At 37.9% G+C, this 72,089-nt stretch overlaps 3 protein-coding genes and 1 long non-coding RNA gene across 8 annotated transcripts in view; 2 read left to right on the forward strand and 2 right to left on the reverse strand.

Annotated features, from left to right (window-relative positions):
* The window catches only part of NCBP2 (nuclear cap binding protein subunit 2), a 5,034-nt gene extending 3,508 nt beyond the window's left edge, over positions 1-1,526 (forward strand). The window contains exon 4 of the mRNA XM_035334538.1: positions 1-1,526. This exon is cut by the window's left edge and continues 997 nt beyond it. The gene's annotated coding sequence lies outside the window, so the exon portion shown is untranslated.
* Positions 1,527-15,873: 14,347 nt separating this feature from the next.
* Positions 15,874-40,471, reverse strand: CPB1 (carboxypeptidase B1). Of its 3 annotated transcripts, none has more exons than XM_035334658.1 (11): positions 40,446-40,471; positions 36,289-36,364; positions 33,674-33,798; positions 31,866-31,965; positions 30,191-30,292; positions 29,394-29,495; positions 27,084-27,194; positions 26,879-26,969; positions 26,026-26,228; positions 17,808-17,892; positions 15,874-16,105 (listed from the first exon to the last, which is right to left on the reverse strand). In XM_035334658.1, exons 1-11 carry the CDS (start codon positions 40,454-40,456, stop codon positions 15,918-15,920), a joined length of 1,194 nt encoding a protein of 397 aa, XP_035190549.1. In that variant the 5' UTR covers positions 40,457-40,471; the 3' UTR covers positions 15,874-15,917. The 3 variants fall into 3 exon arrangements, with proteins under 3 accessions (XP_035190549.1, XP_035190550.1, XP_035190548.1); XM_035334659.1 differs by lacking the exon at positions 40,446-40,471 and adding an exon at positions 37,997-38,125; XM_035334657.1 differs by lacking the exon at positions 40,446-40,471 and adding an exon at positions 36,469-36,539.
* Positions 39,383-50,092, forward strand: LOC118171502. The gene is made up of 4 exons (XR_004753246.1): positions 39,383-39,814; positions 45,215-46,491; positions 49,078-49,156; positions 49,776-50,092. It is a non-coding gene; the product is annotated as an uncharacterized LOC118171502 (long non-coding RNA).
* A 12,614-nt stretch (positions 50,093-62,706) lies between these two features.
* AGTR1 (angiotensin II receptor type 1) overlaps positions 62,707-72,089 on the reverse strand; it is a 26,895-nt gene continuing 17,512 nt past the window's right edge. For all 3 annotated transcript variants that reach the window (XM_035334663.1, XM_035334662.1, XM_035334660.1), the window contains exon 2: positions 62,707-64,267. In XM_035334663.1, the coding sequence (XP_035190554.1) occupies positions 63,135-64,214 (1,080 nt within the window). In that variant the 5' untranslated portion in view covers positions 64,215-64,267 and the 3' untranslated portion in view covers positions 62,707-63,134. The remainder of the gene's footprint in view (positions 64,268-72,089) is intronic.

Here is a 72,089-nt window from a genome sequence, read left to right on the forward strand (position 1 = left end):
TTGGGGAACTGTGTGTATAAGAAAGTTTGTCCTCAAAATAGATTTTCTATTTGAGAAAACGGATTGCAGATAAAGGTAAGAATAAAAGTTAAACAAACAAAAAAAATGATGAATTTTGTGAGGAGCCTTACATTCTTCCAAGCGTGTGGTAAGACTGGTTAAAGAATTGCAGGACTCTAAAGGTGTTTGTTGTTTTTTTTTTTTTAATATTCTGTATATTAATAATACTGCCAGTACATATGATGGGATATTGTACTGTAGACATAGAAAAAAAAAATACGATCCCAGCAGGTGTGAAATTGAACTGCTGAAATGGTAGGGTTTGAAAGAAACTGTTGCAGGATTTGGGATTTGTTTTGTCTTTAATGGAATTCTGAGTTCTTTGGAAACTGCAATACATGAAGTTCTGTCCAAATGTCGTGTTGTCCATGACTTCTTAAACTCCTTTAAAATATCAGGTATGTAAAATTTGACCGTTACTAATTGAACATATCATTAGAAATCTTGATGTGTTTCTATTTTACAGTTTGTCAAAACTGTGACTATAAATTGGAAATGCAGTGAGGTAGAATGGTAGTAAGACTCATTTCTTAATAAGTGAAGCTTTGGGTGGGCTATTGCTCAATAGTAAAACTAGATTGCATGGAGTAAAACTAGATTTTCAGAATTACTTGATGCTGGTCTGTGAACATGACTGAACAGGTTGTCTTCTTCTATATATTGCATTTGATAATGAGCTTACAGTCTGTAATCTGCTCTAGGAAACCTCTGAAGTTTATTTTTAACTGTATCGATTTTGTATAAAAATTTGTGTTAACAAAACTCTTAAGTCACTTTCAAATAAAGCTGCAACACTAAAGTGGATTGTTATTTCTTAAAATGGAGTCAGTGAAAGAAATGAGCTATATTCAGACTCTTGCCCACAACCATTGTTCTACTACCTTTTAAGATGGAGAGAGGAAATATTCGTTCCCTTTGACTGGGTTTTAAGTCTTGTTCTGTGCTTAAGTGAAGATGTTTGCTTAATGTTCTTCATTCTGGTATTTTTTGGGTTACAGAACAGAAATTAGTTAATAGTATTGAAATGTATGCGAAAAATAAAAAACAGAAAATAAACCTTACTCGGCAGTGATTCACCAAGCACCACAGAATGCAGACGAGCAATGTTACTTTCCTGAGAGGACCTGCTTTTGAGATATGTAAGCTTAATTGAGTAAAGCATACCAGTAGGCAAGGGCTGATGCGCACCTGTTCAGTTTTAGGTGGTGCTGTGCTTAATGTTAAGTGTTTGATGTGGTAACTAGTGATGTGAGGTAAGTCTTAAAAAAAAGTTCACATCTGTTATTATTGTAACAATAGTCACTAAAACTGTACAGTTTAACAAATGAAAAACCATGAGTAAGTCTCTAGAAATAAACCTCTGTATGTGATACCATAAGAAAAATTCTTGTTTTAATCAAATTTGTTTAGATCAAACAATATCCTTCAGGAGTTAGGTGGTGTCTAATAAAAACATCCTGTCTGTACTTCTGGCTGGCTTACTGAATACAGTAACGGTGTTACACTGTGACTAGACAGCATGCTTGAAGGGGCTGTGCTCTGTGTGTTTTGTTTGTTTGGAGCAGCAGCTCTGTTAGAAGTCTGTCTATGTTGTACTGAATGCCATTTAGAAAGGGCTTAGAACGTCTGACATTTTACTGCAGTCCTTATAAGAAAAGCTAAAGCCTGTCTTCAGTAGGGGATCCTGATTCTCTCTTATTTTGCCTGGTCAATGGGAAGCCAGGTGGTTGGAAGTGACTTGATTTATTCCTGACCTATTTCCAGTGAGATGGTGGGGGAAGGTTATAATGAGTTAAAATGATTTTATGTTGATTTTTATTGGTAGTATGAGGCTTTCAGATTCTTTTACTATGGAAGTAAAAAGTTTTAATGTGAGGTTTTCTATTTGGAGAGGTATCAATCAATGGGATTTAAAAGCACATGGACATACTATGTAAAGTCTTAGTATCTCAGAAGAGGATAGAGAGGAAAATGCTTGAACCTGGTTTGATTTTTTGCATTCCCCAATACAAATCAGGCATGGCTCTGCTGAAGCTAGTGTTATATAACTGAAGTTATAAAACTTCACTGTGGGGCTTGGTTAGTTTTCTAACATGCAAATTCATTGTGATTAGGTTCTCTTTTGGAAGTGCAGACTCCCTTTTTTTTTTTTTTTTTTGAGAAGATAGTTCACTCTGATTATATACACTTTCACAGAAATGTAAGCTATATTAGCTTTTCTAAATACTTGTTCATCATAACTAGGTATGTTCATGGAAGTGTATCCTTAAAGTAATACAGCAGCTGAGACTAGGAGTGGAAGCTTAGACACCTTGATGAAAGAGGGGATTGTTAAAAATTAAGATAGGGATAGCTTTGGCCTCTCCTTCTCTCTTGTGAAGACTCACTGAAGGTTGATTTGCTGTCTTCTGGCAGTTCCAACTTAAAATTCCATCCAGTTACATTTTATTTTCTGTAGCACCTTGTAGTTAAGGATTGAGCAAAGTCTCTTATGTTTCATTCTAATTTCTCAGTGAATGATCTAGGTCAGAAGAACCTGTAAGTGTAGCATTTGTATGTTAAGGGTGTGTAATTTCCTGCACTCAATGTTTGTACCACAAAGGTTGTGAGGATGTGTTACATCCCTGTAAGTTGAACACCGTTACAGGAAGAAGGCAGTTTACTGAACTCCTTAAACCTCATCCTGAAAGAAGAAGAAACCTGTTCTTGTGTATGTGTTCCACAGTTTTATGAAGATGATCTTTCTGCCACCTTGCTTCCCAACCTACTTTCAAAGACAAAGATGTACTTTACCTAAGTGAGATAATGTTCTCCAAGATTTTAGCTTCTAGCTAAAGACTGGGAGACAGAGGGTGAATTGGGTATCCAAACTCTTCTTTGCAGCCTTTACTAATTGGTATGTTTGGATCTGACACAAATCTTTCCCTTAGCAGAGCCATGAATTTTGAATTTCAAACATTTGATGAGCAGAAGGAAAATGCCAGATGGCTCCCTCTAGTGACTACAAAATTAGTATGTGCTTATTTTCTGACAGCCCAAAATTTCTGAAAGCTGTTTTGCACAGCATGCTGCCTGTGGTACTGTGTCGTGATTCTGCTTTCTTTTGCATTGTAAAAGTGGACAAAAAGCCCCACTAATTTTACTCTGTAAACCTTCTTTCAAAGTGGGAGCAACTAAAGATATATCCCAATGCTGTATCCTATTGCTATTTCTCTGATACTGTACAACTGTGTTGTTTTTTTTATTGTAATGTGTTTTGCTATATTCTTATATTCAACATAAAATTGAGAAGTTGTGATTGCTTCAAGCTGGCTTTACTTCCTGTAGAACATTATTGGTCCAGCGTGGTGTGGTGTCCTGGAAAGCAGATGCCCACTTGCCTGTCTAACTTCGGCCACAAAATTCCACTCCCCTGTTCAACAGACCTTTTCATAAGGGTTCAATCAAGACACCTCAGTCACCTCCTTCCCACACCCATAACCCTTGAATGAGATGTGCAAGGTTTGTATCTTCTCCAACAATTAAGCTCAATAGGTTTTGTGCCAGTTGATGTCCATGTAAGGACTGTGGGATTTGGTGCTGGAGGAAGAGAAGACTTCCTGATCTGTGGTTTGTGATATGACTCAGTTCTATGGATTTTGGTGTGTATATTTGTTAATTATTTAATATGCAGTAGTACATTTTCTAGTTTAGTACATCTGAAAGGCTGCAACCAGTTTGGAATTTATATGGAATAACTTCAGTGACTTTTCTTCCCCTCCCCTAGCAACCTCCTAAAATTTTGCCAAAAGCACTCCTATGATATTAAATGGAGGTTTGACTATTAGATTCACAGTCCAAGTTTTACAACCTCCTACTTACTACACTTGCTATAACTGTGTTCCAGCAAATTCATGTGTGCCATAAATTTATTTTTCAATCTCTAGCAGGTTATGTAATAAAGTTCTGTACTAAACATAAGGTAAATGCATGTGGCTCGTCAAGGTACCAGACAGGGTCTTAAATGTCAAATTTTCTTATATGGAATTAGAATAATCCTTCAAGTGCTTTGCAGGCTTTAATGTCTTTAGAGTATCTCTCTGGGAAAGTGTCCTTTATGTTAAATACTTTTTTGATCTAAGGCATGAGAGGAGTTATGCTGAGTGTTAGAGAACCCTGTGGTGGTTGAGGAGTTGAATCTCTTGATCTCCTGCCTACAAGACTCTCTTTCCTAACTGCACAAATGTATTTCATGACATGGTAATGTGAGTGTAAGGAGACCAAGAAAAATGTGCAGTACAGTTCTCACACATGATTTAGAAAGATGAGCAATGCTTGCAGGTTCAGTTCTTCTAACCCACTTTTGCAAAATAAATGTCTTAAAAATGAAATAAGGTTCCTGCAAACTCAATTCTCTTCATGCAGGACTGGCATTACGTGCTTCATTTTAATATCTTCCAAAGCAGTTGCAGGCATATATGGTACTGCATCTGATAGTACTGACGTTCCGCTATATAGGCTGGGATCGGTTGAGTCAAGCTTATGTTTACAACACTCTCCTTTCACTTCCATCCCTGGAGCACCTCAGCTTGGATTTCCAGTGGCTGCTGACAGTTCACAGTACTCAATGTGAACAAATGCCCATGGAGTGGCTTTTCACATGTATCCCTCCCTCTGCAGGTTGGAGAGTCATAGTTCATTTCACCTTTTGTGTGGTGGCTAAATGTGGCAGAAGCAGTAACCTAAGAGTGAGTGCACAGCTGAACGTAGATTTTGTTCTTCATGTGTGGAAGCCAAATATGAGTTAGTTCCGTGTTAACGGTTTTACTTCCTTGAGTGTACCAGAGCAGACAGTGCTTTTGAAACCCTCTTGACTGTTCAGAAAGAGCAGCAGTTCTGGTTGAACGTTCCTCAGACTCCCGAAAGCTTTCTCTTCATTCTCCATTGCTCTTTGTTGCTTACCTAAAACCTGCTTGTATTTTATTCTGTTCCCTTCGAAGAAAGTCCAGACAAAGCCAGCTGCGTCTGCCCTCGCAGGAATATCTACCACTTTCTCAGAGCCTGGATGAAGGGCTGAATCAGGATTTTGGAAGCCAAGTTGCATAGTAAGAAACTGAAATAACTTCAGTCGAGAAACTGTATGTGTTAAACAGTAGTCAGTGACTGGGAAAATCGCCTTCACTGCCTTGTGAATGAGCGTGTTTTCAGATATAAGACTGTATTTAAAGTTACTTTGTTGTTTTGAATTTTATTTAAGTAAGAGGTATTTCTAACTTTTTTTTTTTTTCAGGGAGGGCCATTTATTGATTACTCTGGGATCAGTATTTTTCAATAAGGATCCCCAATTCATTTCAGCTATGATTAAAAGACACTTTTTCCTCAGCAAAATTTAAAAACAAATGGAAAAAAATATTATTTTGTTATTTTTCCAATTACATGTAGCATAAATATCAATACAATTTAGCCTAATGGAGTCATTTGTTACTAAGTTTCTGGACATTGAAATGTTTTCCCATTGGCACCAATCTTTCCCTGCAAGCTGACAATTTAAGAAGGAGATACTGATATTGTGGTTATAATAGGTAAGAATGTATTAGGCATTAGAAAGCCATACTTGCCTTTAGATCTGTGACCCACATGTAGTTTGAATTGCATCAACTTGCGTCAGTTTTTTGACTGTCTTTTATTAGTTTAAAATAACAATCCTATTTTTTTTGTGTTTTGTGTCATTATGCTTTCTGTATGGGAAATTTTTCTCAAATAAGTTAATTTTGCTATTCTGTTCACCTTAATTTAATTATAAATTGGTGCTTTTTGTTGTGTGTTTGGTTTTCTGTAATACCACTGTTTTGCAACATTTTAAATTGCTTTTTATGAAAACAAACCAAAAACCATGTCAGCTTGTCATGCTGCCACAAGATGTCATGAGAAGCCATGTCTCGCTCCACGATGCTCTAAGTCCTTGGCAGTCAGCTAAGTTGAGTGGTTGTTCTGGAACGACATGTTCTGAAAGCATATAATTTCACCAGGCAGCTAATGTAATATCTTCTCTTTTTGAAGAAATTCTTTTTCATATTAGGACTCTCTCTGAAACACGAGTCACAATGTGACTGATTTAGTGATCTTCTAAAATACCCCAAAGTAACAGAAGTAAAAGTGCCTTATTGCTGAGGTGTAGCATGCTACAGTGAGCACTGTAGAACTGAAGAAGGGTTCTGCATGTCTGGTTGGGAGGGCGACACTTTGCCAACATAAATATTAAAAAGTGAAAAGATTCCTCTTTGTGATTCCAGAGTAATCTTGGAAAAGAATGGTGGGTTTAGTTGGTTTCATCAGCATGGCTCTCCTTGTTGATAAAAGTACTGGATTCTCAGGAATATTCATGGATTTTAGCTGAGAGTATTGAAAGAGGTCAGTGTAACTCCAAACCACAATAGAAAACATTTACTCTCATGAATATGAATGAACCTAAAGCATCACAAGGCTGTCCTGCTTGTTACCGAAGTCTGAGAGTTGTACACGAAAGAGCTAGGTGGAACACATGGATAAAACAACACATCTCCTTTTTTAGGAAAATGTTTCCTGCTTGTTCTGTCTGTCAACACATATGTCAACAGGAACATAGAAACACGTCTTTTTTTTTTTTTTTTTTTTTTTTTTTAGTTTGCTTCTAAAAGTGGTTTTAGTTTGCTTTAGTTTGCTTCTGCGTCAATTGTTTTAGTGATCATGGTTCAGTTTCTGGCTTCCTGAAGGCACCAGAAGTTCTGTTGTTGATCTGGGAACAGGATGTGTATAACCTACCCGTCCTTGATAGCTTTTCCTTTGGTAAGCATTGGACAGACCTCAGCCATGTTTCAGAACTTGTGCAACTATTAATAACAGGAAAGCTGTTTAAGATGCATCTTACCTTTATGTCCATAATTCTTTTTTGTGTATGTGTAAAATGGCACTTATCTGGACCACTCATTGAGCACAGACTCTTTGTCACACAATTATTATCTAACCAGTTCTTGGGTCCTTTTCCAGAAATCTGTTTACCTGTGTGCAGATGTTTGTGTTTCATTTGTGCTCATGCTTGGACATCTGGAGCTGCAAATTTGCCACACAGGCAAATTTTGCTCTCTTACAAAGTCACTTACACCTCTGTAAGTTTGACTAAGATCCTAAAATATTTCTGGGATAGAAGCAGTTGCTTTGTATGTTCATATGCGGAGTCACATACAAACAAAAACAGTTTTATTGCATGGACCACCTCTGACTGTTGATATATGGTGGATATTTTAAAAGATGAATAAATACATTAAGAATGTACATACATTAGGTAACTAGTGAATATGATTGCCCTGACCTCTTTTGGTCTAGCATGTCTTCCATGAGATAGTCTTTTCAAGAATCAAGAGCAATATTAGGGGGATAACTTGGACTAAATAAACATGGATTATTTTAAAATTACTGTAGGCAGATGAGTGATCTCTTTTCTTTAAATTTATGACCAGATGAATGTCTGTGAGCAACCTAAGAATATTTTGGGTGAGCATCATGCCAAAGGTACTCTGTGTAAATTAATTGCGTCTTTCATTTATCCTGAACTGCTTTGGCAATGCTCTTACTAGACGCAGCCAGGGTAAGGCATACTATGAACAGCCCAAGGTGAGTGCCTAGTAGCACTTAAGGGAATGAGTTTTTGGGCTATAGATATGGAGAGTGAGAAAGTAAACCAGATGTTCAAGTAATTCTTTCAGCCTTAAATAGTTTTATGAGAAAATGGCTGCAGATAACATGCCAGGGGAACTCTGTCAAGAGTGTGTGGGAGCAGTATTGACTCCTGAGCTATATCTCAGTGAGTCAGAGATGCTGAGCAAAACAACTTCACAAAAAGTAATCACAGCTTTTTAGTAGGAGAGATTCAACATCCATCAGGGTAAGTGAGCAAGATCAGTTGCAGGACAATATTTGCAGAATCCAGGGCTGTGAGGGCCAACAAGTATTAGTCAATGTACATAGGCTGGCAGAGAAAGGCCTTGCTTCAGAAGAATGCAGGAGGCTGGCAGGATATGAAAAGTGAGGGGGGGTTCCAGCTGTTTTGTGCTAATGCAATATCTCAGACTCTAGACATAAAATAGTCACCAAGGCAAAGTTAATGAAAGATTAAAAGAGGCCCTGTAGCATGAATAAATAAATACATGGCGTCCATCAGCAGTCTCTGAATGCAATGCTGATTCTGTTTGATTATGCATTTTTCCTTACATATATTTAATTGAACTAAAACTTGTCTGGGACTGCATTCGTTAAGATTAATTCATTCCCTGTTAAAAAACAAAATCACTGATGTATGTGAGTGAGTGCTTCTGTTTCTTGTGCTCTGTGAATTGCCTTCCTGGTTGAGCCAAGTAGTTTGTAGATGACAGTGTTCCACGAGCAATGCACACCACAGAAGGTACAGTGCATTTCCTTTTTAATGGCTATGGCTGGCAGGAAGAGATTTTCTTAACAGCTTTTAATTCTAGGAAAAATTAGTATGTTCTATGGGTGTACTGATATAGCCACACAGATTTTAGTTTGGGTTGAAGTTAATGTGAAGGTACTGGAATCTTCCAGTTCTTGATACTTTAGTTCTTAATAATTTCAACTGAATATTTTAGTGCACTTTAAAAAAAAAAAATGCACAGAGGTCTAAACCAATAAATCAATTACAAGTAGAAGGCTTTTATCAAAAGCAATGTTTTTTTTAAGTTCTTTGGTGCAATGGTTATTCTAATTTTAAAGTGTCATACAAATTCAGTTTGTGCTAAGAACAATATATATATACATGTATTCTTCATTGTATCTAAATACCTTTATTGCTGAGTGTGTTGCCACAGCTATTGACTGTGACAGTATAACATAAATAGAGTGAAACCACAAAGAAATAGTGGTGACAAAAGCTAGAATTGAAACATTCTCTTTTCAGCTTTCATTTTAAATGGAGGAATATGTATTACACTTTTATGAAGACTATATCGTTGCTTTTCAGATATGATTCAAAGGTACATATTAAAAGAGGGAAAGTATAAAACATCTGTGTCATTAGGAATTCTAATTCCATTTGAAAAGGAAATGTTCTATTTATGAACCTTACAGAAAGCCTTTGGGTCATGAACAGCATTTCCATTTGTAGGAGGAAAATGTAAGAACTTTTCTGTGCAAGTCAGTATAAAATGAACATTCCCTTTCAAAATCAGTTTCTGGTGACATTAAAATCACTGAAAAATTAACAGAAGCTATGTGAAAATAAGATTTAAAAACATGCAGTGAAATTCCAGTGTTTTTTCCAGTATTCACAGCTTAGTTTTTGAACGGAATTACTGTTGATTTCGGTAGGCCTGAACTCCTTAGCTGAACGTACCCCAAGGAGAACCTGCTCTTCCTTTTGCTTACCCCAGAATGGATGAAGGGTGAATTCACTGACCTCAGTGGCATCACTATGCATTCTAGAAAGTGGCTGAACAGAACATCTGGTGGTGTTCATGAGTGATCCTCTCATGAGAGGAGAGAATCTCAGATTCTACTATAAACCTGGACATTATAACATTTCTACTGCATCCTTGAACACTTGAATTTCTTAAACTTCATATATGTGAAGTTACTATCTTTATGCACTAAACAGGGGCATGGTAATATCAGTGACGAACAGGCTATTTGCATCTACTTCTGTATTTATAGTCTCATAATCTGAGAATGTTTAGCATTTGCAATGGTGGGAAGTGCAATTATATGTTAACAAAGTGCAATTTATATGTTAACAAGAATGCCAGTGTTGCATCACAGCATGTTTGCCTTTCAATTTTGTTTGTCATTTTTTAAATTTACTAGCATTTCTTGTTTGTTCTAGCAGGTTGATTAGATTATGGATTAGCAGTGGTAGGAACAATGATGCTCTGAGCTCTTACCACTTCTGGACACGAGCTGGTTGATCACTGTGATGTTGAGCTGTACTCTGTGGTCTGGTCCGTGTCAGCAGCAACATAGGGATCTGCGGGATGACAGCCATTCCTCCTGAACTATTCTTCTTTTTCTTTCTTGCAGTCTTTATTGTGATTCTTATGGCTTATTTTATCAATGTATTAAAGAGAAACATGAATATTTTATTTTTCCCCATGAACTCAGGAAACTGGGAGTTGATTTTTATATTAAAGTAATGTGATTCATGCTCTCTTTGAGAAGGTCTGGAGTTAAGCATCTTAGGCCTTCTTGAATGCAGAAATTAAATGCTTTCATGAATGGCAAGAAGCTGGAGTGCTTTGTTTAAAAAAGATTTGAAGGAAAAGTTTTATATATTTTGAAATATTTCACTATCTCAGAATGTATTTTCCTATTTCCCGGGGATGCAACCCCAGTCTCCAGAGCAACACTTGGCACTTTCCTCTCCTCTTGTAAAAGACTGTGTATGCACCTGTAATGCAGCTGTTAGGAGTGCAGTGGGGAGCACAGACGCAACTTGATTCGCTGGGCCACATCTGTCCTTAGAAAAATTCAAAGTGACAGGAAGCATTCTGAGGCCATATGTCAGCAAAGCAGTGTTCAGAATGGGCTGAACTGCAAGCACAGGTTTAATTTCTAGCAGAGATTTTGAGGCTGTTGTGTCTGGATCATTAATAACAAGTTTCATTCTCTGAATTACCACTGTGTGTCAGTAGCTGTCTGAGAACTTTGAGCAAACTGGGAGATATCTGCCCTGGAAGCATGTTTAACTGACAAAACTGTCTGGTTTTACTGTACTTCATTTGGTTTTCTGTGCAGTTACCTGCTTTGTATGTTAAAGAACCAAGGATTTGTATAATGTTGCTTTTGTCAGGCCTTTGCAGCTGTGATCTGTACTGATGGGATATTTCCTCTGTGAGTGGTCTGGTATCTGATACCACCGCTGTGAGAGCTGGCACACGGACACTACGTTGTCTTCAAAACACTTCATCAGTTCTTAGTCCCTTTTGAGTTTTGGAGCACTGAAATTCATTGACTGAATGCATTTGGCTAAAACAATAGCTTTATATGAGAAAGATGCAACTTTTTGATGTGTTTCTTAACCAAGAAAGTAGAATGCTCCTTTTTAGTTATCTAATCAAAGGAGCAATATAGATCAATTAGAAGTTGTTCATCTCAATCCTTAGTTGACCTGCATCAGGTCAACATTCTGCATCCTCTCTACACTCTCCCTTCAGGTACGTATACACGTTGATGAGATCCCCCTAAGCCTTCTCCATGCGGAACAATCCAGACCTCTCAGCCTTGTCTCGTATGACAGATGCTCTAGTCCCTCTGCTTCTAGTAAGGGGTATATGAGGGCTGAAGAGCTGAAGAGTCATCTTTTTTTTTTTTTTTTTCCCCATCACTTTTTGTCATAAACATAATTATGGTTAAAATATTCTTGGATGCTACAAAATTGCAGTGTGGACTTAGTGTTCACAGTAAAGATTCAGCCTAAAATGTGCAGTGAAGGAAAAGTTGAAACCACAGATTGTTTGAGAGGTTGGTTCTATTTACATTTTTACATTGGTAGAATATTCACTGTTTCTGTACAGACTTATTTGGTTTTATGAAAACAAGAAAAAGAATCAGTCTGGAGAACACTGGATAGTTTTCTTCAGGGTTATTGAAAAAAGTTTGCTGTTTAAAAATGTCAAAATGTACCTCCATCACCCATGTAATGTGTTTTTATTTCTTATCCTGTCTTTCTCCTGTTTCTTTGTAAGAACCACTTCAAAACGGAGGAATTGCTTCTGAGGAACTCTGATGACATCTACAAAAATATATTATCCATCAGTTTTGCTTGTGGGTTTTCTATGTTTTTTTTGAAAGCAGTGCTGAAATTTGAAGCATTGTGACTTGTTGCTTCTGCTCTGTTTTCTTTCAGTGTCTCTGTCCTAACAGCTTACGTGCTAGCAGCATGTCTTCTCTGCTTACATTTCTCTCTGTGTATTCTTAGTTTTATGTTCCAAGCTGCATAGATTGTATATGGTATAACACGTGTGATTGCTGTTCTTTTCTGCATCTCTAATTTGACCAGAGTTGCTAGTGAGTGCTGGAAAGAGCATGGAAATCTTACTTGTCACTGCCTTGCTGCGACCTAGCTTTGTGAAGCTCAGAGCTAACAAATGAGTGCCATGTTCTGCCTTGTAGTCACAGTTTTTAAGTTGGCTGGGGTAACCCTGACACTGTTGGAGCTGCTGGGTGCAATGACCTGCCCGTCACCTGCATTTGTAATGGTGTTCGGTTGCCTGCAATCTTCCTAGAAATGAATGGTGCTGAGCATCAGCAGTTCACTTTGTAGCCAGCAAAAGGCCTGTGATGTTTTCCAAAACAATACAATTTTAGTCAGGATAATCCCTGGTTGGTTGTTAGTACTTAGTTAAAAGTAGCCAAAACATTTTATATTTGCTTTATAATTTATGTTCCTGCTCTTTGTAACATGTTTGGCTCTGGTCAGTATGTTCTGTTTGCATCCTGTGCTATTACTGGTAACGTTGATTATCCTTCCCCCCACTTCTGTTGCAAAACAGAATGACATGTCTCTTTACTGGTATGTAAAGTGGTACACACGGGTTCTGTTTCATCAGTGATCAAGAACAGATGGATCTGTTGTGTGCGTGAAAACTGGTTTAATCTGGCTACTGCTGGGGTAATTGGAGGGGGCTAGCAGATGTTTCTTTGCTGGAAATAAATATGAATGAAAATGTTGTTTTAGATTGGACCTTGCTACCTCTGCTAGTTGTGAACTCTGCACCAAACTCATCCCGGCATCTTTAACCAATGGTGTGTGGTTTATTGCTGTGATCGTCTTAGTCTTAAGCTGTGCTTGTGGCTGAGGTATCTGAGTGCCTAAAGCTAAAGAGGAGTTAGTTCTGTGCTCTGCAGTTTATGCACTTTTATTATTGTATTTTCTCTGCAAACAATTAATGGCAAGTGCTGCTTTTTGGTATTTTGCTTGTGTGAGACATAAAATCATAGGAGAGTTTTTAAAAACCAAGTCAAATAATAGCATTACTATAGACAGAGGTAGGAGATGGTGCCCGATACACTGTGAATATCAGGGATGGTGTTGTATTCTCTTCCAGGAAGTGAAAGAGAGCACAACATGTAATTTCTTTTCAGAAATGATTGTCAGAGGCAGGAAAGTAGCAAAGGCACATGTCTTTTGTCAAAACCCCGGGACTTCCCTATGCTAGTTCACTATCAGACACTAGCCTGAGAAAAAGGAAGGAGCCAAAAGGTAAGTGACGTAAAGACAGTGTGTGCACAATGATGTGTCCTGTGCTGCTCCAAGGATGAGAACCAAAAGAGGAGAATGCTTAGCTTGTAGCCTCTGACAGGTCTGAATTTGGTGATTTTCTTGGATAAATCTTTTCTCTATAGGATACATTTCACAGCCTGTTTTGAGTGCATCTGTTTAGGGACCTGCCAAAAATAGTGGTAATTGCAGGAGTGCCAATGGACAGAGCAAGTCTATGTTCAGAGCTTCTAGCAATGGCTGAAGATGGGATGGGAGATCAGGCAGATCATGTCTTGACATAAGGCTTTTCTCCATCTTTCTGCAGCATGGACCATATTAGCCAAGCTCCAAACAGCATTAATAAATGCCAAACACATTTTCTGCAGCTGTGTGAGAAAGCTGCCCAGAGGGGCTATATCACTCTTACCCACTTTGAGCCAGTCGGGTCCCCATTACTCGTATAGACAATTGATCAGGAGAGGATAATTCTTTACAGCTTCTCTTGGAAGAAAGAGTTAATAATTTATTGTCAAACTTGTTCTTTATCGCTGTTTACAATTCTCCTGCTAATGACAGCAGGAACATGTGGGGCCCCAGGAGGTACCAAGACTGAGAACACTGCGAGAGATGCTACTGTGGTGAGTGTGAGAACCTTAAACACGTAGTAGTGTATAGCACTGTTTGCTTTATGAAGTCTTGGTCTTTAAAACTAGTATTAATGATAAATTTCAGCACTGAGTTCAGGTAGGACAAGCAGTGACCTCAGGTCCAAAGTAGGAGATTTCAGTGGTGGAGCAGATCCAGGGTGGGTTTTAAGACAATTCCAAGAACATATCCCATCTAACATCATTTTGGAAGTATGTATTAACTTTTCCTTGCTACTGTTGCCTTTAAGACAATGAAAGTTTGCATAAAAGTGTGTTTATATAAATCACCTAGCCATTTTCATTATGCTTATATAAGTATAAGCAGGCTGTATAAGTTCTAATGCTCTGCCCATCTGCTCTGTGTAAAAATAATTTTAATCATTAAAGCAGCCTTTATCTTAAATTGTTTAAGCTTTGTGTGTAGACAACTAGAGTACAGACCTGAAACGGTCAGCTCTCCTCAGGACGTGTCTGGTGTCCCATATCCATCTTTACTATAAAATGCTTCATTTAACATGAGTCCTCTATGCCATTTTCATCACTGAGATGAGCAAAGGGATTTCATTTCTCTTTTGTGGTAGATCTCAACCTTTCTTTTTAGTAATAGAAGGTAAAGTCATCTTGTTGCAAGTCTTAAATACACCACCACACTCAAAAGGTAAACTAGTCCCATGGATCAGAGTATATCATCACATTGACCTAACTGAGCTGCAGCAGGGAAGAATCTGGCCTGCAGGACACTTTAAAAACAAACAAAAAAACAACATGGGTATTTTCATACACTGTTTAACTAAAATTTAGATTGCATCATGCTTTATTACACAGTGGAAAATAAATTTGCTGATTGTCTCTGCTACTTGTAAATATAATTAATCTTTCTGATTTGTAAACTGCACATATTAACTTAGATGTAATGCATTTGGGGTTACCAAAACCAAGTCCTAACAGTCGTAATCTGAGGTAGGTTTTGGTCAGCTCTGTGAAAAGATTGTAAGCTTAGGCTGTATAGCTGTAGAGCATTTTAAAGCAAGTTTTAGGTTAATAAGCTTAACGTTATTTTGATATCAGTTCAGGAAGAAAGGAAGAATGTTTCAGGTTCCTGTTCCTTGTATTTTCTCACCTTTTAGATGGTTTGTCTGTCATGAGTTTAAAATACTAAACTTTCAGTTCGGGAGGTTATTATACTGAACACAATAAAAGGGAGAAAGCTGGGGAGGGCTTAAGGGGAAGGAGTGTCAGAGCCAAAGGAGAACAGAAGACATAGTGAAAGGCATGGAAGTCATGATATTAAAGACAGAAGTATGTGCTACATTTACCAGAAGAAATTATAGGAACCTTAGTGAGAAATCCCACCTATTAGTGATGGGAGGAAATCAGTAGCTGCCACAGTCCTTGGAGATCAGACATTAATAGCCTGCTGGTCTTCACCATCCTATTTTGTGAGAGAATTAGTATACGTTTTTTGCTCTATCTGTGCAATTCCAGTGAAGTCAACATCCAATTTCATTGACTGAGAGTGCCATTCCTTAAAAAATGTGTTTTAACAGTCAAAATATACAGGATTGTCTTATTTATACATTTAATCCAGTCACTAGAGAAATTCTCCAAACACTGTGTTGTTAGCATTTTATTAGTGGTTAGAAATGAAATATAGTCAGGTAATTCCAAATAAAAAATAAATAAATACGGAGACAAGGTTGGTAGGGAGAAGTAATTGAAAACTTGTACTTAATGATGTGGATCTCAAAAGATCAGTCAAGTGTTCAGGCATGCTTTACCAGCAAGGATTGTCTTTCATCCCCCCTCCCTAATTATAGCAGTTGCCTTAGTATAATATATATTTTATCTCCGGTTTTTTATTGACCTATGATGGAGTAAGGATATGACTCAGAGCAGTAAGTAAAACAAAAATAAAAACCTATTGAAGAATGAAGAGGAAGATGTCTTTGAATAAATCCTTCTTTAATAGGTTTTAGAACTTCATTCTAATACAAATGATTAAGGACATAATTAGCAATGTATTTAACAGCAAGCAAAGTCTCCTCACAGGTTGGCTTTATCTGAGATTCAGGGAGAAGAAACCCATAATAGCCAGTGTCTCGGAGCTCAAAAGTGAAAGAGTACTTGATGCCTTGATCATAAGCCCAGTCATCAGAGCCTCCTGCAGCAGGATCTGATAAAAAGAATAAATAAAACATAACTGAAAAAGTGGAAATTTCAAGTCACGAAGCTAGAAATATAGAATAAAGTGATAAAAAAAAAGTATATTTAGTTAATTGATTAATTTGTCTTTCTTATGGCAAGACTTCTTTGATTTAGGCCATTTGTGAGCTTCATTTCAGCTGATATGTATATGGAAATGTAAACCAGCTTTCCTGTTCCCTCCTTATTAATACAGTGGGCATGCCATGGGAGGAGTGTCTGTGGAGCAGGAGAATGGCATGCTTTTATGGGGCTGCTTAGAAAGATTTGATAGCAGAAACAAATAGTTTTTGCAAAAGAGAAATCGCTTTTGAGATTCATACAGATCTGAAAGAACCACAGATCTGGGATACCAGCTGGATCCTTATGTTCTGGAAGAATAGTACATTCCCATTCCAGTACTTTGGTACAGTGAATGTAGTCTCTTTTCCTAAGGAAGGAGCTTCCAAAATTGCTAAGCATCGCCAAAATAAATTTAAAGGAAAAAATGTTTTTTTAAAAGGGGGGAGCTATTTTTCAGAGGTTTTAAAAGTTATTTAAGAAAAGTAAGATTAGGAAGAGATCAGTTTCTGTATTTAAGGCAATTAAGAGGTATAAAAGTTCTAGAAATCTAGAACTGGTGTCGGTAGAGTAGTTGAACTATTGTTTAGTATTCAAATCATTTTTCACTTTTACTTAGAGATGCTGGAAATATAGAAAAATTCAGGGTCAGATTTTATATTTAAATCTAAACTGGTGTACTGGGTCTGTCTGGGATGTTAACTTTCCCTGCAGCAGCCCATACAGTGCTGCGCTCTGCACTTGTAGCTAGAACAGCAGTGGTATCACACTGGTGTTGTGTCTGCTGCTGAGAAGTGCCTGCACAGCATCAGGACTCTCTCTAACCCTCCTAAGGGGTGGGCAAAAAAGTGAGAAAGAAACATCACCAGGGCAGCTGACCTAAACCAACCAAAGGGATATTCCATACCATATGATGTCACACTCAGCAATAAAAGGTGGAAAAAGGAAGAAGAGGGGAGGGGTGGGCTCCTGTTGCAAAAAACATCTGTCCTCCTCCCAAACACCGGCTATGTGCGTTGAGGCCCTGCTTCAAGGACGTGGTCAAGCATCGCTCATTTGTGGGAAGTAGAGAGTAATTTCTTTCCTCTGCACTTCCACATAGCCTTTACTTGTTTTATTTCCTTTCCCCCTCCCTCTTCCCCTTTCCCTTTTTTCCCTTTAGTTGAATTGTTTAATTCATAATAATATTTCCTTAATATTTTTTTTTCTCTTTAATTAAATTATCCTTATCCCAACCCGTGAGTTGTTCTTTCTTTTACTTCCTCCCCTCCTCATCTGAGGAGGGGGAGTGAGAGAGCGGTTGTGGTGTTCAGCTGCCTAGCACAGTAAAACCACCACAACTGGGCAGATTTTGGGAATTCATGCTACGCACATGAATTCCTGAACACTTTACCACATCCCTTTACCTTCCTGGGGCCACACAGTCCCTGGGATATATTAGGGCATATATCATTCCCTATTTTAGACGTGAGAGATTGCATATATACCTCTGGTAATACGCTTGTGAAGAAGGAAGCTGAATGCTTATCAAGAGGAACAAAAGTTGCTATAAAAACTCATTTCAGAGCCTGACTAGCATTTAGTATAGTTGGTAAATTTAGGCTAGTACTCACAGATTGTTGTGGCTCCTGGGCCGTACGTATATTCGGTATTGTACAAACTGGCCAGCTGTTTGGCTGCAGCACTAGCGATGGAATTCTGTAGGGGAAGACGTATAAATGCAGACTTTTAGAAGCTTTTTGTGTGAATCTAAGTAAATGTTAAATAACAGATATATTATCTGTTAAATAAGCTGAAAAGCAGTGTTTGGGAAGTTTTTATATGTAAACTGTTATATACCTTTGAAAATGATTAGGTGTCAGTAGCTGCCAAAGCACAGCTTGTCAGTAATGAGCTTGTTTTTCAAGCTCTAATGGTGTTTAGTCTGGAGTATAGTCCGCTTTGTGTATAGCTCCCTTGGTGTATAGCCTGCTGTATAGATTGGTTAGGTAAGGGGACAATTGCTAACAATATCTTCTACACTGAGAAGAAACTTGTACGAGATTAAAACTAAGTAACTTTGCGCAGTAAATTGTGAACACACAATAACCTTTCTTTTCCTTCTGTTCATGGAGCTAAAAATTCAGTGTAGAGCCAGCTTAGTCAGTGAGGTTGACCACTTCTGGAAGTGGAAGCAGATTAAGGTCTTATAAATATTAACAGCCAGAAAAGGCATAAATTACCTTGGAACCATATGTAGGCTCATTAATTTCAATTCATTTCCTGTGCACAGAGGGACTCATTCAAACTCCCACTGATTTCAGTGAGGGTTGGATCAGGCCCATCAATAGTACTATGAAGCTTTGTATATTTGCATTAAGGAAAATTACAGACTTTTCTTCGGAATGTGTGGCTTTTCCAGTTCTTCATTATACAGCATGTTGGTAATAAAACATGAAAACTATTACTAGCAGATGATAAATATGAGTGATATTTGAAAACAGATGTGCAGTATAAGCAATGGATTGCCGTATCTTTCTTTATAGCTTACAGCTGAACAGCTTACTATTCTAGGAATTTCATCAAGCCCTTTCTTTCTCTGTAGGTTATACTCTGCCTTACTTCCCAGTGGAAGAAAGTTTGTATAATATTCTCTGTTCATCCTTATGCTTCAAGTGTTCCTGTGAATTACTGAAAGAGGCATGTTGGACAATGTGTTTAGAAAAATCTTAGTGTAGTAAGAGACCTTTCTTAGCTTTTACAAAACAGCATCAAAATGTGTTTGCTTTAATTCTGGCTGCCTGGTCTAGCACAGGATTGCAAGTGTTTCTCCACTTCCAGGTGCTGGATTTTGAACATCCCAGAATTGTGGGAGTTTACTATAGAAATCTGTGGTCATTTTATGACATAAAGAATATTTAAGCAAGGTAGGCCAAAGAGCATTTGAAGCTTGTCCTTCCATCTATAAAACTGGCTGTACCTGAATATGGGGTTTTGTTTCTGGCCTCTGTTATCAAAACACAACCTATTGTAGAAATAATGTTGTTTTGCATTTCACAGTCTGGGATTCATAGCAACAGGGGTAGCTGAGCTCTCTCCAGTGTGATTTTGTTGTTTGTATGATTTTGATTTGTTTTGTTCAAAAGTCCCCTCAAACTGACTCTTTTTTTAATTCATAATTATTTTAACACTTGTTGAGGAAATTGTAGAGGTTGGAGAGTAGTATTTTCTAGTGATATCATTTTTTTCAGGCTTCTTTTTTATTTTTATAATATGTATGTTTAATCAGCAGCTGAGATTGAGTTAAATTTGCCAATAGTAAACTGATGTAAATGTAAGCTGATTCTTATTCTTTCCAAAAAAGAGGAAAAAAAAAAGTGAAAACAGAATTTGGAAAGATAGTTTTATCTTACGTATGGAGCTGATAGTAATTAATATTTGCTCCCTCTTTGCATCGTAGGGGCAACAAAAGAGCAAAGCTGCTGTAAGGAAAGTGTGAGGCATACCTTTCACTCTGTCAAATGACTGCTTCAAGTCATACCAGAACAGATATGCAAAAAGTATGTCAGGAAGTCTTTTTACCCGAGGGATATTTTATTATTAGTCAGGAAGTTGTAAAAAGAGAGATTTGTAGAAAGAGCAGTTGAAATTTCCAGCTGTATGGAGACTGGAATCCAGATGAACAACTTCCTTAAATTCCCCAGGTTGGAGATAAAGGTGGTATTTTAAATGACCCTCTTCATTAACTGAAGAACATGACTGAGCATTTATGACTTCAACATGAAATTAATCTTTGTCAGAAGTTTTGATATCTGATTTTTTTTTCTTTAAGTTACTCTGTCCCAGTTCCTGTCCTAATAGATTTATAGTCCAAAATCTGAAGGTCAAAACAAAATTCAACTTTATGTCATCTCTTCCTCAAGATATAAAAAACAAGAATAATAAAAATGAAGTAGATTCTTGTGGGTCTAAATATAAAATAAGAGAAAAAAATTAAAAAGTATTCAAAACCATCAGTAAAGAGGAACTAACTTAGAGACATATAGAGCTATATAAATAATGGGCAACATTTCATGCCAGTGTGTTATTGGGAACACAGCTGCAAAGAGAGGCATGGCTGTCTTGACCTTTTGAGAATACTCTTTGCTGTTGACTGATTTTCAAGATTTCTTTGCATAACTGGCTTAACTCAGTTGTTGTGGTTTGTTTTTGTTTTTGACTGTCCAGAATCTCTCTGTTGCAAGGAAAATTCTGCTCAGAGTTATAGTAGCCAAGAAACAACTGGTGCCCAGAAGTCCTCCAAATAACTCCAGATTAATACTTTTTATTACTTTTTAAAGTAATATTTTATAGTAATTTATATATATATATATAATATTAGTATAGTTATTTATTAAAGTAATACTTTAAGAAATACTTTTTATTACTTTTTAAATTACTTTTTATTACTTTACTGCTGATTAATACCTCAGCAGAGGTAGGATTCCCTGCACTGCCCATCCGTGTTTACACTGCAGCTACGAACATTTGGCTTAATTTTGTGTACCAAGTGCACGGGCCAGTGAGATAGCAGATTAGTGTTCTTAGTTGCCATTCTTTTACTTGATTCACATCCTTTAAGCCCATTTTTTCAGTTATTAGCACTTCATGAAAGATGTGGCTTACTGGCCTCTCTCTACCGCATCTGGAGTGTTGAACTAACAATGTAATTTATCAGGCTAAGCATCTTCTGCCTGTTAATAGGTAACTTTTTGGAGGAAAAGTTCCCTTATTTTACTCTTCAGGACAGACTTGCCAGCAAACAGACTATTTAGAAACACCACAGGGATGTTGACGATGGAGCGGCTGCATTAAGACAATTCCCTTTGCCATCATAATCTGGTGGTGATCTGGAGATGCCTGTTCACTGATTGTCTGGACCTTTTGCTCTCTTCTCTCACTGGACTGCAAATTGATTTGCCTGAGGCTGAAAACTGTATTTTCCCTTCGCTTCTGTCTTGTGTGCTACTTAAGCTTCCCTTAATTTCCTTTGTAATGAGAGGCTGAAAAGGTGGTATTTGCAAAGATAGCTTCAGCCAAGTGAAGCTAAAACTTGCAAGGCTTCTTGTTTTGCCAGTAAAAACAGACTCCCCTCAAGAGTCCATGATTGATGTGTAATTTAGTTCACTATTCTGTTGTTGCTCATAGTTAAGCATCTCCCCTAAGAGCCTAGGAAATCCAGCCAAGTGGAGGACTTTAGTATAGTGCTTCTTTTTTCTTTGCAAGCTAGTTCCTCTAAGGCAGTCTAGACTGAGAAAAAAATTGACCCCTGGCGAGAGAGTTTACATTGTGACTGAGTTAAGGTGAATCTGCCCTAACAACTGTAGGAGCCAGGTTCACACATCAGCTTCATCTGGAAGAAGCTGCTACTAAAAACATCATTTTCACAATAGACTGTCAGTATCAAGTAGTTCTGTTGTGGCAAGCTCAGTGAAAGAGCTTCCATATTTTGCTTTTCTGCCTGCTTCCATTTGCTGTGCTTCCCAGTTTGTTTACTGAATATTTACTTGTAACAAGTAGTACAATCACAGGAATTTGAAACAGCACAGATAGAACAACAGGAGATTTTGCAGCTCAAAAATTGGTATGTCTGAATCCCTCAGATGATAGGACTTTTGATATTAAAAAAATCCTTACTACAGGTATTCATGTATCTTAAACGATCAGGAATTAAAAGACTTTGCTCCTAGCCATCAGGTTAAATAATCAGACTAATATTTACAAAGTCATGCAATATATTTGAAATTCACTCTTCTTGCAGGCTGGATAGACTCTAGGCATATCTCCACCTTCTACTGTGTCCTATTTTAAGGGCTCGAGAGGAAACGAAATGGTAGACCAACCCCACATGGAAGACTAATTTCAGTGATCTTCAACAAATGTGAAAATTCCATGTCTAGAAAATGATATTAGTTTGTGAATTAATAAAATAATCTGTAGCCTGCAAACAGTAATAATACAAATACACTAATCTAACGGAGTATGAGCTGGCTGCAGGCATGTATTTGGCCCCGAGTTTGTTGTTTAGCAAAGAGATAGAATTGAACCTGGAAAGGAAGAGAGAGCATGATGGACATTCCTCTGCTCTATTAATTCATAGTTCAGAGCCAATGCAAATATAAACAAGAACTGATAAAGCTAGATTTTGCTGAAAATGAGGAAAGCATTATTCATTATTTATTATTTCCTATAAGGTGACCTTATAGGTAACCGTGGCCAAAATCTGAACTGATGAAAATATATGGGCTGAACTTTTTATGAAAAGTATGATTAAAGGCACAGGTTTTTATTGCAAGAGGACAAATATGTGAATAGTAAAATCAAGATAAAAACAATCTTTTTGGGGTGGAGAGATGCTGGCCTTGCCAAGCACATTTTTAACTGTGAAGAGCTAATGCTTCTGTTCTCAGCAGGAGATGGATTCAAGCATGTATTCTGTGTGCAGGGTAGCTCTCTGGGGTATAGCAAAGAATGAGTCAAGTGAGGATTATGAAGCAAGCAAAATGTGATCCACCAAAACGGAGTACATATTTCTTTCAAGGAGTCATCACAGGAATATTGTGTAATTTCTGAGAAATTTCTGACCTAGATTTTCCTGTCTTGGGTGTTTGTATTTGTTCAAATATTGTTTGGATAGCGGTGAAAGTTCTGTGTAGCATCCCAGGAGATAAAAACACAAACAAATAAATCCACCCAACCCTGAATACAGGGAGAAGAATTGGGGGAAAATTCTTGTGTACTGTGGGGTTGAGGTCTTCAGAGCTCCCCTTGCCTCTGAGCAGAAGGATATAAAGGCTTGGGAAGCAAAAGACATATGTGACTTTCATCATCTGTTTTACAGCCTAGTACTGGGAGTGGTTGAGGGATAGTCCTAATATTCCACTCAAAGCAAGTTGCAATAAATTAGAGGTTGTTCTGACTAGCTATAGTAATGAAGGATGTAGCATAAAGGATGTCTGGGACTCACAGAGTGCCCTTTTCTACCTGAGAAACCAAAACAAGAATAACAGCCTTCTGGTGGTTTCTTGAGGCAGTGAGCAGGCAAAGTCTTTTAAGCCCCAAGGATATCAGATGCTGCTCAGTACTCTTGCATGAAAGGAAGGTACAAGCCTTCTCTAGATCTTCCTCTTCTGTAGGCTTAGTGTTTTCAGTCTCAAATTACTCAATTTTTGTGCCCTTTTGTATCTCAGACATTGGAATGCCGCACAAAGCCCAGTGTATTATGCTACCTTTAATTAAATACAATGGAACAAAATGTTATTAATGATAAGCAGACATGAAATTTTGTTTAACCATGTCAAGCTGCTCACTGAAAGAGATAAGAAATTGGAGTTATATTTCCTATAATTTATTAGATCTGTCAGAGTAAAAATAACATCCAAGATAAGGGCACTATAGTTTCTGCTTCTTCATTTGAAAATTGATATATGGTCCTCTTATTTGCCTAAACAATTTATATGAAAGGTTGAGAATCTAATTTTTCAGATTTCTGTAAATTCCAAATCTATACAGTAAATTTAGACATGAAATAATGATTGGCATGCAACATAACGTCTCTCTTTGTAGGTGTATCATTTTCAGCAAATACAATTGCTGATTGAAAATTCTTAAATTTCTTTAGTCACAACTCAGATTAATGTGCTTTAGTTATTTGAAGTAGCTTGAAAAACTGCACTTTTGAACCTGACCCAGAGCTTGTGGAAGTCAGCATTTCTGTTTAATTCACTGGTGTTGGAGTGAATTGGGATCTTTTTGTTTAATAACCCCAACTATAGGCAAGCTTGATCTGATGATACTCTGATCTTATTCTCCAAAAGAAGGACTTTTGGCAAGAAAAAATCTTTTTAAAGTCAAATACTACAGAAGCTGAACCTCTCTGGGACCACACTGTCTTTTTTGTTGGGATCACCAGTAAAATAAATGTTTTCCTGTAATTAAGACATGAAGACCACTCATTGGGTCACCTTGTCATGATGCTCATGTTTGTGATTGCTTCGTAAAGGAAAACAATGGAATGCCCTCTGGGATCATTGGGCTCAATATAAAATATAAGATAAAGAGACAGTGAAAAGACTAACTTATGAAATGAAATCAAATGGTTGAAGAGAAATATACAGTTTACATTCTTGAAGTATTTACTTTTTATGCTGGATAGTAATACTAGACTCACTATGGCAGGAAGAGAATTGTTACTGATTAAAAACTGCAGAACGATAGGGTGATTCATAAAATCATATATTGAAATAGAACATTGATAATACAAAATTATAATTTGATAAAAGAATGTTAAAATATAGAAAAATCACATAAGTTCTTATTGTTAAGGCTTGTTTTAATGGATAGGATTTACTATATTTTTTAATACTGGGCTGTTGATGTAAACTTTTGATTTAATACTGTGAGAAACAAGCTGTGCTTTTAGTTATGTTTCATCACATTTGCTCTTGATTCAAAAAGTTGGGCAGAATGTCATACATTTTTTTAAACACATGGGAACTTTGTGATCTTGACAATGAAGCAGCTCAAGGGTTTTATGTTGTTTATTACTTGAGACTGAACTGCAATGTGTGAGATGTGAAGCTTTTGTAAAAACTAAAGGCAAGACATTACTATAGTTCCCTGGAATAATTAAAATTAAAACCTTCTGCAAAATAAATTGAGAAGGCAAAATTTTCATCTAGATTTCATCCTCTTTTTTTAAGTTGTAAAAAAATGCAACAAGAATCTTCATTGTTGGCCCCAGCTTTCATTTGTGCTTTGGAATTATGACATCTACTTGGGAGCACTCATAAATCTGTCAAACCTCCACAGCAGACCAGCACACTTAATGTTGTTGCCTTGGACTGTTGGCAGCATCCCGAAAAGAGGGGGAATCAAAATTTGTTTGTTTTGTTTTGCTATGCTGCTTTCCCTACCAACAGCTTCTAGCTGCTATTATGCCAAAGAACTGAAGTAATTTTATTATTCCTGATTGTTGATTCTTGGCCTTATAAAATATCTACAACGTTTATACAGATTTAGTATTTTTAACCTCCCTCTTTTTTTCTTCCTAGATTATACTCCAGACTGTTTTATCATATTTAAACGGTGTTAGGGTGTGTCCTTAATCTAGGATAGATAAAAGAGTTGTTGTAATTTAAAACACAATATTGATCCTCTCTTCTTCCACATAAAAGGTGTGTTTCTAAACAGGCCTCAGAACTGATTTTTTTTTTCACCTGTTTTGTGTGTAACTATTTTTAATTACAATTTTGACAAAAATTGCCTCATTTTTCCTAAGCTATATCATTCTCTTTACTAGGAGTTTTACCTAGTTCTTCAGTGAGAACTAGGGTTTAGTAGGAAGTGTTAGGCAGCGCTCCTTATTTGCTGCTGCTGCTACCAATTCAGTCATGTATGTGTACTTAGCACAATCAAGCAAGCTGTTGGCTTAGCTTACAGAGCATAATGTTTCTGTGTAATGTTCTGCAACAACATACACAGCAACCTCTTGTGTCAGAAAGAAGCGGTTCTGCATGATGTAGTGGATTTCTGTACAGCATGGCTGGAAGGCAACCCTGACCTTGTGGCAAATTCAGTGGAATTTATGTGGAAATTAAGTAAGGCTCTTGAGTATATCCCATGCTTAAACTATGTAGAAGCCATCATGGTTTCTCTTGTTCTTCCTGTGAAAGACTGAAGTATTCTCAAAAACTGGTAATATGTATTCTTTCCAGATGTTAAGGAAACTGCCTGAAGTCACACAGTCCTAAACAGCAACTGATTTTTTTCTTATTCTTTTCATTATATCAAAATGACAAAGCTTCTACTTACCAGTTCCTCATAATTCTCTGGGTATTTGTAAGTATATGAATAAGGAAACAGTAGCAGCTGGGAATAGGAGTGAATAGTCAGATATGCCTTGATTGTAGAAAGATGTTCACGAATAAAATCAGCCAAAGCCTTGGTCTCCTTTTCAGACTCAGGTGCAGAACCACAGTAAGTGGAATCACAGGGTCTTCTTGAGGCCCCCATACCTGGGAATAAGAGTAAATTTAATGAATATTTAACAACAACAACAACAAAGTTGGTTGTTAAGAGAGTGATTCTACACCACTTTTGTAAATATGACTTGGAAATCCTACTGACACACACACATCAGAAGAGAGAATTTCTTCTTCTGTAGTTAAGACACTGGGCAACATGACAAAGCATTAAGTAAATATGCCCTGTAGTATCTACCGTGTGCATATCAGAAAAGACATGAGTATTGATGCAAAGCCCTATATTATCTAAATGATTTGGTATAGCATTTGCTTCAGTACTTAATCTTTTCCTTGCATATCCCCCTCAGCTCTAAGATGCTTCCAGAAGCCAGTGAGGTGAGAACCACATAAAAGGCACCCCTCTCCACTGAGTGAAACCAATCAAAATAAAACCTTTCTGGCTTCTGTTCTGAACTCTTCTGTTCATAGAAGTAGCCATACTGCTGACACTAGTAACCAAGGACTGTTTTTTTTTTCACCCAAATTACCCCCATATTTAACACAAGATATTCCACAGTGCTATATTGGTGATCTTGACTCAAAAGTGAGATGGACCAACATGCAGGGGAAAACCTATAATTAAATATCTTGGCTATTGTATTCCTGTATGATTGCTGCAGCAACTGTTAGGAGACACTTACTGCACCAGCCAGCATCAAAATTCCTGTTGGGATCAGTACCAATGCAAAAGCTGCCAGAATTTTTAGAGCGTGTCTTTCTCCACATACGGTCCTAAAATAGAATGGTGAAATGGAGATCAAAAGTAAGAACAAGTTTTAACCATTGGCTTAGGCAACCAGTTTTTTTGTTTGTTTGTTTGTTTTTGAGAAAGAAGAATGTACTTACATTTGTCCAAGTGTAAACGTAACCATCAATATTAAGAACAGGCAAAACATAGAAGTCCAGGTTGTTGAGAAGTCTGGTCATGATATTATCTTTTCCATAGGTCTCAACAGCCTAGTTGGAGAGAGTTAGAAGGAATTGATGATGTCTTTATGGAATGAAAACTTCTCCTGTATGCATTTAAATGTCTGGGTCTAGATCAGGAATTAATGTGGTACGCAAAGTCATCCAGGTCACTCCACCACTTGATGTGGCAGCTCTGATGTTACGTATACCTAGATGATTTACACTGACTCAAACCACGCTGCTGTTGGAGAGCCATCTTATTTTGGTGGATAGGTTATATGCTAAAGCAGTGTTGATTTTGAACAAGATAATAAATCCCTGGAGAGATATTACCATCTGCTAGTTTCTTGTTTAAAGAGATAACAGAGTGCTGGTCCATATATCTTCACTACATCTTGTCAACTTAAAGGCTTGTTTTTATTTTAAATTATTTATTTTTAAATCATTTCCTGTTATCTGTTGTATAGACAAATTTCAGAAATAACAAGAATTATAAATGATATTTCAGAGAACATCCTTACACATTTCCAGTTGTAATGTCACAGTTACATGTATTATTAGGGAGGCAGATTTTTGCCTGCACTTTTCCAGTCACATACATTGAATAATGTACATAAAAACTCCATATCCTGATGGCTCATGACCTGGCACTTTGTATGCGTGTTCACAGATTTAAGTCAGTGTCAAGTGAGTGTCCAGTAATCATGGAGATTTGCTTTAAGAGGCTTGGTGGGCCCATGATACCTTTACTCTATACAGATGCAAAGGACAATACAAGGAGCAATGCAATGGAGAATGGCATCTATTTTCCTGTAACTAGCAAGCAGACAAGTTGGATGGAAAAGCGGATCTAGATGGATCACTAGATTTTATTTTTTCCTTTTTTTTTTTTTGGTTATTTGTTTAGTCTATTTTTTTTGCCTTTTTTTTTTCCCTTTTCTTTCAGATACATATAATAATCTACCTTGCTCATGCTTTTTCTGTAGTTTTTGACTTTTATGTCTAGAAGCTATCCCAGGTGAACCACTGATGGTTCTCAGAGGACTGTGCTTTTAAAGTATTTCTACCTATCTACACTTGAATTCACTGTGCAGAGCCTCTGCTGGTGTCAGGTGCATCCATGAATTAAGTGATCAGCTGTAGTGACGTGAATTGCTGAGAGAAAAATGGTAGCACATAAGGCTGTCTGCAGCCTTATTGGGAGATAATGAAATAACATTCCCATTGACTCCACTGACATGTCACTTTCAATTTCCACTGCTCCTTACACAAAACCGCATGGCTGTCTGAGAAGATGGAGATTATACTTGCCACCAATGCCTCTGCCAGCATGGCTTACTCAAGTACTTTGGCTTTCCTTTATTTGGGTTTTAAATCCCAGCTACTGCTTCTGTTTGTTTGGATTGGTTTTAAATCTTCAAGCAGAAATTGTTATAAAATTTGAGATTCGATCAGTAAGTTGTTCTGCTAAGATGATTGATTCCCTAGCCTCCCCCTCCTACTCAAAGATCCTATTCTCTTTACAGAAGACTCTGCAGTGTTTAGTAACTCCCACCTGCTTTATATTGGTGATGGTGAGAAGGAAGAGATACGAGGTCTTTTTTTTTTTTCATTTATGGCCTGAAGTGTCCCAGCCAGTTGCACCTGTGAGGCTTTCTTGAATATATTTTCATGTTTTAGAAGCCATACTGTGAAGCCATTCTGTGCAACCTGAAGTGATAGCTCAAAGGGAAATAAACACATTTCCCTATTCCCAAGTGGAGTTTAGGGAGCTTCAGCTATAATCTTCCTTCTCTTGAGTGCATTCCTTAGTGCGTTCTGACTGTGCTTAGCTGAGGGTAGGTTTCCATCATTCCTGTTGTCCTACTGTACTGAGAAAGACTGCTTGCAGGGAATACAGCGCCTGGCGCTGGAGAAGACAGCTGTTCTGACACATTTGGATGCCTTCTGACATGTCCCTGAACTTTCCTTTTTCGCTGTTCTTTATGACTATGTAAAGAACATGACTACATGACTATAGTGTTACTAGACTTGTTTACTTGTCTCTCACTTTCCTCTGACTACAGGTACAAAGATGAATTTACAGACTGTAAGTAACCCTTCTAGTTGTGACTACCTCTTACACATACTCAGGTAGTCTTAAGCCACTCAAAGATTACAGGGCCAGACATTAAGATCTAGTTTAAGTAGTTAAAATAAAAACAGTTGCATTTTGTAAAACACATTTTGATCATTAAGCCTACTGACTTCTTTCACAAACCACTGGCAGAAAGCAGGGGAGATCCACTCTCTTGCATGGAAACCACAATCCATAAAGACAGCATTCTTATTTGTACCGCTTTTTCCCAACTATGGATAAAAAACAAAACAAAACAGGTTCCAAATGAGATAATTTGTATGCAGAATAAGTCAGACAGTGTGTTGACCTAAAGAGTGTGAAACTTTATATAAATGTAGCATTCTTTGATTAAATGAAAATCTACGGAGTGTTCTCAACTATAGCTGACTGCGATATTCAAGCTAACACCATACAATCATAATGATTTTATTTGTATTAATGTAGATAAGCTTTCTTTCCCACAATTATTTGATTATTCTGCACTTATATTTCCTGTGGTGTTTCTAGTACTTGATCTTGTTTGGTTGGATAAGAAATGCTTATGCAATTTTGGGCAAGTAATCTTAATTCTCTCATCCTTATTTAATTCATGGTATTTTATTTTTTCATAAAAATTATTCCAAAAAATTGTACCTGATGAAGATACAAACAAATTTGTTGTTGCTAGAGAGACCAACATTTATCGATCCTGTTAGAGCAAATGGATTTGCAAACGACAGATGGAGAGATTAATAGAGGTAGACCATTCACGTGGCTCACAGGAGTGTTGCGAAATTTATAGTATAAGTAGTACACAATATATATTTGATTTCCTGCAAAATGTATATTAATAAATTTTAGTGTCAGTGGAGATTTAATAGACATTATAGTCTTGTAGAGGCTAATAGGGGAAAATAGTCTGGCACAGAGAAATCAAAGCACTTACTTTGAGAAGGTATATTGGCCGTCCTTCATATGTTTCCCCAATTACACTGCGAGAAACAAGGTCTGGGTTCTGAGCAGTAATATCCTCAGTCCAAGCAGCTATCTGTTTAATAAGGAGAATAAATTTATTGATGTCTCTGTCCTCAGGTCCAGAGTAACTAATTCATAGATTTCAAGCCAGAAGAGTTTATAGATTTTTAAGAATTAATTCCTACTTATACTACAGTTATCTCTCTCTCTCTCTCTCTTTTTTTTTTTTTCCCCAGTGATAGTGGTTTATTGCAGACCTCTCAAGCTATTGCAATGACTGCCTGAATTAGTATTTTCTGGTATGAATTTATCTAGCACTTCCTGTCATTGGAGTCTGGCTGGTGGATTACAAAACCTTTTGGATGATGACCCTATATATGACTTAGAGATTATGGTCTTGTCATCCCTTGAACTCTCTTAACAAAAGAGATATATTGTTATACTACATAGATTGAATGCCTTAGATCTTCTACATGTTGTTATGTTTTTCGCTTTCACGGCTCTTCTATTTATTATCATTCTTGAATTGTTGACAGAAGCACTGACAGGGATTTGTGACAACAGTCCACCAAAGTCAAATATAAAAGAAAGAAAATGTCCTTCAATCTATTCATTATTTAAGGGAAAGAACTAGCCTTTATTATTTTAATATTTGAGCAGATTCCCTTTGTACCAGGTGCCTTCAGACGCTCACAAAAAAAAAGTCATCACATCGATACAAAAAAGCATTTTCTGCCCAAAGAGTCACAAACTAAGACAGGAGACAGCAGATGGTATAGATTGGCAAGGGAACATTAGAAATAATGGTTGACACTATGGATGATGGTGTTTTATAACCTTAGCAGAGTCAGAGGAGCTTTTGTTCTTATTTTTAGATAGCCTTAGAGAAGCAGGATTTAATTAATTCATTATTTTTATGAGAGTTCTGGAGGATGAAAATTAATTAGTTCTGTATGTATAGTTCTGTACAGATCTATAAATATCACCTGGTGAGGAAGCACAAATTTTATTGTTTGAAAATGGAACAGGTAGGCCAAAGAGCGCAGAAATTAAAGAATTTTTCAAGGAAAGACAGAAAAGAGATATTCTCATACTTGCGAGTATGCAAGTATGCGAGAATAGTGTGAGAATAATGGGAGAATTTCAGATTGCATACTTGCAACTGTGATGCAATGGATGTAAGGAGCCACTGCAAAGATGTAAAGTGGGGGATTACATGGTCAAGATTATGTGTCAGGAAAAATCAGCATGGCTGTGAAGAAATGAGGGAGCAGGGGAGAGGTGGAAGATGAAGATCTACAGTTGTGTCAGGGGACTGAATCAAGTTCGTTTCTGAAACACTTTTTAGCAGAAGAGATGGGAGAATGAGGGAAAAGGAGAGTAAATTGGTAGTGAAGCATGTCAGCCTGGCCACTGGATTTCTGCCAGTTTCCCACAGCATTGGGAGCAGTAGAGAAAATATGTGTAGGTGGATGGGTTGTGCAGATTAGCTGTGTAATGAGCAAAGGAGAAGGGAAAGAGTTTGGAGGAGTTATCATATTAATGGATGGAACAGAAGAGGAAAAGAGATGAAGGCTGGAAGAATATCAGAAGCCATTCTGACTATAGAGGCCAAGTTACCAAGCTGATGAACTTCTAGACTTTACCTTTTCCCAGGTGTTGTACTTTTCATAGCTGTGACTGGTGCTACGAGCTTTGCTGTCAAACTGAGCATCCAGTGCAGTCTTCAGGTTGTTGATCAGAACTCTGCAATAAGCCACCATGAAAAGTGGAGAGACATACACTTTACTAGCAGGAAAGTAAGAACCAGTTAGATATTTAAGAATCTGCTCAGAATTAAGGCCATGTTGAATGTGAAGTGAATATGGGGGCCTGATTTATGCATTTGAAAAAAACACAGTAGGTTCAAGTTTCAACCTATTTCTTGCCTCATCCTTGCTGACAATGTTTGTAGAGTAATGGCTTCATCCTAACTATTACCTGCCTACTTACTGCCATCCCAGCAAGCCTCCAGGGTGGCAACAGTTTGATTTAGGAAGAATGCTGAAACAATAGAATGTAGAAAACCAGCTCTGCATCTGAAATCAGCTCTCTTTCCTTTGGACTGACCTCATGTTACCAGATTGCCTCTGCCTTGAGAGGAAATGGACTCTTTCTTGAATTGCTGGCACTGAAAGACAGACTGAAGCACCATCCTGCAGCAATACTGAGATGTTTGCCTGATTTAATCCAAACTTCCAGAGTTCAGGTGCAGATTGCAGGTGGCATGATCCATCCTCCAAAATACTTTACTGCTTGTGAGGTGGGCTATTAAAGTAGCAACACAGCATGGTAAAAAAATGCAGTATCCTACTGCATTGGCTGAATTTCTCATGTTCCTCTTTCCTTGGGGCTTATACAAAGGCATACCTCATCACCGAGCGTAGTCTTGAGAACCTTTTGCTACTATCTCAACCTTGGCTATCAAGGAAATGAGCTTTTCTAATGTTTCCAGGGCTTGTCTTAATATTACAAATTTTTACTCATTCAGGATATGTCCTTGATCATCTGTGATTTGTATAGAAGAGCAGGAGGCCAGTTTGTGAAGCACCACCAGCCTTCAGAACAAACAGTGCAAATGACTACATTGACATTGCCACGGCACTGCAGCTGCACTTCAAAAGAAGTGTAACTGCTTGTATTGTCACAAGGACACTCCACTGAAGTTTGTCAGGGACAACTTCCAGACATTATGGCCTTTGTTGCAATCAAAAGATTTGTGCATGGACCTGAGTGAGTTCAATGCTGTCATAAGAAAAACTAGCATATGTATAGTAACTCCTTGTTTGGGTAGTACTTCTGGGTATTACATTTTGAAATATTTAAGCCTAATTGCTCTCTCTTTGGAGAAATCACTGCTATGGATCTGCTATGTGACTTGTGTCCTATTCTCTTTGCTCCCTGGGCCCTTCACCGGTAGCTGTCTTCTTTTTGTCACCAGCTGTTTTTTTGTCCTTCTAGTTACTGTTTTCCAGCTTAGATAACTCAGTGGGGAGCTTCTCATGACTGCCCTTGGGACTCACCATTTTCTGGCTTCAATTCACTCATAGTATCATGCGAACCCTTCTGGTGCGCTTTCTGGCTCTTTCTAGACCTTTGCTGCATTTTGTCTTTAATGGTAAGCCCTTTTTGTCCTCATCACACTGCAGTGAGCTTTCACCTTGGGGAAATGCCTGATAGTAAGTCCTTGCTTCTGGTCTCCTACACCTATCCATATTTCACCTTATCCCTTTAATGCAGAGCAGGTACAGTCTGTTTGAACTGTTACAGGAAATCTGAACGCAGTAGAGGCATCCACAGGAGGCAGGAAGTTTGTGACAGGAAGGTGAGTTGACCAATAATGAAAAGATTAAACATATTTTACCCAGTATTTAATCTAATCCTATTCAAAATATAGTAGTGAGAACAAACTTACCTATACTCTACTTTGTTTTCCTTCAAAAGATGTTCAACCTCAAAAACCTTGTCAGCTTCAACTCGGAAATCAACTTGCATTTTTGGCTTTACCAGCGTGACATAGTCTGGCTGCCAAAAGTCAACCTGAAAGAAGGCCAAACAAATATATGAACTAATAAATATGTAGATGTGGCTGTGAGTTTTAGGTAAGTGTATGTGTGATGGTTGTGTTGATTGTGATTAGTACAAAAAATTTAATTCCTGTATTACACCGAATTGGTCGTGTTTACCAGAAATGTCAACCTAAGTTTTAAACATAAATTGATTAACAACATTTTATTTGATCCTCCAATTTATATGGCAGATTTCTAGAAACGGAGGTGATGATTTCACAAATACCAAGTATTAACTTGACTTTGGAGTGTATTCAATTTTTTAATTTTTAGATTACTTAATAGGACTTCACTGATCTTGCACAGTGCTAAACATCAATGCTTAGTTTTCCGACTTGTGATGCTCACGCCTATAAAATCCACCTCCTTGGCTTCATTGTAAAGATAATCTTTATATTGCTAGTAGATGTGGCATTTAAATTCACAGAAGAACCCAATCTGAGACTGAACAGAGCAGTGTTAGTGTTGTGCAGATATTGAGCTCCACCTCTGAGCAGTTAGTAGTTGCAACTGCATACGTTTGTACAGAGTACATGTTTGTACCTAACATGTTTGTACATGCTTGATTCTAAACAGTATACTTTGCTGGAGTAAAGGTTGCTAATTCAAATAAGGGTATTTAAATATACCCTCTCCTTGTTGTCTGAACAAAACATTATTACCTTAGAATTAAAATAATAAAATCAGAGAGCAAAATCTTCTAAGTGTTACAAGAAATTGGTAATCCCAGTTTAAGACAACTAGAATTTTCTGATAATTGATATAATTTACTCAATTTTATTTTTGTTATTGCCTTCTTTTGTTTAATACTCTTTAATGCTTTGATCATACTAAGTACCTCACCATTCCTTACTTTTGGCTTATTAGGGCAGTTGTAATCTGTTATTTCAAGTGTGCCATAAAGGTGTTTTTCTTTTCAAAATTGAAACAGAAGAAAACGAGTATCGCTGTAAATCAAATGGAAGGTAGCTCTGATATCCAAAAGAATATTCTGAACTTCATTTGAAAGAATCTAATGCAAAGGAGAATCAAATTTTAGAACATTTGGAACATTGTCTGCTCTGAGTATCCTGAACAGTCTTATTCTATTACTACAGCATCTGAACACATACAGATTTATGAATGCTGTACAAAATTTATGGTTATCTTTATGACGTTTTTCATTCTTTGTACACATTCAATTTGAGGTATTTGTATATAAGCATTAGACAGAAATGGCCTCCCAACTATAGTAGAGGGAGACTATGTCTATTTACATACTTTACATATATCAGCTGGGAAAGACTGTTGCCTGTATAAGTATTTTCAAGACTCATTTCACTGAAGTTGGTACGAGGAGTCTGCCTTTGGAAGATGTTGTTTAGTTCAGAATGGATAAATGACAGTGCTATTACTATTTCAGGTATTATTTCAAGATCTCTAGATTAGAGACCTATTAAAAGCCAACAATAACAAAGCTGTTTTGCCATCCTAGAGCCTTTTCAGCCTTTCATCTCCTAAAAGTAAATGAAATTGGGGCTGGTGGGCATATTCAGAAACCATGCAACTTCAACAGAGATGACTATTCCAGTATATACTGCTACATCAGTCCTAACTGATTGCTTTGTACAATAATGGTAGTTCAGGAATCTTTTATTTGGTTAAAAGAAAACAAACAATCCCTTTATCCTACAGACTTGGAAGCAAGCATGGTATATTAATTTTCTTAATACTGGCAGCAACACACCATTAGTATGTTCTTCTATAGAGTACTGATTCAGCATGCTATACTAGCCTGCTGCTGATAGTTCTCCACATCTGCACTGCATTGAAAATACCATCCTTTCATCCTACAGATAATGGTGTCTTTTTCACCAACAGCTATTTTACAACATCAAAGCTGAAGAGAAATATTGAAAACACATTTGCTGTCTTTATTGTTTTTTCTCATGTCATTATGTCATTATATATCTACATCAAGGTCAGTATGAAAAAAAATCAGCTTGGTTGGAGAGAAAGAAAGCTTTAAAGCAAAGTCAGTGAAGAAAAGATGACAGAAGAGGCTAGAGGCCAAAGAAAAGTTCAATTTGTTGGGAGCATGGATTTTTAGATTATTTTCATGAACAAAACATTTTGCCTATAATGCTAGAAGTTCTTATACTTGGAAATTCCACGTTTAATACATTCTTGAAAGAACCCCACAAGGAATATGTACTTTCAAGTTAACATATTTAATTAATAAATCCTGGTGGGCACTTTGATGTTCAAGCTGGGTTAACCAGACTTTCTAGGAAGGCATTGGAATGTATTTATGTAACTAGCTTTACCATCTTGTCTGTTCTTGTCTGGATTAGGCCTTTATTTCAGTACCATTTTTTTTTGTTGTCATTCTTTTTTGTTGTTGTTTTTAATATTCATTAATTGAGGGAAACAAGAAACGTTCTTTATGCATGCAATAGAGCTCCTTCCCCAAGTTCTTTACCTGCATTTTGCTGGCAAGGGAATTGATGATTTCCACCTGGTCCTCATTCAGTAGAATCGCACGAAACACCTTATGGCTGAAAGGAGAAAGAAAAGTGGATTTCAAAAAGGTAAGTCAATTGAAAGACTTTTGCTAATGGAGAAGAAGGTCTGCAAATATAAACTCCGTGTCTTTACATACCCATCAAAAGCAAGATTGTGTGGATAAGCAGAAACAGCTGCAGCACCTAGGAGAACCAAGAAGGCCCACATTATTTCAAAGATAAAACCCACATTTTCAGTTCTTCTAGGCTGCTTTTATAATTTGTTTTGTCCTTCTCTTTATCAAAATACACCAGAACAACCCACTGATCAGCTGACAGATTATTCCTCTGGCCATGTTATATTTGCATACTATTTTTAATGTTTGTTTTAATTCACACCTGTGAAAACAGCTGAAACTCTCAGAGGTGTGGGGGGAGAGTGCTAAGGAATTTTGCCACTTGAGCTGAATAGACTTGTGAGTTGAGAAACTGAATTTAATTTTGTTCTTTTCTGTTATTTGTGGAATTTTTATTTATTTATTTATTTTTGTTCAACACTTGGTTGCTGGATTACAATCTTTATTATACTATATTATCACCTTATGTAATGGCAGACATCTATAAGATGTTGTTGCAGTGTGATCAGTCAACTTAATCACACAGCACTGTCTCTTTTCCCGAATGGACTGGGGCTGACTCTGACAGAGGAAGAGGAAATACAGTTTGGATGTATAAATTACCCTTTTTTTTTTTTTTTTTTCCCAACAGAGACGAAAGGGACTGAACTTGTTCACTGCTCAGTTGCCTCTCTCCAAGTAAATCAGATGTCTGCAGAATTGAAGGTGTAGAAATTTCTAGTCACAGTGGAGCTGTACATGTACTCCACATAATATATTCACTGATTCTTGCATGTGCTCTAATTTAGTCATGTGAGAATCAGAGGTAAACATCTTTTAAATTAACTCTACAGTGGGAATTACCTATAGGCCAAGAAGATAAAATGAAACAAAAACATTTTTATTTTTTCCTTTCATGTTGTGTTTAAAATATCTGAGGATAGTGGATTTGTATCATGCTAAGCGCTTGCATCTGCTTAATTTTCATTAACTTGTACTTGGCATTAAATGTTACATTAATTGTCTGCTGGTGCTGTGACCTGAGGTGACTGATGTTTTTGAAAGGCAGCCCCTAAATGAATCAGTATATAAATACATAAAGAATGAAATTTGAGCTCAGTTCTGTTACACCTAAGGGACCTGGCAGATTCCAGGGTTTCAGACACAGACAATCTTGAAGATGTTCTTTGACACCATGTCTGCTATTTTGCAGGAATCTGCATATATGCATTTCATATAACGTGTGAAAATGAAATATATTAGTCTCAGAATAAAAGATATAGCGACAGTTTCCAAGTGCAGAAAGTTGTATTGTTGATGACTATTTTAAGGATGACCGTGGCATCAGACACTGCATTTTTAAAATGAGATTCTCTGGAGGCAGCTCAGTAAAGCTGCAGCAGCCTAATATACAGAATATCCCATAAATACACTTTAAAAATCAATGTACCAAAAATGCAGCAGTTTATACTTAACAATATGATAAATGTGTTCTTAAAAGGTGATTCCAAAACTACTGAACCTGCTTATTCAAAGGCTGTGTTTGCCAAATCGTACAGTTTGAACTTACTTTACAATTAACGACCTAATTTGTAGCACTGCAGGCTCTTGCTCTGCAATAATATTACTTAGTCAAGTCTCTAAGAAGGATGACAGCAGGAGTTATTCTGACAGAATGCCAAAACAATACTGCAAAGTCTTCAGAACTTTCAGTTTAAAGTTGATGAGATCTATGGAATTAGATAAAATGTCTGGTCCCATGAACACTGCAACAACAATAATGTGAAGATGATCAAGCTTAGATCTTGCGATGAATAAATAATCATAAGAAGTAATCAAACAAATTGCACGTCATCATTCCCTGTTGAGCACTAAGAAACACCTTAGAAATAGAAGACTGCTAGATTTCAATGCCTGAGTTTACTTTTAAGACACATATTTTTCATGCTGTTGGAGATTTATATATATATTTCCTTTTTCCAGTCACTGACACAACATTAGTGCCATCAGCTACTGAGCTGGAAAGAATTTCTGAATATTATAATTTCTGATGGCAGTCTTTTCTGTTTCCATCACAGACTAGGTCAAAAAGGAATCAACCAAACAATGACCTGGAATATTATTTTAATTTTTCATATAACTGTTCAATATTTGTATGATAAAGAGGCAGCATAAGGATGAATAAAATAGCAAATTAAATTTGGTTAAGCCATCTGTTCTTTTTATTGTCTGATTACAAGCCAATAACACATCAGTTGGCAAAGTGTGAGTAAACCTTGACCTTTAGGACACAGATGCACTACCTGTATCTTTGAAAACTTTCAGGAGGTTTAATATTAAAAAACAAAAACAAACAAACAAACAAAAACAAAAAACAAAACAAAACAAAACAAAAAACAAACAAACAAACAAACAAAAAAAAAACAAGGAAGAAACAAACTCAGCTGATTTCCAAAAGGAAAAGCATGTTTGAATTTCCTTCAGGACATGTATTTTTTCTAATGTTTAGGGTGAGCTATTACAGTGTCTGTCAGCTATCTCAATATTGTTGTGATTGTTCACTTCTTTGATGATTAAAATTAAAATCTATGATGCAGTCACTTGTAAGGAGTGTTTAGTGACGTGGGCTGTGAGAAAGTTTTGATACTAACAACTGGCTATATTTCACCTGAAATATATTTTTGAAGTGATTTCTTCAGTTTTAGGAATAAAAATACTCTGGTACTCCACTTTGAAAATCTTATGAAGGCTAAGTGCAAACTGATAAAAGAAAAAAATATGTATCAGTGTTACCATTTCAGAAGCATCCTTTATCCTATTGAAGCCTTTCATCCCATTTGTAGTCAAACTGAGTCCAAAAGTCTGAGGCTAAATAATAACTCTTTTTCTAGGAATTCTCAATATTTATAGATATCACAAATCAGATAGTTTGTTGACCTACTAAAAAAAAAAAAAAGGAAAAAAGGAAAAAAAAAAGGAAAAAAAGGAAAAGAAAAAAAGAAAAGTCTCTTTTAGTCACAAAATATTGCCACGTTTTATAATCTCTGACTGACAAATTTGCCTTCTTAATACTGTTTGATATTTATTAATTTCCAAAACATCAGTGAGAAACTTCTTGATGCCCAAATCATAACCCTGTTTATGTATCTCTTAACAGAATCACAGAATCATCTAGATCTTGATGTCATGTAGCAAAATCCTAGCATGTGCTCCAGACCAGCCACTCGTGTTTGAACTGTGGGGACCCTCTCACCACCATTATTTAGTAATGTGTGTGTTAGGGCTAATATTAGTATTGGAGAGTGACATTATTGAATATATTCTGAAGACCTTTGAGAGTACTTCGAAGTTGCCGGGATCAGCAGAATCACTACTCCAAGCTTTGCAGGTATTTTCTTTGTATTTATGTATTATTAATATTGCATCCTGTAATTCATCAAAGGGTTTTTCAACTTTTGTGCCCTAGGACATGCTTATAGCCTTCTGTTTTGGTAGCTATGTGTAGGTATCTTCCCTCACCCCAATTATAGGTGCAGTTTAACATGTGAACAGGAACTGGGAGAGGGAAGAGTGAGAATGATGAGATATAGGCTAGGGACCACAGAGGTAGGTCTCATGACTTTGGAGTGTGTTTCTACTTCTGCTATTGACTCATCAGGATAGAAACAAAATGTGTAATTGTTGTTTTGTAGAGTCAGTGGATTCTTGCAGAGTATCTCCTGTGGGATTTTTTTACCATTGTTTAGGATTAAGAGTGAATGTATTCCAGCTTCATCATATGACCACTGAATGAATGGCTTAGTGTTCAGAAAATATTTTATATCCTTAGCTAGAGGATGTTGTGCATACTATTTGAATTCCTATGTGCTTGAAAAGAGTGTGAAACATACTGAAATACAAGCAGTGAATAAAGGTATTGGCAGTGCCAGAATTCCCTGAAGCCAAGCACTGAGAATCTAACTGTTTAGTGCCAAGCAGAAAAAAGACATTTAATATTTAATGAAGCAATTAGAACTGACCTCACACCCATTTGTTATGGACGTCTTCTGCTTAATTCGCTTGTCCTTGGGATGCCATGTACAAGGTGTATTCTCATACTAAAGCATAGTCTGGCATCTGTAAGGCTGGCTGGGTCATGGAGGACTCAGCAACAGCTCAAAGATCCAAAAAACATAAGGTCCCTCCCCTTAAAATTCTTAAGACATTGAAATCAGCATGTGGTGTGTAGTGAGACATCATGCCTGCACTGAACAGATAATAATCCAAAAAAAGTACAAGAGTAACCAGACACTCAGCACCCTCACTGATAGGAGCCAGGCCTTTCAACTTCTTGCTGTATCTGACAAGTGTAGGAGTTTATCTTCTGGTGTGGATCAGCACAGCATTTACACTTATATAATGTCTTCATCAATGCCAGAATCAGATGCTGCTGAGGCGGGTGCTAGAGCTATACTGTAAGGAGATACAGGAGTATCTGCCCACTGCTGACGTCTCTCCAGGATATCTAATATGGGTTGTTATCACATTGTCTTTCTCAGTATTCCTCAGTTCCTATTCCGGGCTCCACAGGGGGCTGAGGGTAAATCAGGCTGTCAGTGTGCAATCATCCACTTCCAGTTTTAACATACGGATTTAGACAGACAGATGAATCTCCATTACATCTTGTTAAATGTGATCCAGATAGTGATGCTGTATTGGAGCTAACACAGCACAGCAGGGTGACCATGAGTGGGAATAAAGCCAGGTGAAATGTAATGGGAGAGTCCAGGCTGCATCAAAAATACCAGCAAGATAGGTTCAAGGAAGAGAGTGGACTGAGTGCAGTGCCTCTATTCCACACTGAGGTTTAACTGAAATTTCTTTTTACAGTTTGCTGAGTAATTTACTGTTCTGTTTTGCTTTTTGTGTGTATCGGCCTCTGTGGATGACGTAAATCATGAACATTCATCTCCTATATAGCTTGTTTGTGATCTGTAGACTTGATAATGTTTGAAGCTCAGTGCTTAGATACATTACCTTCAGCTCTGAATGGTTTTGAAATCTGGTGCCATTTGCTGAAATGCAGGTTGTATCAACCACTGCTAGACCTGGGCAAAGGTCAGGGAGTTCTACCATTTCAGAAAAACAAGACTCTTTAGAAATGAACAAATTTTCCCAGTCTGCATTTAGTGAAGAAAGATAAATTTACAAGCTGCAGAAGAAAGTGGAACTCCACTGAAAGCAGGGAGGCTTCAGCTAATTCTCTGTCTTCAGTAAAATAAGTCCCCTCTTCTTTTTTTACTACCAGAGTTTGGAGATAATTTGGTGGTGTCATATTGTTAAACAAACAGACTAACAAAGAAAAAACTATGAAACCAAAAAGATAGATTGTGTTACAAATTAGGTATTCTGTACATTGGTTTGTTCATTTAACGATATGCTCCCTTTCAAAAGACTCGTGGTTTTTAGTTGATAAGAAATATTCATAAAACTCTTCCCAAAGCAACTCATTTGACTAATAATATATACTTGGATATCATTATTAAAACATGCTAATTGCAAAAATCATAGCGATAGCTCATTCATTGTAAGTGTATGGGGTAGTAAATTAATCTGAACAAATTCATCTTGGCACTGTTTGTTCTTCTGTGAATATGTAAGTAAACAAAGCTTAAATTGAGGGGAGAACCTGTCTGATTTAGGCATTTTTATTAGCTATTTGTGAGATAGGAAAAAATAATGAAATCAAATTCATGTTACTGAAGTGTGTGGAATCAAATCTGATTGAGACATGGATTTTTGTCTAGATGAAAAGTTCCTTTTATTCACAGAAATAAGCCAATGGCTAAAGATAAAACTGGGCTTCTCAAGAATGAATAATTTACTATTTTTCAGTAACTGGTAGACTTCAAACATATGGAGACCAAAACAGACCAAAAACATATGGAGTGCAAACAATTTTGTCATGTAGACATAGTGTAATCCCATTTTCATGAATTTGTCTGGAAATTAATTCAGCCAGACACAATTCTGCTAAACTTGTATGAAAGTGGTCTTGTCAAGGAATAGAAGCAAGCTGCAGAACAGAAAGCAGCAATGTTCTTGGGAAATACATTGGTCTATACATGTAGAAATGTTTAGGCATTAGAGATGATAAGATAGCAGCTTTAAATTCAGTGTCCAGATGCTGCTGTATTATGCTCATGCAAGTCTGTATCTTTAAGTTGAATTGTTCTCCACCCCCCCACACCCCTTTTTTAATGGCAGAGTATAATTGAAACAATATTATTTTTACCAACTTAATTAGAAGCAGTTTGTAAAACTCTACATTGTAATACGGCTACCTCAAACACTGGGACCATGCAGGTCCATTTTCAGACAGAGGCTTTTTGCTACTAATTTGTCGCTGCTTCTTACTTGTGTTTCTCTGCACTTCTCACGCTCCAACCCTGAAATCACATCTGCTGGGAAGGGGTGAGGAAGGAGAGAGAGAGACCATGCTTTGATCTGCTACCTCCTGAAACATCACAGCTACCTGAAATCCTTATATTTTCTGTGAATTATTTAAACTTTTTCTCAAAAAAAAAAAAAATACATTTTGATGTGGAAATGTTGCTGTAGTGCTTCATGGAAGTAGTACAGAAGGTATCCCAAGGCCCTGTGCTCTGTTCTCCAGCTGGTATGTCACAGCCGTGATGCTCTGTGACCAAGGGCTCCAGCCATGCAGTGTAGCAGCTCAGCTGTTGGTTTGGTGCACGTGTCATCAGAAGGGATGTGATCTGGTCAAGGAGCATTGCCAGATATAAAATATACAAATATACACAGTTATGTATAAATATGGAATACATATGCATATATATGTATTAAAAAATAAGTTATAAAGAGGAAGTTCCTACCCTGATATTGTTAGCTGTTTTTTTGTCTATTCAGCAGCAGAGTGCTGATAGGAAGGTTTAGGAATTCTTTCCCCCTCTTTTGCTGCCAATTTTTTTCCTGCCATGTAAAATTTGTTCTGTTGTTGTCATTATTTTTTAATCTAATTAAATGATTGATTAATATCTACAGTTGCAGAAGTGATATATAGGCAAAGGCAGTTACGTACTTAGTGGCAGTGTAAGTTGTAGGTGAGGGAGTTGACTAAAAGCACTTCTGGAAGACTACATAGGTCCCAGGGGACAATAAGATCTGCTTTTCCTTATCCTACTGTTGTGCTCTGATTTCCATTTTGAATGGAAAAATCCTATATTCATTGGTCCTGCCCTGCAGAGCTTCATGATATTTCATAGAAGAGTGGATTTATAGGCTTTCTAAGACTTTTTACAGATGGAAAGTTCACACTTGTCTTCAAAGTGAGTTACAGTTCATACTTTTCTCCTTGTAGAATTTGTAGGGGCCTGTTGGGATGGTGACATTTCCAAACCCATATAATACCTCTGCACTAATAAATGGAGCATGGAGCTGCAATGCTTAATATTTTAGGCTTTTGAGCTCATGAAGCTATGTGGCAGGGAGGCAAAGCACTGCAATTTTGCCAGTTTAAGTCCTGATGCAAACTTGCTGTTGGGTTTTCTGCAGATTCAGGGTAAATTAATATGCCTGCTGAAACTGGTATATTAAAGGTTGCTGTAACATGCTCAGCATTTTCCATTATATGGTCTGGTAGAAATGAGACAATTACTTTGGCTTAAAGCTTTCCTGTCAGCAAAATGAGGATATTTGGGCTGGAAATACATATATATATATAGTGTGTGCATGTATATATATATGAAACAACATCTTATGTAAGATTTGGCATCAACGTAGTTCAAATTGGGTGGCAAAGCAGTTGGCTGCAACACGTGGACTAGAAAACCTAGGAATAGTCTTTAAAAATTGAAGCTGCTTGAGTTTCATCTGTTTTTTCTTTGTCACCTGGCTGATCAGATGTAAAACACATAAGAAATTCAGAAGGTGTAGTAACAAGTGGGAATCCAGGCTGAGAATAAAAACTGAGAGACTGAGATGAGGACAGTCTCATCCTGCATTTTCTACTTTATCAGCAGATTTTCAGTTCATTAGGGGATGCAGTTCTGTCTAAAAAATGTGGTTGTCATTAGTGAGGGATTTGTATTTGCATGCTCAGATACCCTGCAAGTTGTACGTGCTCACGTTTACTTGCTGTATAAGTATTATTTAAATAAATACTCCCTGTTGCCAGAACACAGTAAAAGCAGGAAAAAAAGTAATTTACAGACACAGGGTGTTCTATGTACACAAAAATTTGGCCTTGTAACTATTTCCCCTGATATTCTGGATTAACATATGCCTCAAAACCAGGAGCTGTGTAATGCAGTTCCCCAGCTGGAACAGGGTCTCTGTGCTTCCAAACCAGCCTTGTTCCTTTCTTTCTCAAGCATCACACTGTATTATCATTTTTACAAACATATCAAATGCTACCTTAAGTCTGTTTAGCTTGTTGCTCCCTCTACTCCCATAAGAAAACTATAAGAAAACTTCCTGATCATCCCTCTTCTGATGTTTGGAAACTGCCTTTTAATTAATAATCTGAATTTGTTTGTGATAAGCTGATACTCAATTATTCATGTACCAGCATTATCCCTTAGTTTACGAAGGGCTTCATTTTCCTTTCTGTGATGTATTTATAAGGAATAATCCTATCACCTTAGATTTTATTTTGCTAGACAAACTAAAGTATTTTATGGATGTTTGATGGATTAAACAAACCTTTTTTTTTTTTTTTTTTTTTTTTTTTTGTGAAACAAACAGGCATGCACTCTGTTCCTTACTGTCTTGCTCTATGTTGTTTCAGTCTCAACTTTTCTTCTTACCATGGCTTACCAGACAAGCGTTTTGGAGAAGGAATCACTAGAGACTTTGCTAATACCATCAGTACTTTCCTAACTCCTGACAACTCTTCATGTCACACATTGTAGCACGGCAGTGGCTTTCCCGTAATGGCATTGCATCAGAAGTTTATGATCAGCTTGTGTTTGACCACAACTGAAACAAGCATGTTTCTACAGACCAACAGCATCACAGCATCTTGAGCATCTGACAGAGGATGTGTAGAGATAAGTGTTTTAGTCAATCTTTTTTTTTTTTTTTTTCCCCTAGTCAGCTGACACTTTAAATTATTTCAAAAATGTCACTGTTCACTTTGTAACTTCCATTTTAAAACCACATGGACAAACACAAAAGATTCCATAGATGTTGGACTTAAGCTTAAGAATTTAAATGAAAACCCACCAAAACATTCAAAATTATCAGCACTAAATGACAGCAACAGGTCTGCAGTATTTCTTTTCTCAAATACTTATGTAAAAGCATGCATATATTTCTATTTCTTTATGGAAGGGGAAGAAGATATAGTATTTATAGGGAATTTATTATTTTTTTTTCAGTTTACATTCTAAGCTTCAAAGTTGCATGAAAGACACAATTAGTTTAGTTTACTGGCACATGACCTTTGTAAAATTTAGCAAGCAGCAATCTGAAGAATTAAAAGTATCTATTACTAAAGACAAGAGCCTTGGTTTCTGCACTGTAGCAAATGTGGAAATACTTCTGGATAAACTTAATAATTATGTAGAACAAATGATGAATGATTTTTTTCCCATCAACTCTTTCTCCTTCATTACATTCTAGATTGCCATCCTAACATCCAAAATAATAAAAACTGAAATCTTTTAAACTGTCACCATACACCAAGTTCTGTAGCACTAACTCTGAATATCATTTTTGTCTTTTCATAACTGTGAAAGAAATGAAATGCCAGCTTGCTAATTCCTCTCACTCACCTACTAACTAACCAAGTTCTGTTTTAGTCATTGTATGCTGCTGCAGACACACAGGAATGTGAGGGTGAAGCTCTTCACTTAAATGGCTGTTTTACTGCTGCTTCATATCTGGGACCAAAGAACCATAGAAAATATTGGGAAGATAGGTCTGGGATACCTCTGACTTCCAATCTACTAACAGCAGCAAAATGAAAACTGGAGACGTTGAATGATAATAAAACAACTGAGTTGGTAAAAACTCGACTGATGGAGCTCTCATGTGGAACATATTGTGTCTACAATGTTACAGGTCATTTCCTTCGCCTTTCTCTATAAACATGTTTTTCAAATTGGTTTCAAGTTGGTCCAGCTGCTTCAAGCACAATATATTGAAAGCATATTAATATGACAGATAGCTAGCAGCTGTTGTTGGAAAATTGACAAAGCAGAGGGTAGATGTTGCTTTGGAGGATGAACTTGTGCTTTCAGACACAACATCTTCCTCAGTATTTTGCTTCTCTATGAATTTTAATTTGCAAAGGCTGGGGCAGTGACACAGAGGCCACATTCTTTACAGATATAACTTTAGCAAATGTAGCCATGCCTTATAAGAAACAGATATGCTGAGGGACTTATCAAGGTAATGAATGAGAGAAAGAAGTGTTCTCAATCTCTGCAATTGCTCCCTCTATTAAAACTATTGAAGATTTGTACTGAAGATTTGGAGATAGTGTATATAGCAATACAAATGCTCCTGACTGAATTTGTTCCAGAGGTGACCTAATCAATTTAATCATATATTATTCTCTATCTCTTCAATTCATTTTATTTTTATTTTTATTTTTTTAAATATAGTTTGGTTAAAACACGGGAAAGCAATACTTTCCTGTAACTTTTCTGTCTAGAAAGAAATACCATTTTTTCTTTTTAACCATTATTCCTTCTTGTCTAAAACATTTAATAAAAATGTAATTAGGTTGCTGTGAAGTAGCTGAGAAATTTTTGTTTAAAAAGAAAATTTGTCATTCTGTAAATAACAGAAGTGAAACCTTTCATTCGTTTATTTTACCATGGCTCCTATGAAGTTTTGTTTCAATATCATTCAGAACTCAGTTCCATTCCTCTTCTTTTAGATTGTTGCTTTTACTCCAGAATTGACCCCAAAAGGAGTCACTTCTGATTTGTTTGCAAGCTAGACCAAGTTTTTTGAGACTTGGGGAGTGGAGGGAGTTACAATTTACATGTAAGGACAATTAACTGATATATTTTGTAATCTAAGAACCTTCTGCATTGCAGAATACACGAGGTTTGCAAGCTTGAAGACTTCTACATTAACATTAATGTTTTTAAGGTTTTATAAGCTCTGCAGAGAAAATTATGAACCTTGTAATGCATTTGTTCACAACACAAAAGGTTCATCATAAACATAAGCTACTGGGACTCATGCCTCTTTCAGAACTTACTAACAAACAACATAAAGCAAAGAAAGACTTTCCTGCCGCCTTTGAACTATATACGCTGCCACCAGAATTTGTAAGCTGTTTTTTGAGAGAGGCCGCAAGTTCTAAAAGAGTCGAAATTAGTTCAAGAATGTTGATCTTAATGTTTTCCTGTGAAACAACACCTATTAGAGGAATACCATCCTAAGGAAAAAGGCAAAAAACACCCCAAGTTATGCTGAGGCCAACACTGTTTCTAATAAACAGCAGTTAAGTTAGTCTGCTATTATAAACTTCTGCAAGAGTTGAGAAATCCAAAGCTGATGTCTTCTAAGTGAATTATTCTATCAGTTAACCCTCTGCCTCAGAAGCCTTCTAAACCAATAGAAAGTTCCTCACAGGTTTGCTAGTCCATCACTTTGATTCCCAAATGGAAAATCTCTGTCATTCCTGATAGCTGGCTGAGCTACCTGTTCTTAAAAATTTCCAGTACTAGAAATGACACATTTTGCCTTCACACGTGCTATAAAAAGAAACGATAACCTCTTTAAAAACAAACAAAAAAAAACAAACAAATGAAAAACTGTTTATGAATGGATAAAGTAGGTTGATCTTTGAAATATTTGACTTGCCTGTTCAAGAGTTTCATCACTAGGCCAAAGCCAGACTGTGCTGCCCATCTCTTCCCTGTGTGGCTTTTTAATGCATGCTAGAGGTTTCGGAGAAGCCTTTGGTTTATCTTGAATCACCTTAAATCTCCAACTAAACTCAAGCCCAGGTGAGACCAAGTCTTAAAAAGCTAGATGTTAAAACATGACTGAAATTTTTCTGTTAATCCCAACCAAAGCAGGGCCTTTTTTTGAATTCTGAGGTGTGATTTAGGTATTAATGTGGGATGCAATCCTGGTGCTAGCTAAGTTTGTGTGGAAAACGTCTATGTCCTAGTCTCCTCCATGGTCAACTTCTGGCTCCCAAGACCACTACCCAAGTAATTTCAGATTTGACAGCATGTTTCTTTCAGGGTCAGGCCCAATGAGGGGCAGCAGGGTCAAACATAGGCCATCAGTCTGTGGGTCAGGTCTGAACCTAGGGTGCCCATGCTCAGGAAGGACTGGAAAACACTATCTTTCATTTTGGCCTAGATTAGGACAGGTAGCCCCAGGCTGGACTGAAATGTGGTGCCAGGTGGGACTGGTCTGGTTAAGGCCCATAAGTGCCCTCAGGGCACTGAGGCTACTCCCTCAGGAGCGAGGCAGTTCCTTCAGAGTGCACCTGAGGGAGAAGTCCTGTCAAGAGCAGTATGGGAAGGTGCAGTGCCTAGCTCCTCTCTTCCCTCTGTAATGGGGAAACCTCTTTTGGGGCTGGGTCTCCCCCGGCCCCAATTTGAAAGGAAAACATGATATTTAGGCTGTAGGGAGGGAAAGACTTGTGTAACTGCCTTCCTTTTTGGCCAGCAGCTTGTACCAGGCTCCAGGACTAATGCCACAGCTGTGCCAGCCATCGGCATACAACATTGAGACTCTGCTGCTGGCTTAGGTAAGCTGTTAATTTGGTGAATTCTGATGTGACAGAATTAAAAAGATATCCTTGCCCTTTGTGCTAGCTGAAAAGTGAAGTAAATGTTTTCCTGGTTGATGTCCCACTGAGAGTGCAAATGTGACATCTGTGAGTTGTGTTTGGTGCTGGGAATGTGAGATTTGCCAGCAGTGAAGTTACACTGTGGCTCGGTTTATCTGTGCATCTGTAAGAATTTAAATTGTGAGGATTATGTTGGTTTGGTTGAGAAAGGAAGCACACAGCCAAATTCTGATCTCAGATGCATGTGTGCAGCTCCCAAGGCAGCAGGGCTGCATCCTGGCTCAGCACATGGCCTAATGAGGTCTTGCATGATTGCACACTGGAGGGCCAGCACACAACTGTTCTCTGTTTTGTTTTGCTCTCTGCACTGCAGCATCTGTTTTGCTTCATCATTTTTTAAAAGAAAACCACAAATATTTTTCATTAGGGAACTGATAAATAACAGTGCTTATGTTTTATAAAAAGTTTTTTTTTGGGGGGGGGGGGGGGGGGAATGGTCATTTTTCTGGTGTCTAAAGTCCTTGTGTTTGGAGTTGAGTATTAATTCACAGATTGTCTCTCATTGTTTTGTTCTCAGCTTGGGAAATCCTATGGGGTGTTCTCCCTCAGGAAATCACAGGTAATGATGTCTTAGTGTGATTTATTTTTATTTGTGCATCTAACTTTGCATAGTATCCTCTTTCACAGCAGTATTTGTATTTCTTGGAAAATTTGGCAAACAGGAGTATTTAACAATTTGTCAATGAAAATTTAAATGGTTGAGACTTTGTGGATGCACTTGATACTGACGTGAGGGGTGTGATGTAATAATCTTAAAGGGCTGTGGTCAAAAGATTATGTTACGTTGCTTCCATCTTAAAGCAGCTACCTGAGAGAAAATGTTTTCTAGCAAACAGAATAGAATAGTTTGCTGTTTTCTAGCAAACAGCCTAGAAGAGAGGGATCTGGGGGTCGTGGTAGACAGCAAGTTGAATATGAGCCAGCAGTGTGCCCTGGCAGCCAGGAGGGCCAACCGTGTCCTGGGGTGCATCAAGCACGGCATCGCTAGTAGGTCAAGAGAGGTGATTGTCCCGCTCTACTCTGCGCTGGTGCGGCCTCACCTCGAGTACTGTGTGCAGTTCTGGGCACCACAGTATAAAAAGGACATGAAACTGTTGGAGAGTGTCCAGAGGAGGGCTACGAAGATGGTGAAAGGCCTGGAGGGGAAGACGTACGAGGAACGGCTGAGGTCACTGGGCCTGTTCAGCCTGGAGAAGAGGAGGCTGAGGGGAGACCTCATCGCAGTCTACAACTTCCTCGTAAGGGGTTGTCAAGAGGCAGGAGACCTTTTCTCCATTAACACTAGTGACAGGACCCGCGGGAACGGGGTTAAGCTGAGGCAGGGGAAATTTAGGCTGGACGTCAGGAGGGGGTTCTTCACAGAGAGGGTGGTTGCACACTGGAACAGGCTCCCCAGGGAAGTGGTCACTGCACCGAGCCTGTCTGAATTTAAGAAGAGACTGGACTGTGAACTTAGGCACATGGTCTGAACTTTTGGGTAGACCTGTGCGGTGTCGAGAGTTGGACTTGATGATCCTTAAGGGTCCCTTCCAACTCAGGATATTCTATTCTATTCTATTCTAAACCAAGAATACTGCATGCATAAACAGAGCAGGGTTAGCCTGAGTCTAGTCTTACTATTTCTTTAGTACTTTGTGTAGCTGTAGTATTTAGTATTTTCCTTGCATTCATTCCTTGCTTCTTGCATGTTTCATTTGATAGATGACAGCACTTGTAAAGAAGTTTTAGTTAGCCCTTCTGTCTCTTATATTCTTGCGGTTACAAGTAAAGGTTTAAAACTTATCTATCAAAAAGGGTATTTAAACGGGTGATGTTTATGTAAAGGGAAATCTTCAAAGGTGCATATTATGACCTCAAAGTTATGGCTGGTTAGGTTCTCAGGTAAGTTCAGATACTTTTGTAATAAGAAATTCTTTTTTAAATATAGTTTTCTAACAGCTTTAATATATCTGAAGCAGGATATGGTTAAGATGTGATGTCTTGTTTCTGGATTTCTCAATACAGTAAGCTGGCATTTATTTATTGTTTATCCAGCATCACAAATGTAAAAATGAAGTCACTGAGTAAGTTCATGGACTCTTTCTGCAAAACACTGCATTTTAAAATTGGGCATAACAAGAAGATCAACAACAAAGCAAAGGAAGTGGGTGCAAATGTGATTTGGAGGAGTACTGGGAATTTGTAGATTAGATAAAAGTGATTGCTTGAGTTACTTAGAGGGAAAAAAAAAAAGAGAGAGATTGTTTGCAACCTTGACTAAATGTTCAAGTTCTGAACTGAACAAATCCTGGCAGTCAAGTTGAGGAGAAGTTCATGAGATTAGCCTCATGTTAGTGGAAGATCAGCATACCACCAGCAATAGGCCTAGACAATAGTATTGAGAACAGGGTATTCCTGAGAACAGGGGCTGTGTTGTATGGAGGACAGCTGGCTCTGTAATGACCATGAGCAGCACCAGGTGTGCCCTAACACAGGGTCTCTCTGCTTTGGTGCACCTCCCTTACAATTCCATGCTCTCACTTGGAAGACCAGGACAGGAAAATCCTGCTGCTTTGTACAAATCACTGGCAGAAGCACAGGTTGAAGAAGGTTGCCTCTTCTGGCCAGAGAAAGCAGCCTGCAATGCTTACCTGTATGACAGATGGCTCTGCTTGTGTGACATGGGGACTGCTGCATTTCTGCCTGGCTTTATGGTTACGTGTTAATGGTGGGCTTGGAAGCGGTGTTTGGAGTAAGCTTGTTGTCTGTCTAAAGCTTTGAGCCACTTCCAGATAGATAAGGATTATGACTGAAGCCTTCAAAATTTAGTGAACTGATGTGATGAAATCAAAGCCAAGATTGTAATGGCATTAGAGAATGCCAGGACACAGGGCCTTCTTTGGGAAGCAGTCGTAGCAACAACAAAATGGTTGTTCCTGGGTCAAGAGAAGAATAGATTATTTGGAAGGGGCATGTGAAGAGGAGAACAAAGAGACCATGAGATATGTGTCTTCTCTAAATGAGAAAAAAATTGTAATAAATGCAAAACCAAACAAAAATACAGTCTATTTCTCAATATTGCTTTTCTGTATTAAGCAGTTGAACAAAACAGGTTATTGCAACCTAGCAGTCTAGTTGCTGCAGGAATACATTTATTCTTTATTATTTTTAAGTAGTTTGACTGGAAAAAGAGATGATCTGTGTGGTGATGTCTGAAACATGGTCACTGCTGTGAGGTCACTGCTATGAGTGAATACTCTATGTTCTATGTAAATCTTGTTGTATGCTCTTAATCTAATAGTCATAGAACGAGAAATATTTTTCCTGAGTAGAAGTAATTTTTAGCTACTATGGGAAAGGTATATATTTGTTTACCTAATGGTATTACAGTTTTTGCTGAAATGTCTGAAAGACTTGATATAGGCTTTATAACAATAAATTCTTCTTATAACATTTATCTTTGTCAGTATTTCTGACTGAATTTATTAGTGTTGCAGCTCCTTATTATTTTTCCTAATAATTCCTTGAATTATTATTAGAATATATCTTCCACTTTTCTACAGCATAGTGTAAGTATTGGGTACTGAAGTGCATATTATTACTTTAAAAACTCTGGGTGACAAGAATTAATTACAATTCTAAATTATTCCATAAATCTATTCTACAGTGGGAGCTTTAGTGAAATGCTAGCACTGGGTAATTAGCTGGTGTTAATCTGTCTTTGGTTTTGGTTAGTCCAAAGAAGATTTGATATTTCCTTTCCTGCAATAAACAAAAACAGCTTCCAAACTGTCAGAAAATAACAGTAGTTCTTAAGGGCTAATCATTATCAGCCTTTGTCATGGGGTTGTAATTGTTTCATGAATTCTGCTACAATCAGCGAAAAGTATGCTTAAGTGGCAATAAAAGTTTTTATGCTGCTTTGATTTCCTCCTGCCTCATCTTCCTCCTCCCAATTTATGGCTTTATTCCACTGTCTCTGTTACTAAGCAACACTGTACATGGTGTTCATGCAAATTACTGCAAAATTTCCGATAGTGAGGCAGAACACCAGGTTAATTTCCTGATTAATATATGCTACAAAGACACCCAATATACCAGACTCATAGCATAAGGATTTTTTTTGTTACCTTTTAAGTTGTCTTGTCTGTATCTATTACACTTCCAAGCAGATGGACCAAATGCTTGGTTCCATCATTTTGACTCGATCTGTTTTGTGTTGAGCAACCCAGCTGATTGTACAGTGTATATGCTGTGATGATGCAAGTAGCTTCCTTGTGGCTGCATGCTATAGTTTGATCCATAAGCAGGAGGAGATGAAGTGATTGTTCAGGTGCTGTTCTTGCTCTGCCTATTAAATTAAAGGTGCATATGAGATTCTTAAAACTGAGAGTTGTCTTTTCATTCAAGCTAGTGGTAAAAATCCAGCTGACATAATGTGAATGGGCTTCAACCGGTGTTCATGCTTGTGTGATCAATTTATTTTGCACACCACGGTACCACGCCCCTCTTGTGCGTCACAGGTGACTGCATGTTTTTCTCTTTCAATAATCTTAAAAATGCAAAGTCTCATTTAACAGACTAGCAGTTATAATCATGCCCAATGATTATTACAGCAATACAATTTTAGGTGGAAATAAAGCAGATAGTAGTACTGCACTACAGAAATCTTCAGAGCAGTTTTTAGACTGCCATGTTTGCTTGCTAGAAGAGCTGTGACAGGTTTATGGCTCATGTTTTCAGAACTGCTTTCACTTCACTTCTCTAAATCAAAAGCCAGGCTTGCTATTAAAAGGTGGAATTTGAAAATATAAATGTAGAATATTAGATGGTTTAAAGCACACTTAAAAGCATATTTGCAACTTTGATTACTGTAAAGACAGAAGATTTATACTTTTCAAACTGCCTGAGGTAATATCGAGCTTCCAGACAACTTCTGCATGGTTAGGTTCCTGGTTTGAAATGTGCCCATTTTCAATGCAGTGAAAGTAATAGCGTGTAATGCAGCTCTAGGAACTACATCTACATTAACTCGTCTTCAAATGTTTCTAGTTCTGTTTTACTTCTTCCCCTCAGCTTAAAATACACTCTATCTACTGTTACTTCTCCTTCAGAACGCCTCTGAAGGAGAACAAAATGTTGAAATGCCTGTCAGCAAAATGTCCTCAAATGCATGTACAATAGTACAATGGACTAGAAAATGAGTTTATTTTTTAAAGTAATCATATGAAAAGTTTAATCATAAATTGCAATTCAAAATTTGTGTGTAACAATGGTTGAATTTTTTAACCCGTGTTTCCCCCCCCACCCCCGTCATTTTGTTAGAGAGCTTCTGAAAGAATTGCACTGTGCTTTTGGAAAATCAAGCATTTCAGAAATTTAAAGCATATAGGGAAAGTCTTAGATTCCTCTCTTTTCTGTGAAAACATGCATTTAAAAACAGCATAGGATTAATACAGTTATAAAACACATTCTTTGTACTGTCACGTGTATTCTTCTTCATTGCTGCAGTGAACGTAACAGCTACACATTAATTTTCCCTATGTTAGGAAAACAGATTGTAGAGAAAGCAAAAGTTAAGTGTAGATATGGTTATTTAACAGGGCTTGGCTAAAACCTTAAAACCTTAAACAAGCGCATATTTGTGGCCTGCATGGGTTGTGTGCTGGATGGCAGTCAGTGATATAATGCACTACCGCAAACACTGCAGGTATGTCACTGTAAGTGAAATTAAGGGCTGACCCTATCTACAGCGTTTTTTTCAGGATGCCATTGCCTCTATGGATTTATTGATGAGTGAACTTTATTTGCGGTGGGTGAAACTAGACTGTAACATCTGCCGAGCATGCTGTTATTCTGTACAAGCACGAGTGTTGTTGGTGGTGATCTGCTTGTAGCTGGAAGTTGTGGAGCTCTGCAGTGTTGATCAGCTTCTCCTTTGACATAGGCGGACCATCAATCAAATGATGTGACAGGAGAGATAAAGGCGTATTTCGTCATGGAATAGCCTTGTCAAAATATTTGAATTAGCTCGGTAGAAAACTTAGCCTTCAGACAGCTCCAAGATAAGCAGTGAAGTGTAAAGAAAAAATTTTATCTTGCATGTTAAGTTTGCAATCTTCCTTTGGGATGGAGGTAAGGGGTCAAAATTGGAATATGCTTTTTAAATGTACTGCATACTTTTCTGGTGTGTTGACAGTATCATGGTTGAGTGCCCCGTTTATATCCAGCACCTATTTGTGGGTCACAACAATGAATACTGATGTTGTTTTGGTGCCAATCTGCTCAGCCTCTGAAGCATATGGGGTATCCACATTAGCAGTAACCCCCACAGGAAAACTGAAGTTAGATGCTGTAAGAGAGCATAGGTAAAAGAATTGTTAGGAGCATAACCCCTGGCAGAAAATTATCTAGATTCAAGCAATAACTACAATGTGTTTTTCCAATAAGCATTTTAAAGTTTTCTTTAATTAACAGGAATTGATTCACAAGCCTTGATCAAAACAAAATGGCATTACAACTTCAGAATTTCTGGGTGGTAGGACAGTGTTTGTTTTCACTAGGAATCCAGTGTTCTTGTCAGACCCTGCACTTTGTTCTGCTACTGGTGTTGGGAAGTAAAGCTAAAAACATATTAACTTTTTGGTCTGATGAAAAGCAAAACTTGTAAGAAACAATTTAACCATATTCTGTGAAGATTAATTTGAACAAATACTGTTCAATGTATTTTAGATTATATTTTTCAATATTTCAAAATATCATCATTCTGATGTAGGTGTTTGTGAGAAATTATATACTTTTTTGCAAAATTCCAAAATTCAGTTAGACAAACACCTGTCTAAAATTTGCAAAATCTTTCTAAAATAGAGCAGTGCATATCTCATGAAAAATGTACAGATGATGAAAGCTATCATAAATAAACAGAGAAATTCAAGAATAACAAAAATACTGTTTGGCTGTATTTAGCAGGTACATGCTGCAGCGTATAACAGTCTCGTATATAAAGAATGCCTTTTCTGCATGCTGCTTTACACTTCCATTTAGAGTAATCATATCACAAAAATCAGGCTTAACATTAACAGTTCTCTAGTAGGTTAAATTATATCTCATGTACCTTTATTTTTACCCTTGCTTTGAAAGGTATCCTGCAAATTATAGACATTCTCTGATTTTATAGGTGCTTTTATACAAGAAATGGCTTTGGGTCTGCAAATTAAGCTCCAAAAAAATGCTACTCTAATAAAAACTTGTGAAAACAACCTTATTGTAGATCCTTTAGCATTTTATAACTGAATTTTATAAATTCAGCAAAATTAAATATATATAGTACTACTATAATATATGTATTATTTTTGTGATATTATTTTAATTTGTTTTGGTTTCTGTTCTTTTGTATTTGTATGTTCTGCTGAGCGTGAGGAGAGTTCAGACTAGGTAGGCCAAGCTGATGTTAATCTATATGCAGTACATTGTCTGCCTTTCCTGGACATAGTTATTTGATGAGTTTGCGGTGTATAATTTGTATCATTTAACTTTTTTTTTTAATTTAATGAAAGAGAAATCAGTAGTAGCAAATCAGTTATTATCTTAAATGATACCTATACCTATTCACTGATTTGAAACATTTCTGGTTATTCATTCAATTTCATTAAAATAGCCAAGTTTACATTTGCTTGATGATATCAGTGGGAAGTGCTTGAGCACACATAGGGTGGGTGTTCTTCAGTCAGCTTTGTATAAGCTGCCAACATAAAAGACTTTCAATATTTTCCTTTCTGCTGTTTTTATTTTCTTATTTTTAATGATTTATTTTTTTTTTCACAGCATTTTTAATTTTTATTTTTAACTTAACTGCAAGGTGAAAATATCCTTGCAGTCTTTTTGTTTGTTCAGTAGCAGGCTTTGCTTTCCACTCTGTTCTAACGAACTTTTGCTCTCTGATTCCAAAGCTCCAAGGGACTCTGTGTATGAATATCTTTTCTTGCACTAGGGTCTGTGCTTTATTGCAACCTCACAGCACTGCCAATAATCTATAAAGCTAAGTAATAATTAAAATACATAGAAAATCAGTTTTTCAGTATGTAAGTTATAAGAAATTCATAGATCTGGCCCATAACTTTTTATTTTTATTTTTATTTTTTTCTGGTGTGTGACGGTATAAAACTTAATCTGAGGTGGCATTTACTAGGGATATGCAAAATTAAATTCAGTTTATTTTTCATACAAATTCAAAGTGGAAATGTGATCCATCCTGCCACTCTTTCAACAAAACAACAACAAAACCCGCACCAAAACAAGAGTTCCCCTCTTATGCTCAAACCTGATCCTGTTTCTGCTGAAGCCACTGGGACATCTGCGCAGTACACAATGTGGCAGTACTTGGAAACACCAAAGCTTGTTCTAAATTGGTGGATGTATTCACATGGTAATGTAAATACATTACCATGGTAATGCTACCAGCATTTACATGGTAATGCTACCAGCAACCCGAGTCTGGCTTTTCAGGGCCAATTATTCATAATTTAATGTGACTTAATATTTGACTCAATATTCTAAAATCTGTCCCTATAATTTCATTTATCTTCTAAAATATGAAGCCTGGATTCTGCTTTATGCTCTAACCTGTATATAGCAAAATGAGCAATTTGCTGAATATCCAGTTCAAGGAAACTTCATTAATTTAGCCAATCCTGGAAAACACAAGCCAATTGCTGATCCCCTGTTGTGTGTGTGATTTCTGGAGTTAGCTGGTGCTAGGTGGGTATCCTATCCAGAATGACTTACAGACACAGCCTGTTCTGTCTGGAGTTTAGGGGGAGCTGGCTTAGATTTTAGATTACAAGGAATGAGGAACAATGGTATTAAAGTATTACAGTATTCAATAGAAATATTTTGGTAAGAATGACATTGCCTAAGATATAGCCATAGATACACTGATTTACTGGAGAACTTACAATAATACAGAAACATCTCTCTCTTCTTTGGGTGGACTAATACGGCAGTGGAGATGGATTTCACAAAGACATAATCTATTGATGATGTATGTTTTTGGTAATACTTCAGACAACAAAAGTTCTTATAACAGTACTAGCCTTTTTACAATATAAAGCTAGTTCTATTGAAGTAGTAAACATTGACATCTGCCACTTCACAGATTTTTGACTGCACAAAAATATTTAAATGAAAATATCTAGTTCCTGCTACTTTATTTAGCAGGTGTTCTTAAATCTGAAGGCCACAGCACTAACCCACTAAAAAGACTTGCACAATCCTGTTCTCAAACATTATCTGTACATCTTCAGTGTCTAGCCACATCTGCAGAACTTGCCAGCGACAATGAGCTTGACAGCCCTGCAGTTAGCACTGAGGATTTGTTAAATCAGCCTTGGTAGCAAGGTCACTGATGAAATGGACTCAATGATTGATAGAACAACCTCACTGCTTCTTGCTGGGTGGTGGGATGATGTGCTGGCCAAGCCTGTAATGGAGAAGAGCAGAGCTGTCTTACCCTGCTCGCAAGGTCAGGGTTTCATGGTTCGGTATATTCTGAACTGAGCAGGATGCCCTAAAGAAACTTAAAAGCGTCTCAAAGCTTTCTGGAAGTTTTTAATACTTATCTGAAAGATCTATTTACATGCAATACTAAGTATTTCCAAAATGAGCAAGTTCCTTTCTAGGCCATTCCCATGCCATTCCCCCTTAATATGTGTTTGTTCTTTACGTTGCAAACTTCTCTGTGGGAACACTTGCACTTCAGTGTCCTGAAAAAAGAGGCCAGTATCAAATCATTGCTGAAGCTATGCAAGCAGGCCCAAACCTGGGAATCCTCCTATGTTCTCTGCTTCTGTCACAGGTCCAAGTTGATGATCATCTAAACAGCAATTCTGGTAAAGGAAGGGACTTTTGGCCTAGTACGTACTGTGCAACATCTTGATTAACTGTATAAACATAAGATAATTATTGAGCTGAGAAGCCAAATGAATCCCCACTGGGTCTGTAATGGTTTTGTTGGAATTCAGGTTAACCAGTGCAGATTATATAGTGTGATTTCGGGTAGGCATGTAATGCGGAAGCGAGTAGAGTGTGAAACATGAGTCATATAAAGCACAATTGCACAATAAATAGAAATAAATATTCTGCATGTAGGTGTCAAACATAATGCAATTTAACTATTATTCTGCCAGCAGAAAGTATGCATTCAGACAAGTGAACAGCCTGTAACGGTGATAGCTGAGGAGGAGTGATTCCTGGATTTAGGGCTATAGGTTGTCCCCATGAATACTGGCTTGAGTTCCTCACACCAGGAAAGTACAGGGGCAGTCTAAAAGTTTGTCAAGTATTTTACTTTGGTTACCCTGAGTAGGAAAGGTGCTTAGAATACTTGTTTAAACTAACATCATGTTGTTACATCCTATTTAACTTTGTGTTCTTTAAGATAGTGGGAATTCATTCTAAAGTGTATATATAAATTAGTTCTTATTTTGGTATGAAATTAAAAGGGTCAGTCCAAAGCTCCCCCAAAATAGCAGTCGTACAGGGCCAGATCTCACTCCTTCCTGCTCTCTTGGCAAGGAGGAGGTTCTTTGGTCTTCTCCTTCCTCCCGCTCGGTGGAGGCCATGCAGCCACATGCCCTCAGCAGAGGCCAGCAATGCAATGTGTCACCCCAAAGTGGGAAGATCTCTTTGCTGTTCTTATCTGCTGCTTACAGATGACAAGAGGCACAACAGACTTTTATCTAGTCTATGCCTCTTGCATGCTGAAGGTCAGAATAATTCAAAGTGCTTCAATGGGAGGCTGTGACTAGAAGGGCTTGATCCCACACTCTGACGCTGCTATGCGTGCCCCATACACAGGTCTCTAGCACAGTATTTTAAGCAAGCATGTGGGCAGGGGTAGTGTAGGGCTCAACAACTAGGTGTTTATCAGCACTTGTGTTGACGGCAGCTGGATGGGTGAAGAAAATGGTGTAGCTGAGCTGAGGAGTAAGGCTAGCATCAACTAGCTCTTAGACTGGGGCTCTGTGGGGTTGTCTGAATCTGCAGGATGTGGCTGTATGCAGTAACTGTGCTGTGCTCCAGAGGAGTTTTTTCTGCTGCTGCCCAGTTACAGTTGCTAGAAGATTTTATCTCTGGTTTTATGTGGTTTTCAGTACCTATCACTTTGTGGGGGGTTTTGTTTGTTTTAGGAAATGCTAAACTTGGATCCACTATCCTTGGCAGCTGATGATCATTCTCCTACTCTTTAGAACATTTTTCCCCCCAAATGTTATTTGTTGCCTATCAACCCAAGGTTGGTCTTCTATTCAAAGCACAACAGCTGCAATCCTTTCCTGCCTTTCCTGGAGTAGCCCAGCCAAATGTGCATGCTCTTGCTTTTTCCCATGATGCAGGTAGGCACAGGTGGCACCAGCAGCTAGGATACAGAGTCTCTTAAACATGCAGGATCTGGCCTGAAGTGGTCAAAATCTCCAACCAATCTTTTTTTGCTCTATTTTTCACTGCAATACAGTCATTTTTATCATTTGTGGTCACTACTGATTCTGCTGCTTTTTCTTCCTGGTGATAAGTGAGTCCTTTCAGTTAAATACTTAGTTATCACTTATATAAATCTTCTTTGTTTTTTTTGTATTGAGCTATCTATTGTAGACTGGGATACTGGTGACCAAAGGGATCAGCAGGTGGTGAGGAAATGCCTGCTTAGCCCCTTCCCAAGGAAGTTAAAATACAAGATCATCCGTCCAGGAGGCAGCTACTTCTACAGTAGTCTTGCCATAGGTAAGCATCTGCAGATCTATCAAGCAGCAGGAAAATATTGCTGTCTGTTCCTATAGCAACTTTTATAAGATGAACAACAAATTTGTGGTTGCATCCAGCAGGTGGCAAGCACAGCACACTGAATTATGTCTGAGAAAGAGTTACTTCTGGAATTGGAGGCCCCTGATTCATTTTGACATACGTACATGTGTACATGAACAAAACGTCATAGAGATGATGGCAAGCTCTGTTAGTCCCACATCAGCTTACTGAGTGCTAGGGCAGTATTGCTGCTCTGGATGCTATTTATAATGCCTGTGACATATTCTTTTTGAATGAAAGGCTGCCTCACATGCATGTGTAAGGATATAAGCTAAATAGAGAGCATGTATGTGAGAACAATTTACCTGCCTCTTTAAATGTCACATTTTAAAAAAATACTAGATTTCAATTAAATAAAGCTCCAAAGAAAGAGCATTTTCTAAATATACAGCTTTAGAAGTTTTACTGAACTCGCAGTGTCTTGTGACATGTAAGTAGAAAATGGAAAATCCAGCCACTTGCTAGCTAAGCCACATTAAATATAGATTATAAATACTGAAAATTCTTGAGGGTCATGTTTTTGCTTATGTGACATGTAAAGTTCTGGATTTTTTCTTAAGCTTTGTTACGTTGAAAAGCATTTATGACTTCACTTATCTTTGAAGAAAATAAATGGGACTGAATCAAGAGCGAATACTATCTGGAGTTCATTATCTAATACGAAAAGGATATACGAGGATATCGTTAGCTGGAACTTCTTACAATGCTTATTGCCTTTTCCCCTTCATTTGTATGGAGAGTTTGAGCCAGACTTTTGTTCTAATTTATGCTAGTATAAACTTGAAATCGTTCAATTCAAATAAAAGAAATCATTCCATTCAAATAAAAGAAATCGTTCCATTCAAATAAAAGAAGGTTCTACAGGGAGCAAATGCTCCTCATGCCATGATCAGTTTATATAAATGGAGAGTAATTAAGTAAAAGCCAAGAATGAAGTTTGGTCTCCATTGTTTAATGATATGCTTAAAAGTGTTATTTGTTAAACTATAATGCAATCATTGTCACACTTCTGCTTGTCAGAATCTGAGTTTAAATGTCCAGGAATTTGAAAAACATAATGGATTTCATTAGCTGGTACTTTTCTCATAGAGTACACTGGATATTTTACAAAAATAGTTTGAAAGTTTCTGATCACCTCTGTCTCAGAACTCCTATTTCAAATAGTTTTTGACTTTAATGACTAAAATTATGCAGTCAACCCACTCCATAAATAATTTTCTTCAGAGTCAGCATGGCATATTATAGATAAAGGTGAGTAAACCCCATTCATGTGTCTGTGTGTGTATATATATGTTATTACTATAAAAATACACACTGGGATAAAAACGTTTATGAAACAATATTTGAAATCTGTAAGTAGGAGTATAAATCTAAAAATATATTTCTTTTATACTTAATAAATAAACCTGCTTTTTATTGCATATATTATGAACTTTTGCTATTTTAAAATGAAAAATAGTAGCACGAATTAGAATGAGACCAGTTTCAAGGTCCTGAAATTTCCATTTGTGTTTAAAGTTGGGCCTGTAGATATAGCATATATTTGAAAAACAAGTTATATTATAACTCTGACATATAACTCATGTTTAAAAAACAAAAACAAACAAACAAAAGAAATGAAACCAAGCCTTTTAGTGCTCAACTCCTGGAACCAAACTTGGAATAGCTCATGTGTAAAAGAGGTCCTTCATAATTCATGTAACTTACAAAAACTTTTCCTTTAAGTTCAGAGATCTTTTTAGGAGTTTTATCTAGCCTTGTTTTGTAGTTCCAAGTGAATGGCAGGATGCAGACAAACTCTGGTGTGCCTGTCTATCATATACATTGCTTTCAACAAAGAAAAACAAAATGAAAATCAGGCAGTCCTCCGCATACTGTAAAATAGAAGGCCACCACTAAATCTTTTCAGTGTGATTTCTCTGAGGTGATTTAATGTTTCAGTAATGAGCAGTAAGCTGTGATGTCTGTGATTGCAGATGAATTTTGTCATTCTTGCTGCTTTGTTCACAAGGTTGTTCAAAAAAGTATATTGTAAAACGCATCACTCAGTTTCGAGAGACCCAGCAGTCTTTTTAGTGGACAAGTGGATATTTTCTGGTGGTCTATAGGAGAGGGAGCTCATCTTTGTTGTTAGACTGGCATGCGTGCTGACATTTGGTGGAATGTATTTTATTAGCTGAAGAAAGTATTTTTTAAAATTTTTTCCAAAGAAAACATAAAAAAAGGGATTCAAACAGTTGTTAAAGTAAGCAATGCAAATAGTGAAGGGCATAGCCGTATCCACAATATCAGTGATTTTGCAGTCTGTTATTACATGTAATTGAATTAATACATCAAGAAATGTGAATACTTGATGAGGAATCCAGGAAAAGAAAAAGAAAAAGACTATTGCCACAATCATCTTAAAGATATCATCATTTCTGGTCTTATTTCTTTGAATCTGATATGCCTTCTTTAGGGTCTTCCAAATTAAGGTGTAGCTTGTTAATATGATTAGAAAAGGAACTAAAAATCCCAGCAAATTTTTGGATAAGCCTAGCCCAACCCGAAGTGTTGTATTATTGTTGTCATACCGAAAACCACAGACTGTCATGTTTAAGTTTTCGGCAAAGAATATATTACGGTGAATGATGACAGGCAAACTGGCCACACCAGCAAGAAGCCAGATGGCGATGCAAGTTACTCTGGCAACAAACATGGTTCGCCGGATTCGCGACTTCACTGGATGTACTATGGCCAGGTAGCGGTCAATACTAAGGCATGTGAGTAGGAACACACTGGCGTACAAATTGAAACTTATCCCTGCAGATGCTAGCTTGCATAAACAATTGCCAAATGGCCACTGGTACTCCATGGCTGTGTATGCTGCCCAGAGTGGCAGAGTTATTAAAAAACATAAGTCGGCAAGTGCCAAGTTTAGCAGAAAGATGCTGGCCACTGTTTTCAGTTTCATGTAGCAGTAAATGACGATAACAACTAGGCTGTTCCCAAATATGCCTATGATGAAGATGATACTGTAAACAGTTGGAACCATAACATAGATGTAACTGTGCCTTCCTGAAATGGGACAGTCAACGTGGATTCTTTTAATGGTTTCTTCGGTAGAATAGTTTGGGACCATCTTGATCTCTTCAGCTGTACACTTGTTTTAGGGAAACAATGTGAAGTTCACACCTACAGGGCAAAGGTAAAGAGGGAGGAAAAAATAATTCATAAGCTATTTAGTTATTTTTAAAAATTTCAAATATCAAGATTTTCTGTTTAACTAGAGATATAATTCAGTGTAATAAATTCAATTTCTGATTAATAAGTCATGGAAGAGTAAGAAATCTACTTTTCATTAACAGACTGCTACCTATGGCTTTCAGTTGAAAACTGGATTATAGGGCCAATTGCTAATCAGTACTCCTCCTGAAAAACTTTTAATGGAAAGCAATGAAAACGTTTCTTTTGCCCTCTTTATTTTTGTTCATAATTATACACAGTATGATATGTTTTTTCTTTTTTCCCACGGATGTGTCTTATGGCTAATGCTATTAGTATTTCATGCTTTTTCTTGATTTTATAAATCCTGGGCTATATCCTGCCCTCATTTTCTGTGCAGTCACAATTCCCTTCTAAAAACATGAGAATATGTTTCTCTTTCTAGCTTTGAATAGAAGCAGTAATCAAGTTCTAAATCTGCAAGCTGTGAACTTGCAGTTAATTCCCTGTGGAGTTCTACCCTGACACCAGAGATACTACTTGCCTCAACTACGAAGCACATGTTTGTCTGGAACTTGCATTGTCTGGATTCAGAAATTCATGCTACACAATTCTGTTGGATCTTTTTTGTTTGGGGTGCAGGCAGATGGAACCAGTAGACCCAAATTTTAACCAAGCTTCCTTCACTTTGCTTTTTTTCTGATATGGCATGAAAGGCCAGATTATTCATGACTGTCTATATTCAATGCCTATAGCAGGAGCTTTATCAGTGACTCTGCAGGGAGTTGGAAGTGAGCCATTGTTCACAAGTGCAGTATGTAACAGTTCAGTAGTTAAATAAATAAATCCCAAACCAGTCCAAGGCAAACAGCACAGATTCACAGATCACAAAAACTAAGGGGATTTTTTTTTTTTTTTTTGTATACCAGATGTAATATGGGGGGCCAACTTTAAATGTTTTCTCAACTGATTTCTATTTTAATGTAGACTTTGGGGGGAAAAAAACAGAGGTAACAATGTTAGGAGTTGGGTGTACATTGTTAATTATTTTTTTAATGTTAATGAAAGCCAACAAACTTCTTTCAATTACTTAACAATTTTACAGTTCAAAATACAACTAGTTAATTAACATATGTCATAACAGAGACTCAAAGTACCGAAGTAACCTAGATAATGTAGTTATCTAGGTTATTTTTTTCCATAGATAGGTGCTATCTCATGAGCAAAGTTATTCAGATATCTTAGAAACTACTCTTAAGCATTAACATGTTGCGTTAACAAAAGAAATGAATACAGATTAGGGTTTTTTTTGAATACAAAGTAGTTTTTTTTTTTTTTTTTTCTGGCTTTAAAGAACAACCAACCAACCAAAACAAACAAAAAACTTTAAAAAGTTTTAATAGGAAAGCGAGGCATAGATTCACCTCAGCAAAGTTCACACAGGAAGCCTGTAGAAGAACCAGGGACAAAACCCAGAACAGGGGTTGCAGTCAGTACCTTTTGAGCAAAGTATCCCTTTGGCTCTCACTTTTATTATCTTTTAAGATTTTATATTATTGTTTCTGTCTTATTTATGTTCTATTATTAAGTCTGCATTATTTAGCTGATTCATTTCAATAAAGCTAACAGGGCAATTTCAAGATGTAGGTTCTTGCTAATTCTACCAGAATTGGAATATCTAGTTAACTGCAATCAATGACAAACCTTTTCTCAAGATATGCAGTGCAACACCTCCCAGCATCTCCAATTCATTATGTGAATTTGTCTTGTTTCTGTGGTTGGTGAAGATGGCTCAATATGACATCAGCTATTTTAACCATGTTTAAGATGTTAAAAAGTCAAACAAATGCATTTCATGAAAACAAACGTGTGCCATTCTGATCATGTGTGGCAGTGTAATGCATCCTGACCTCAACTTTCTGGCTTTCAAACTGCTCCAACTCTAGAGTAGTAGGTGTTTGCCTCTGTGGAACGTCATGCTGCCTGCAGGACAGGGAGATCCAACATAAAAAGTTTTCAAGATCAAGAAATCCTCTTATCTCAACCCTTGGCTGTGGAAGTGCCCAGGAAGGTTTGACAATAACTGGTAGATTCCCCAGTACAATATTTGTCTTGCTGCAAAGGTGCTGTGTGGTTTATTCACTACAGAAGCCTTTGTTCACTTATATTCCCATTGAGATAATGGCCAAAGTAAGCAGTAAGAAACCAAAGTGAAGTCTCTACCAAGAAAATGAGCACTGCAAGCCAGACATGCAGTAAAGTAGACCAGGGCCCAGTTAAGGCTGAGTAAGACATTTCTCCATGACTAGATTAGTGGTTATACACATTTTATACAAAGCAGGTATTTCTATATGAGAAGTACTGGTGTGTGTTTGAAAATGTTGCAGAAAAAGATGATTAGTACAGCTTTATGCTGCCAGAATTCACCACAGCCAGCTAAGTTAAATGCAAATACTGAAATTGTGCACATTGGTAATGCCATTTAAAGCATCTGAAATGACCTGAGTTAATATAATGATAATTGGATCATTTGAAAGCTGATACACAAGGAGCTTTTTCCAAGAGGTTTGAATTTATGTGATTGTGAATTGTGTGTCAACATCCATCTCAAACCAAATTATCTGGTGAGCAGCAAATCCCTGTTGTATGTTACTGTCCTGTGACCTTTTATCTATTTTTCATTATGATGATTATAAGAAGTCAGTGATCATGAAATGCTTCAGACTGCTCTACCAACTATTATTTATCATTCCGTTCATCACTGCTTTTGGGTGAACATGCATCTTAATGAAACTGCCTGCTGAAACAAGGAATGCTGGGTCTGTGCAAAGTAAACAGCACTCTGCCTGGTGAAAGATAAGATCACACTGACCATGACTTTCTGTGAGAACTTGATCAGGTATAAATAGGTACACAGCTGTCACAAGTCAATTTTTAAACAAAAATGTGTTTTTAATATTTGTTTTGACAGACTAAGTAAGCTCTGATTGACCAACCCTGCCACAGTTTACCCACTCTGCCATTAAGTAATGTGTTTTTTTCTTTCTGATGGTAGGTGGATTATTTGCTTTTCTTACAAACGAGAATATACTTCTGTTTGAGGATGATGCATTCTAATTTTATATAAGATTATTACACAGGTAGAAGAGAGGCTGTGAAATGTTTGGAACCCTATGTTCAATATATTAACTATGTTCACTTCTTTCTTGTGCCATAAGCATTTTTTCCTTTATCTTGGGAATTTAGCTCCCCTCTCCTTCCTAATTTCTTGCATTTTCTTTTTATAATTGTTGAGAAACCGATGAAACCTCCCAAATGTCTCATCACACTACCTTTTTTATACCCAGCAGAACAACCCCCCTTATCACCACTGCCTATTACGTCCTATACCTACTTCAGCCTCTTCCCTGCTTTCCTGGAGTTCTCAAGCACTACTACTGCTCACTTGGCAGTAAGATTATATTCCACAAATGCGCTGCATCAAATGGAGTAGGAGTCTGTTCAGAGAAAAGAATTACTGTTTAACAAATATGGATTTAGAAGATAAATGAACATAAACGTACTGACTGCAGTTCTTGTCTGAGCAAATATTCTGGTAGAAAACCTGTGCTCGTGCAATTATAAAAACCATGCTCCAGAACTGGAGGAAGGAATACTCTTTGGGAGCCCTGTGGCTGTTGTCACTTGTTTCAGTATGCAGATTCCCAGTGGAATGGCAAAGCTGAGCTTGCTGCACTCACAGAATCACAGAATTTTCTAGGTTGGAAGAGACCTCAAGATCATCAAGTCCAACCTCTGACCTAACACTAACAGTCCCCACTAAACCATATCCCTAAGCTCTACATCTAAACGTCTTTTAAAGACCTCCAGGGATGGTGACTCCACACTTCCCTGGGCAGCCCGTCCAATGTCTAACAACCCTTTCGCTAAAGAAGTTCTTCCTAACATCCAACCTAAAACTCCCCTGGCGCAACTTAAGCCCATTCCCCCTCGTCCTGTCACCAGGCACGTGGGAGAACAGACCAACCCCCACCTCGCTACAGCCTCCCTTGAGGTACCTGTAGAGAGCGATAAGGTCACCCCTGAGCCTCCTTTTCTCCAGGCTGAACAAGCCCAGCTCCCTCAGCCGCTCCTCGTAAGACTTGTTCTCCAGGCCCCTCACCAGCTTCGTAGCCCTTCTCTGGACTCGCTCAAGCACCTCCATGTCCTTCTTGTAGCGAGGGGCCCAAAACTGAACACAGTACTCGAGGTGCGGCCTCACCAGAGCCGAGTACAGGGGGACGATCACCTCCCTGGCCCTGCTGGCCACACTGTTTCTTATACAGGCCAGGATGGTGTTGGCCTTCTTGGCCACCTGAGCACACTGCTGGCTCATATTCAGCCGACTATCAACCATCACTCCCAGGTCCTTCTCTGCCTGGCAGGTCTCCAACCACTCATCTCCCAGCCTGTAGCTCTGCTTGGGGTTATTGCACCCCAGGTGCAGGACCCGGCACTTGGCCTTGTTGAACTTCATGCAGTTGACCTCGGCCCATCGGTCCAGCCTCTCCAGATCCTCCTGCAGAGCCTTCCTACCCTCGAGCAGATCGACACACGTACCTAACTTGGTGTCATCTGCAAACTTACTGAGGGTGCACTCAATGCCTTCATCCAAATCATCAATGAAGATATTGAAGAGGACCGGCCCCAGCACCGAGCCCTGGGGAACGCCACTAGTGACCGGCCTCCAACTGGATTTGACTCCATTTACCACGACTCTTTGGGCCCGGCTATCCAGCCAGTTTCTAACCCAACGAAGCGTGCGCCAGTCCAAGCCAAGAGCAGCCAGTTTCTTGAGGAGAATGCTGTGGGAAACGGTGTCAAAAGCCTTGCTGAAGTCAAGGTAGACCACATCCACAGCCTTTCCCTCATCCACCCAGCGCGTCACTTTGTCATAGAAGGAGATCAGGTTCGTCAAGCAGGACCTGCCCTTCATAAACCCATGCTGACTGGGCCTGATCGCCTGCTTTCCCTGCAAGTGCTGCGTGATGACTCTCAAGATAATCTGCTCCATGAGCTTCCCTGGCACTGAGGTCAAACTGACAGGCCTGTAGTTTCCCGGGTCAGTCCTCCGGCCCTTCTTGTAGATGGGCGTCACATTTGCTAGCTGCCAGTCAACTAGGACCTCCCCCGATAGCCAGGACTGTTGATAAATGATGGTAAGCGGCTTGGCCAGCACCTCTGCCAGTTCTCTCAGTACCCTTGGGTGGATCCCATCCGGCCCCATCGACCTGTGCACATCCAAGTGCCGTACCAGGTCACCAACCATTTCTTCATGGATAGTGAGGGCCACATCTCTCTCCCCATCCCCTTCCACCAGTTCAGGGTACTGGGTATCCAGAGAACAATCGGAATTGCCGTTAAAGACTGAGGCGAAGAAGGCATTAAGCACCTCCACCTTTTCCTCATCTCTTGTAACTAAGTTTCCAGTTACAAGAATCCAGTAAAGGATGGAGATTCTCCTTAGTCCTCCTTTTCGTGTTGATGTATTTATAAAAACATTTTTTGTTATCTTTAACGGCAGTAGCCAGATGGAGCTCCAGATGAGCTTTGGCTTTTCTAATTTTGTCCCTGCACAGCCTCGCGATATCCTTATAGTCCTCCCTAGTGGCCTGCCCACTTTTCCAAAGATTATAAACCCTCTTTTTTCTTCTAAGATCAAGCCACAATTCTCTGTTCAGCCAGGCTGGTCTTCTTCCCTGCCAGCTCGTCTTTGGGCACGTGGGGACAGACCGTTCCTGCGCCATTAAGATTTCCCTCTTGAAGAGCGCCCAGCCTTCCTGGACTCCTCTGCCCTTCAGAACCGCCTCCCAAGGGACTCTACCAACCAGTGTCCTCAGCAGCACAAAGTCAGCCCTCTGAAAGTCCAATACAGTGGTTTTACTGGTCCCCTTCCTGGCCTTGCCAAGAATAGAGAACTCCACCATTTCATGGTAACTCTGCCCAAGACAGCTCCCGACAATCACATCCTCCACCAGTCCTTCTCTGTTTGTGAAGAGAAGGTCTAGCGGGGCGCCACCCCTGGTAGGCTCACTAACCAGCTGTGTCAGGAAGCTATCTTCCGCGCCCTCCAGAAACCTCCTAGACTGCTTCCTCTGGGCTGTGTTGTGCTTCCAGGATATGTCAGGGAAGTTGAAGTCCCCCACGAGAACCAGCGCTGACGATTTCGCAACTTCTGCCAGCTGCCTGTAGAACTCCTCATCCGTCTCCTCATCCTGGTTCGGCGGTCTGTAACAGACCCCCACCAGGACGCTAGCCTTGTTGGCCCCGCCGATCCTAACCCAAAGGGACTCGACTTTGTCATGCCCAGCCTCAAGTTCTACAACATCGAAACGCTCTCTAATATAGAGAGCAACTCCACCACCCTTTCTGTGCTGCCTGTCCCTTCTGAAGAGTTTATAGCCAGTCATTGCAGCACTCCAGTCATGAGAGTGGTCCCACCACGTCTCCGTGATGGCAACCAAGTCGTAGCCTGCCTGCTGCATGATGGCTTCCAGCTCCTCCAGTTTGTTACCCATGCTGCGTGCATTGGTGTAGATGCACTTCAGCTGGGCCATTGCCTTATCCCCCGGCCTTGCTATTGTTCCCCCTGGCACAGCTCCAGCAATCCTTGCTTCAGCCCCATCCCCCTTCCTGGGCTAGTGGCTCCAAACCAGTCTCAAGTGAAATTTGTTCACAGCAGCATATGCCTGTTGCCAGTCTGTTCCCAAGGTGTCATGTAGCAGCTCAAGACAGAAATGTTTTTAATTTCTTTAATTTGGAGATGCCCTTATCCTATGGTTTTGATGGTGTGCTAGAACAGCGCAACGTTCTCAGGTTTCTCAACGTGAATGTTTCAGCCTCACTTTCACTGAAACTGTAAATATGAAAAAGTATTTTTAGTCCACAGTTGATATGTGAAATGAGGAGGGTGAGAGCAGTGCTCTTGGGCAACTGTTGGGCAAACAAAGGCACATAATTCAAGCTAGTGTGGCCTTGCTGTGTGCATAGGCCTCCTGTCATCACTGCCTCTATCTTCCACAGAGGTCAGCGTCTGACTTCATGGTAAATGACAATAAATCAAAACATTACTGAAATGGAACTGCAATAGGCAGTATAGAACTGTCAGTGCATTGGTTCATGAGCAACAAGAACAGAAAGCAAGCTTCAAAAGATTCAAAAGATTCTTATTAGTAACTGTCAAGTTGGCTGTTGCTTTTGCAATTTTGGATCAAAAGGTGGTTTGATATGAGAACAAGTAGAATTTACAGGACCTTGTAATTGGCTGTGCGTTTTCTTTGAATAGCTGCCCTCCTATTCGGTCTTGCAAAAAGGAACAATCAGTCTGAAATTGCTGTCAATTTTGTGGTGTTTGGTTTTAGTAATCTTCTGAGTCACAGTACGGTGCTTAACTTTTTGCTTCAGAAGTATGCTCTGAATATACAGTATTAGCTGTATAAATGTGTATTTTTATGATCTATGCTAATATGTTTCCAAGTAACTGTATTACACTCGATTATTACTCTCGCTTATTCCATAAGTTAAGTGGAGCCTTATCCATATTCATGTGTTTCACAGGAGTGGGGCCCTGATCTGAAATAAATTTTAATTAACTTATGTTGGGCTTACCCTATGCTAACATGCAGCAGTTAAACGTTTTTAGCAATTAATTATTTTAACTATTGCAACTTAGAATCATGTAGAAGTGAGGTGTACTAGCGTTTTCTTGTCAGTCTTAGGGTGCAGAACTGTATATATATTTTTAAAACTTACT

The sequence above is a fragment of the Oxyura jamaicensis genome, chromosome 9 (assembly GCF_011077185.1).
Source record: "Oxyura jamaicensis isolate SHBP4307 breed ruddy duck chromosome 9, BPBGC_Ojam_1.0, whole genome shotgun sequence".
In the NCBI taxonomy this organism is placed as follows: domain Eukaryota; kingdom Metazoa; phylum Chordata; class Aves; order Anseriformes; family Anatidae; genus Oxyura; species Oxyura jamaicensis.

Excerpts from the sequence above, each read along its gene's own strand:
- CPB1 (XM_035334657.1), bottom strand. The coding sequence starts at position 36,539 with ATGTGGGCCTTCTTGGTTCTCCTAGGTGCTGCAGCTGTTTCTGCTTAT. Across the intron at positions 31,966-33,673 it reads GAAAACAAAGTAGAGTATAG|AGTTCTGATCAACAACCTGA; the intron begins GTAAGTTTGTTC and ends GGCTTATTGCAG. Across the intron at positions 29,496-30,190 it reads GGCCAATATACCTTCTCAAA|TTGGGAAAAAGCGGTACAAA; the intron begins GTAAGTGCTTTG and ends TTTTATCCATAG.